Here is a 69,516-nt window from a genome sequence, read left to right on the forward strand (position 1 = left end):
TTTTTATTTGTGGCTTTAAGTAAATGCCCTGAGCACATTTTGCACTCAGATTAATAACTGCTTTATCATCGCAAGCCTTCCTGGGGCTGCCCATTTGGGGTTTTTGTTTTGGTGTGGTTTTGTTTCTTAAATAAAACAGGGTCAGCATGGTTCTCTCTGGCATTTGTAAAGAGGGAAGTACATGAATGATCTGTCCCCTTTATTCAGACCATTCATTTCACTTTTGGAAACTGGCCTTATTTTCAGTAATCAGGCCAGTACGTAGAAGCTGGCTGGTGTAAGTGGTCTGGTTGAGGATTTTTCTTGGTGTTGGTGGTTGTGTTCAGTGTGTGATTCCAGGCGTGTCGAGGGGAACTGGGTTTGGCTTGCAGTCACTGCTCAGGGCTGCCATCTCCGGAGATCTCCGGCAGCACTCGCGCTGGTTCAATGTCACAGACTGGGAGCGCAACCCACAGCACTGGGCTTGGTGTGAGCCTCCTGAGATGAGTGTGTGCAGAGACCTGGGTTAGCTGCCTCTCACCACTGCAGGGGGCTCCCAGCTGCTGGATACCTCTCTTTCTCTCCTGCCTTCACTGCTAGCTCTGCTGGGGCTGAATCAAGCGGTGCTGCCCAACTTCTCAACAGGTAAATCTTGTTCCTTTCTTACCGCGTCATCTGAAATGCCTGTGCAGAGCCCATCTGCAAGACGCTGGGGTTTATTAAGGTGTGGGGATTAGTGAATTGTAGGTTGGTAATTGGGAAAACCTACTTTCAAGCAGTCTGAGGTACAGAATTTGCTGCCTCATATACCCCCATGCCAGGTGCCACAATGCCAGTCCTTGGCAGGAAGTGCAGAGGGCCATTTCCTGGCTCTGCTCAAGTGGACAGTGTTTTGCAGATGTTAGTAGTTGAGCTGTACAAGATATTCTGTAGAGGAAAAAGGCTCGATGCTATCTCAAATCAAATAACTCTGATTTTTTAATTCTTAGCAGACACAGATTTCTGCTTTTCCTGTTATTTTCCTGTAAATACTGTTGGGTTTTTCTCCACCGATTTAACTCTGCAGTGCTTGCTTGGGGTGCTTGCTTTTTTGATGTAAGTGTCTGGACAGAGACTTTAAGATCAGAAAGAGTCCTTTGGCTAACATTTGAGTCTTTGGACAAATTCCTTGAGGAAGAATTCTACCAGTCTCATAATGTGCAATTCTAGGGAGTCTACAATCCACACAGGAGTCTCACTGATCTGGCTTGATCATTTTGGGACAAGTGCTGGAAACATCTTGAGTGTGAATGACAGGTGTTTCAGACCCCAGGCCTCAAGACTTGGGATCCTGGGTCTGGTACAAGGTTTCCTCGGATAGAGACAGTGAACTGAGCCGTGTCCCCTGCCTGCTGGGGTTTGGGAGTTGGTGGGAAGTGCTGTGTGGCTGTGGGGAACCCAGCTCTCACTCAAATGCTCTGTGCCGGGTTCCCAGGGCAGGGAAACTCCTCCTGACAGCTTTGGGCCAAACTGGTCCCACGAGCCTTCAGCTTCCTGGGGAAAGAGGGTGGGGGTGTGTTCTGCTGCTGAGCAGGATGTGGCTAATCCTGAGCTGTATTTCTTCAGATGCCACCACCTCTCCTTTGTGCTCCCAAGCACGACACGGGGGCGGCTGCTGGTGCATTCCTCTAACGATGCCTTGCTCTGTTCCCTGCTGCTGGGAGTTCTTAGTGTTGCTCTGCAAAGAAGGAATTACTTAATCCTCAATCCCTCCACCCCAGGCTGAGGGAAGTATTAATATTTCAGTGCTATTTCATAATCTTATAGAGAGAAAATGTGAAGTGTAGAAAGATTACATGACCTGCCAAGTTCAGAGTCAGGAAGAGATTCCAGATCTCTCTTCCTTTCTGCTCTTGGTATCCCCACAGTGCTTTTTCATGGCTCCCTGGGATGGTTAACTGCCTTCTTGGTTTGCCTGCTCTGACCATAGGAAGCCTGAGGCTTTGATAGGTCTTAGAAACTGATGATGCTGAGGTAGGATTGAGGTTGAACCCTTCACTGTGGAATTCTGTGGTAACCTTCAGGGAAAGTCCTGTGCATGTGGACACAAACAGGGCCTCAGCACAGCCAGGACTGTACGTGTGACTTGACTCATTGCACAGGCAAGTGCAAAGCCTCGCTTTTCTGAGGAAAACCTGGGAATACTTTAGGCTAACTACAGCAGAACCATGGTGGTATTTCTGTGACTAGTTGGGGTATGGATTAAGGTGAACATAGTGCCTCTCAGAGCAATAACTGGCTTGGGTATCTGGACAAAGAGAAGCTGGCAGACAGTGCATCAAGCAAGGCTCATTCAAGACAGCTTTTGCAGTGCCTTGATGTTGTGCTGATGCTGAGCACTGAGGAGTTGAAAAAGACAAAACAGAGCCTGTTCATGTTCACATCATTGCTTGAAACTCAGTGATCATCAGCCCTTTTCCCATGTAGCTGTGCATAGATATGTTCACATCCAAGATACAAACATGCTGGTTTATTCAGCCAGGCAAGATGAGGGAGATGTGTAATCTGGTAGAGTTTAAAAATGGAGGAGAGAGAAATTTTGCTGCTGAAGGATTTGGTGATGCAAGAACAGGTGACAATAAATTGCTCATTAAAGAAACGGGCAAGGAACTAGGAGACTTTTAAGCATGAGATCAAGGAAGCTTTAGACTTAGTCACTCAAAGCAGTCAGGGAAATCACCTAGAGAGGTTAGTTATGATTTTGAGAAATGATTTGCGAGATGGTGGCAGTTACCTTCTGTTGCCACAAACTTGATTTAGTAGCTCATAAGTTCCTCTTTTGACAGAAAAGGCACATTTGCCAGAGTGTTACTGCCACTGTACTTTCCCAAGGGAGCTGTTCCAGTGCTTGGCTATCCTGCTTTTCTGGTAGAACTGTCCATGGGGAACCACAATGAGCTGTGTTATATCTTGATCTACTGCGAGATCTGAAAAGATGTGAGCGTTTGATTTCTCGGAAGGTGAAAGTAATTTCTCGTAATACAAGCGCAGATTGTTATTGCTGTAGTTATTGGAATGAGAGTTTCCTCCCTGCTTGGCTCTTCTTTAGATGTCTTGACTAGCAAAGTCTTTTATCCTCCTCTGCTTGATGCAGGGCTTTGGCCAGATTTTTCCCTCCGTCTTTTACCTGAGGGAATAAAGAGTGACCACGTTGATGCCGGTGAAGCTCCCCTGGGTTTGCTGTCACACATGACAGCAGCACAATGGTGCTGTGCTGCTATGTGGGAGTTGTGCTTGGGAGATACTTTTTCATGTTATTACAGAGACAGCGATGGAGTTAAGGCTATAATGCAGGGTCTCCTATAATCACACTCCTATTATGCTTTGAAAAAGGCTTTGCAAGCTTTTATTTTGTAAGTGAGCACTGCTGCCAGAGCAGTGTTTCTGGTGGTGAATCATGCACATGGTTTGGGAGGTTCGGTGCAATGTCTCAAGCATCCCTGTGTCATACTGTGTCTGTCCCAAGAACATAGCCCAAAATATAACCTCACTGAGGAAAGAAGCAGGGAGGGGTTCTGCCCTTTAATTTACCTGCCCAAGTCAGCAGCCCCATCCCCAAGGCTTCCTCTGTAGTCTGTGGAAAGGGAAAAGTCCCTCAAGAACACTATTCAATACTCTGTGTGAGGCTACAACTGCATTGCCCCCAGGAAGAGCTTTTCTTTCCTGAGAATTTGTGACATGAGAAAAACTGGCTTTGTACAACTTAGGACTTAAATCAGGTGTAAAGTACTCTGACTGTGAGAATTCTCTGCCCTCTGCCAGGTGCCTGGGAATGCATTTGGGGCATGAGGCTTTCTTTTAGGTGATGTCTCTGTGACAGAGGTCTCAAAAATCATGCATTCACATCCCTGTGCCATTTGCAAAGTTTGTGTATATGGCTGACATAAAGGTGATCTAAACCCCACAAACATTTGGATAGGTTTTTCAGATCTTGTGAACACAGTGTAGGCCTGGGCTTCAGCCCTGCTGGCTCCAATTCCAGCAGGGAACGCAGCAACCCTGGAAGGTACACTTGGCTTTCAGTATGCAGTGCAACTCAGCACTGGTTTGGGGGTTTATAGGTATACATGGAAAGTTGTTGAGAAATTTGAAGTAAAATTGCAGTGGGTGCTTTTGCTTTGTCTGTGTCTTGCTTGAGTCATGTAAAGCTGACAAAAGCCCTTAGGGGTTTTTTTTTTTAGATGCTTGTATAGTTTTGGTTGTGTGTTTTTCTTTTCACACCAGGCTTCGAGAAGGATGTGCCGTTGGTGGGTGATGGGAAGGTGGAAGAGAGATGTACAAAGCAACTGCTGTCTTCTGGCAGTCTCTGGCATTTTTCTTCTGCAGTCCTGCCTTAGAAAGCTGGCCAGATATGTTAAAGATATTGTAGAGTGTATTAGTTTAGTAAGGTTTAGCAGCAAATCATTGTGCAAGAATTAGCTTTCTTTGCATCTGGGGAAATTAATTCTGTGCACTGTGGTTGCTCCCACTTGAATAATGACACGCAAAATTTGGATTCCATGCAGGTGTCAGTTACAGTGAACTCTTGAGAGAGGTTGTGTCAGTAAGAGCAGTGGCATCAGTGACACTGCCAGCTTCTACATGTCCAGCCTGTGGTGACCATTGAGGAAATGCAAGCGGAGACTGAAAAATAGAATGAAAATGTTGAGCTCCACGCTCCTCTCGGTACAGCCTCCTCCAGATAAGCAGCTGTAATCTCTGCTCAGGGATCTGGCTTGGACAGCACTTTCACACTTGTCCATTCCTATGGTCATATCTGTTCCCTTTCTACTGGCAGCTGAAGGGAAGGCTCAGGCTCTGGAGGCTTCAAGCCACCTTTGCAGCACACTGGGCTCATCCAGGAGCAGATGTGTGTGACATGAGCTGGGCCTGGCTTTGATCTGCCTTTGGGATGAGGCATAAGGGCTTCCCTCTTCCTAGGGCAGTCCAGAGCCTCAATGACCCCCTCCTGCTTCAGCCAACTCCAGATGCTGGCACCAGCCTGTTTGAGCCCCAATTCTGACCAGAAAGTGCAGGCTCAAGGAACTGTACCTGAACAGAGGGCAGAATATTTGTTGTCATCCCCAGTTAAGGTCCTCTCTTCTTTGGAACTTGAACATCTGAAGCCCTGCTGGCTCCAATTCCAGCAGGGAACGCAGCAACCCTGGAAGGTACACTTGGCTTTCGGTATGCAGTGCAACTCAGCACTGGTTTGGGGGTTTATATGTATACATGGAAAGTTGTTGAGAAATTTGAAGTAAAATTGCAGTGGGTGCTTTTGCTTTGTCTGTGTCTTGCTTGAGTCATGTGAAGCTGACAAAAGCCCTTAGGGCTGATGCTTGTATAGTTTTGGTTGTGTGTTTTTCTTTTCACACCAGGCTTCGAGGAGGATGTGCCATTGGTGGGTGATGGGAAGGTGGAAGAGAGATGTACAAAGCAACTGCTGTCTTCTGGCAGTCTCTGGCATTTTTCTTCTGCAGTCCTGCCTTAGAAAGCTGGCCAGATATGTTAAAGACATTGTAGAGTGTATTAGTTTAGTAAGGTTTAGCAGCAAATCATTGTGCAAGAATTAGCTTTCTTTGCACCTGGGGAAATTAATTCTGTGCACTGTGGTTGCTCCCACTTGAATAATGACACGCAAAATTTGGATTCCATGCAGGTGTCAGTTACAGTGAACTCTTGAGAGAGGTTGTGTCAGTAAGGACAGTGGCGTCAGTGACACTGTCAGCTTCTACATGTCCAGCCTGTGGTGACCATCGAGGAAATGCAAGCGGAGACTGAAAAATAGAATGAAAATGTTGAGCTCCACGCTCCTCTCGGTACAGCCTCCTCCAGATAAGCAGCTGTAATCTCTGCTCAGGGATCTGGCTTGGACAGCACTTTCACACTTGTCCATTCCTATGGTCATATCTGTTCCCTTTCTACTGGCAGCTGAAGGGAAGGCTCAGGCTCTGGAGGCTTCAAGCCACCTTTGCAGCACACTGGGCTCATCCAGGAGCAGATGTGTGTGACATGAGCTGGGCCTGGCTTTGATCTGCCTTTGGGATGAGGCATAAGGGCTTCCCTCTTCCTAGGGCAGTCCAGAGCCTCAATGACCCCCTCCTGCTTCAGCCAACTCCAGATGCTGGCACCAGCCTGTTTGAGCCCCAATTCTGACCAGAAAGTGCAGGCTCAAGGAACTGTACCTGAACAGAGGGCAGAATATTTGTTGTCATCCCCAGTTAAGGTCCTCTCTTCTTTGGAACTTGAACATCTGATCAGACTGCAAAACTATGTCTGTAAAAGCACAGCTCTTCTCTGAAAGAGACTGCAAGTGTTTCATGCTTGTCTCTCAGGGACTTGGTGGCAACTGTGCGTGGCTTGCAAGTAGAAAGAAACTTTTTTTTTTCCCCCTAACTGCCTCTCCTCCAGATGCAGCCTGAACTCAGAGACCTGAGCTGTAGTCTTTCCATCACCCTCTGATCAGAGGGTTTGATAGAAAAGCTGAGTGTGCAGCAGCACCTGTGAGCTGGGGCCCAACTGTGTGCACAAAGGGGCATCCAGGGAGTTCTCTTCATAGGGCTGCTCATGCATGAGCTGGAGCTGAGCCCAGCTGCTGCCCTCCAGCATTATTTTGAACAATAAAGTCACTCTCTTCTATGTGGTGCAGCTGTGCCCTTACTTAGTGCTGCCTTTAGTGCCTCAGGTAGAGCCTGCTGGAGGGACCTGGGGACTCAGCAGTGCTCAAGGCCGATGGGGCAAAGAGCTCTTTATGCTTGCTGTTGTTATCTTTCATTTAGCAGGTGGAAAAGAAGAAGCAAAACAGGTAAAGTGAAGAGTTGCAAAAAAAAAAAAAATTCTCAGGTGATGGTTTAGCAGAGAAGGTAGAAATGCATGATTCATATAGATACTCCTGCTTTCCTAAGCAATAAATGATGCTGCTTTCCTAACTGCACTATTCTCAGCTGTCTATTTTGTGATAAGAACTACTGACAAAAGAGGATTCAGCCAGCACTGCTGGCCTCTGTCCGCCTGAGCTCAGCCTCCTCATCCCCTCCCATCTTCTTGAGCCCTTCCTTGTGTGCAAGAAGGAAAGGAAAGGCAAGGTCTGGAGGTGGACCTTACCTTGCTGTAAGTGGACTGAGCTCAGATCCTTGGCTAGGCTCTGAGTCCACACACAACCAAAACTTCAGTGACCCCCACCTCTCCTAATGTGCCTGGGATTCAGGTTTCTGCTGAGGTTCTGGTTAAGGTCTCCTTTCCTCTTCCTTCTTTGGGATGTGAGGGTGTCCAGGCTCGCAGTCAGACCTCCGCCTTCTCTGGCAGACATGCCAGAGGAGAAACCTCAAGCAGAAGCAAGGAAGGTCACTGGTGTCCTGTGTACTCTTAACAGCTTGTGATTTTGGTTATTTCTTAGAGCAAACATTATGGATCAGAGCTCATTCCAACCACAGCAGGCACAAAGCAGAGCTTGGGGCCTGGGAGGAGGCTGGCAAGCCTGCTGATTCAAACTTCCAGCAAACAAGCCAGTGCTCAAGATCCTGTCAAACCCTAGGTCTAAGGCTTGTGTTGTCCTGTAGAAACCAGTGAGCCTCATGTAGCACCAAGGGCTGAGTGCACTGAATGGGGTCAGGCCATCTCTCCAGACAGTGCCTGTTCAATCAGTGGCTAAGAACAAACTCTTGAGGACCAGCTCCAGAGTCAGACTTATTTGTACCCTGGGACTTGCGCTCTCAAGCATCCTCATGTAAGGCTCTGTTAGCTGTAGAGTTTGATCTCAGGATTAGCTTTGGTATTTGACAGTATAGGAGCTCCAAAGGAAGCTTTGCCCTTGGCTGGTACATTTATAACTCACCACCACCACTTTATCTCCCACCCTCCTTCCTCTTTGGAGGAAGCCTCCAAAGAGTGGAGTTTAGAGAGCTGCAGACATTGTCTTTTTTGATTCAGATTAAACAGGGAAAGGTAGATGCAGGTACCAGCATAGTCTGTGCCTGGAGCAACTCAGTTCCTTTGGACAAAAGCTTCAGAAAGCTGAGGAATAGGCCAGGTAAAAGAATGGTTCTAGAATATTTATAGAGCACAGTTATGCTCCCAAATGTGTACTGGGTCCTGAACTCTTGCAGCTGATGAAAACAATTAGCAAGCTGCCATGCCTGATTCTTTCTCATTTCAGCCTTGCAGGTAGAGGAGAAGCCATAACAAGATAAAGCAAAGAAGAGGAGCAAGTTTTCTTTCCCAGTCCAGGAAAAATAACCTGTTGGATTATAATCTGCTAACAGTGGAGAGTGCCAACATGAGCAGCGAGGGGGCAGAGAATCCCATCTCATCCACACTGACCCAGGGCGTGAAGAGAAAGAGGGGGAGACCAAAGAAGCAGCCACAGGTGAGAGAACATCATCCCAAGAGGATGCCTGAGGATGCCATGGCAGTAGCCCGATGGGATCTGCAGGCAGCCCTGGGAAGCTGCTTGCCAACAAGGACAAGGGGAGGAGAGGTGTTCTGGGGTAAATGCTGCGGCTACCCAGGACAGCAGCAGGATCTGCACCCTGGGAGATCTTGGCTCCTGGCCTCAGAGGCACCTCTGATGTGACTGGCAGTGACAGTTCAGCCAGGACATGTGTGAGAGGGGCTGGACAGGTCTCTGTTCTAGCCTGAAGACATTCATGTGTCATCACCCTCTGTTTCTGCACCAGTAATTGGACAGAACAGGCAAGGCCCCTTGGCCAGAGCTCTTGGAACTTAGTCATTTCCCCAGCCCAAAAGACAAAGAGGTGGGAGTATTGCTGAGCATCTTCTAATGCACTTCACAGCTGGAAAAGCAGAGACAACCAGCTGTTTAGGGGTATGGATGCTCTTAGTGGGGTAAGACAGTCCAAGACCAACCAGAATGAGAGAACGTAAATTGTTTTAGGGATCATCCTGCTTAAATGGTTTTCTCCTTTTATCCCAGGAGGATGGTGGAAACACAGCTATTATCCCACAGGATGCTGTGGAACCACAGCCAGTGAAGAAACCACGAGGAAGGCCAAAAGGAAGCAAGAAAACGACTGTTCTAAGTGGGGGAATGGTGAGAGGAAATGGCTTATACTCATTTACAGAGGAGAGAAGCACTGCCAGAGAGACAAGCAGGATGTTTCTCTTACCTTAAAGATAGTGAAAGTTGCCGCTAATTCAGTTCAGCTTTAATTACCACCGTTGGACAAATCAGTTATTGTGGTTTTAGTCCTTACTCACCTCCCAGCCTTCCTGTGTTGCTACTGCCTGTTCAGCAGTTTCCTCCCAGTGTTTCTCTTCCACCACTGCCAAATAATCACAACCAGTGCAGTCAGGCAGGTGTTTCCTCCTCAACTGTCTTCTATCCCCAGCTTTTGCTTTTTCTGCTGCTTGTGAGACAAGACCTTTATAGAAAGATCACCTTGGCCGTGTTCAGTGGTTTAGTCACAATGCCCTGCAAATCTGAGACCTGACAATATTTCCCCCCCTTTGTTTTCAATAAAGGCAGAACCTTCTGCTGGGAAGAGGCGAAGAGGGAGGCCCCGCAAATGGGTGAGTATGGTGTTCAGTCTTTTCCCTCTTCTCCAGTCACAGATCCTGGGGAACATGCAGATGTGTTTGCCCTTCTCAGACTTTGTGTCTGCCAGAACGTTCTTTCAGCCTTGGTAGCCTGGAAATAATTAGGGAAGCTCTGACTGCCTTCCTGATGGCCTCCAAGCTTCAACTACTGAAGAATTCTGAGAGCCCAGGGGAGATACTGTACTTAATTCAAGACATACCAGACTTCCACAGTATAGCACTTTCTCAGGCTTGGAATGTCAGACCAGAGATTCCATCCTTTCTTACAGAGAGGGGTTGTCTTCCCAGGAGACTTGAAAGACTGAAGTGATTGCTTAGCATGTCAGTTTGTCTCAAAAGAAGAAACTTAAAATTAAGGTAAAAGAGAAATTTGATGAATGGAGAAATTTTGAGTCCTACCAGCAGGAGACTCTTTTATGCAGCAAACAAAGGATTAGTAAGAATCAGTAGCTAAGAAGAAAACATTTCAGATGTAAAAACAAGACAAAAGCTTTTAATCAATAAGGATATTCAGTCCTGTGAACTATTAATGGTATGTTAGCTGTCATTAGGAGTGATTAATAATCCCCACAACAGCCACAAACCATTATTTAGTGTACATCACAAAAATTGCTAGATCCAAACCCAAGCTTTGCACTTGCTGCAGGAATCCATAGGTTTGTTGTACAGCTGTGGTGGCACAGGAGTGCTCAGGAGGGAAAGGAACACTTCTGGTTCAGCAGAACCGGAGGGACAGAGCAGCCTGTGAGGGCCATGCAGAAGGCTTGGGGGGAAATGTTCACCAGCAAGGAAGTACCAGGAGATGGGAAAGAACAGAAGTCTTTTCTAATGTGACAGTGACCTTGCATGCAGATATTTCCTGGATAGTGGGAAGCTGTTTGCAAACCCCGTGCAGAACATCCCAGACAAGGGAACTGTTGCATAAATTTGTTCCTTCTCTGCAGTCCAGGTGAGAAGGTAACAGTAGTTCAGCACACTGCTCTTGCTCAATGCCCATTGCTTTCCCTAAGCCCATTTATCTTATGTCATTTAAATACACTGATTGGGGAAGCCTGTGTTACCAGTGCTTAAAGCAACCAGCTGTGCTAACTGGGATCCTCAAGCTCTGTGGCAAATCATCAGAGGCAGAAGTGGCCATGTCTTACAGAACAAAACCTTACCCAGTGAGTTCTGCTGGTGTCATTTCTGGACTGACAAATCTCAAAGACAAGCAGGAGTTTTTAATGTTTCAAAATGTGTTATATTAACTTTGGTTAGTGAAGGATTCTGATGTTTCAGTTCAGAATTAAACAGCTAAAGAATTTTTGGGGGCAAAACCAAAGCAGAAGAAAAAGAACAATCATTTTGGTATTAACTGTCAATAGACAAAATGTTTAGCTGGTGAAGAACAGGGACAGAACCTGAAATATAGAAAATATTCTTGATAAAAAAAGATTTCCACAGCCACATAATGGGCAGATTTTTTTCAAAGTATTGGGCTGTGTCTCACAAGGCTGATATTGGGATGATTTATTATGGATTCTGACAAGTATTCAGAGACTTGTGGATGTGTGTGGACACTGCATGCCCTGGTGTGTGTTCTTGCCTATGGTTGGATATAGGAGTTAGTGGCATGTGCTCTCAGGGCTGCACAGTCTTGTTTAAATAATAACCCACCTACTCTGCATATTTGCAATTTTGTCTTTTGATACCTAATTTTGCATGGGGGGGCTTGTTTCTTTTTGGTGTTTTTTCTCTGTAGCCTCAAGCAGTGGTCCAAGAAGGAGAGTCTCAGGGAGAAGATCCTCTGGAAAGCAGTGACTTGAATTTGAACTCGGCACCAGCCACACAAGGTTTGAAATTAGATAATCATAATTACATGAGACTAAACAGTAGAGCCACACTCTGGCAAACCATGCACTTACCCACAGAGCTCTAGCACTGGCTGTACTCTTCCTGGTAAATCCTATAAACAGAGGAGCATTTGGAAGGCTTCCAGGCACATTCCTTCCATCTAATTCAGTTGTGAGTACTTCAGCAGAAGTGGAGGTAGAAAAAAAGAAAAGCAAGAAAATCTTTCTGTCTTTCCAAGAAGTCACACATCTGAGATTCTGGTCACTGCTGCAGGTACAGCTCAGTGAAATTGTCTGACAGGTGTGTAAAAAGTGAAAATAGTCTATTGTTAATGTCTTGCTTTAGTTGAAAAACTTTATGAATAGAAGATCTCTTGGTATTTGGGACATTTTAATACTCTGGATTAACTCGAGAATGGTTCCTGGATGGTCTTCCTCTCTCCTTCCTGGCTTGTACTGTGAGGCAGAGCTCTCTGGCAGTGGCTGGCACAGAATGATGACAGTGGCCAGTTTCAGTGGAAGGCTCCAATTTATCTAAGGTTCTCTGAGATGAGATGCCAGATAACTTGTACTGCTGTTGTAGGAATGTACAGATGCACCACCCAGAGCCCCAACCTCTGAACCCTGCAAAAATAAAATCTGAGTTTATACTATTCGGGACTGTTTCTGGGGTAGATTCCAGGAAAACTTGTGTGCATCTCGGTCCTGTCCTCAGTGGGCCTCGTAGGAAGCTCTTCATGAAGTGTTTTCCCTGGGGGGAGAAGGGGCCAGGAGCCCAGGGCAGGCAGATGTTGCCTGATTTGCCTTGTGGCAGCACAACTGCTCCCTCCTGCCTCTGGTGTGCGAAGCGACGCTGGACAGCCCAGCCCGGGTTCTTAGAAAGTCCCTGGAAATGCCACATGAATAAATGCCAGGAGTTTACCTCAGTTGCTCAATTCAGTTTCCTCTGGGGCTCCTGCTCCCGTATCACTTCCTGCCACGGAGCTTTGCGCTGACATCAGCGGAGCCGCAGGCTCGCAGGGGATGAGCTCACCTCCGGCCCGGCCCGGCCGCCTTTGGGGCAGTTAAACATCGCCCCAAACCACAGCCAGTGTAGCTCCTTTCTTCTTCCTTTCAGTCTGAGTGGGGCCCGCGGCAGTGGCAGGAGGAACCCGTTTCCCTGCTGCCGCAGGGAGGTGGCAGCAGATGTGACGGGATCAGCGGATGCTGCGGTTGCTGGGACAGGGCCGTGCGGAGCGTGATAGTGCAGCCCCAGGCGCTGCGCTCGCCCCGTGCCGGGCACGGACAGGGACTTCTGCTCCTGGGCAACGTCTGCACTTGTGTGAGAACAAAAAACGGCCAGAAATCAGTGGGGATAAGCGTGTACAGTGTGAAACCAGGCAATCCTCTGGAAAAAGTCTTAAGTTGTTACTTGCTCAGGCGCTTGAGATGGAGTGGTAATCCTGGCTTAAAACTTCTGCCTGGAAAGGAAAAGCGGAAGCATGCTCTTGTGGCTTATTGGAAACTGTAGGACCTGGGGCTCGTTCGCAAGCCCAGTGCAGCTGTAGCAGCTTGCAGACAGGCAGCTTCTGGATTAACCCATTCTGTGGGTCTGAGTTTAACTGGGGCATTATATGCCTGTAAGTTTTTGTGCTACTCAATGCAGGAGGCTGCTGCTCTGAGACTTGTTAGCAGGAGTCTGTGATCACATAATGATCTGCTATAGACACAGCCAGAGCTTTGGCCATTGAGGGCTTTGGTAGGCTTTTACCCCTTCCAGATGAGGATTTTTGAGGTGTTGCACCAGGGAGGGGATGGGAGGGTACAAATGCTTGCCCATCCTGCAGGTTGTATACTGCACAACTCTGGGTGGGAGAGATCTGCCCTGGGCTTCATGTCTGCAGCATTCAGATGAATTGCTGAAATAAACTCTGACTCTGTCTCAGTCGGTTACGGAGAAAATCAAGATATGCAACAAGAGCTGCATTAGAAATATGCAAGATTTGCAAGCCTCTAGTGGGGCAGAGAGCTGCTTTAAAGCCAGCTGGTTTTTATTCCCATGGCCTTTGCCTGGGGATCTGGCTCTGCCTTTCCCAAGGCACTGGTTATCCAAGAGCAGGCAGGAGTTTGTTCATGGATCAGGCTCAGTTGTGTTGCTACCTGTAGATGCTACCAATCACAACTCCAGCATTAACATTTCTGGTTTTCTGGGTCAAGAAGCATTTGGGTTTTTTTCTGTGAGTACCATTACTGAAGGATTGATGAATTTCATTTCACAGGCTCTTAAGCCACAATGGCAGATGTGGTTTGGTTTGTCTGAGTAACTCTGCTTGGCTAATGGACTGTAGGTGTGAGGGAGAAAGAGGTTGCTTTGTGGTAGAATTTCCAAGAGCTAGTGCAAAGCCCATAAGCAGCCTTGGGATCTTGCTCCTTTTTGTCTATCTTGCTATCCTTGCATTCTTTTTCATACAAACTTTGTCTGCTTTGTTTCCTCTGCTGCCCCAATGGTCACTTCAGCTCTCCTGAAAGCCAAGGGTGAGGCACAGATCGCAGCAAGCCTGTGTCTCCAGAAGCATTCCCCACTCACAGCATTTCCAGACATTCTGCACATCTACTTCCCTGGTGTTTAATATAGGGTAGGGCACTTCAGGTACTTGGTGTCTCATGAGGGTTCAAGGAAATACATAATTGCTGTCAGCAGAGGTGGTTGATGAGTGTTTGCAGAGCAGAAACCAGTCAATTTGACCAGACTGTCACTTCTGGGCCCTCAGTAGCCTCATGCTGAGCCCTGCTGCCAGGGAAGCCATTTGTGTCAGGAGCTCCATTTAGCCTGGAGCTGGTACAAGAGCAATGGGAATGTTGTGAAGACCTTTGGTTGTTGGGGAGTGGATCCTTGTCACCTCTCAACCTTGTCAGAGGTACTCTGTAAGGGGTACTGGGCAACAGGGCTCCTGGACCCAAAGATCTAACCCTCTGTCTCCTGTGATCTTTCCTTTAGACATCACTGGAAAAGACGGCTCCAGGTCTGCCAAAACCACTGGTCTTAGGAGATGTCTGAGTCACATCCCTGCTGCAGCTCAGTAGTGTCCCACCTGTTTGTGTCTTGCTGAAGCCAGAGGAGTGGAAAGCAAACAGGACTTTTAATGTTGTATTTCACATTCTTCATTTGTGATAATTTTAGCCCAGCTCTCTCCTGTTGCCTGTGGACTTGCTTACCCCAAACATCCAAACAAGGATTTAGGGGAAGAAATGGCAAATTGCCTTGTTGGAGAGAAGCCTTTTACAGTTTGTAGTATATCTTCTGTGAGTATAATAATTTCTCTTTAAAATACTTTGATAACCCGGTGCCTTGCCCTGCCACAGAGAGCAGTATTTCAGCAGAAGTTGACTCAGCAATACAGATACAGGAAAGGAAATCTATGTACACAGCTAATGGCTGAGCTTGTCTGCCATATCACCTCTGGCAGACTGATGGAGCAGTGCCAAGAGTTAAGTTTTGCTGTGTTGCCCGTAGGGACTGTATCTGAAAGACAGCCTTTGAGTCCTTTCTTGACTATTTCAGAACAAAAACCCTTCATGGCATTTCCAGCTTGCCCGGCATTGCTGTTCCAGTGGCCCATAACTTGCATGCTTTAGGGGAAAGTTTGCACCCCAATGTCTTAGGGATTGATTCTGAAATTTTTATCTTAATGTGATCAGCTCAGGGCCTTCTCCTACAACTTCTTCTGGCCTGGTGGCTTTCCTCCTGAGTTTGATAGCAGCTCCAATTGCACAGTGCTTACAAGCTTAGTCACAGCCACTGGATTTCATCTCTTCAAAGGAGTGTCTGTAAAGAAGCAGTTATACAAAAGTTGCTTCCTTGCAGAGCCTCGGGATTCAATTTAAATTAGTTTAAATTCAGTCCCTAACATGCGTGTGTGGGGTCCTCTAGTGTCACAACTATGCAAACAAAAGCTGCTGGTAGTTCAGTTTGGGGAGACAGCAGTAGCCAGTTGGTTTGAGATTGTTGCTGGCTGCTCTCAGTTTTACACTGTTTGCAGATTTGTGCTTTTGGTTTCAGAGTTGTTAAATTCTGAGAAATTGAGGGTATTACCAATATCCAGTTGCAAATAGTGAAATCCCGGTGGTATTTTCCGTCTCCTGGATGTTCTGCCTGCCTATTAAAGGGACAAAGTGGGTATTTCAATTATCTCTGTCAGGATGTAAAATTGGCTAGCTTTACAGTGTTAAATATTTAAACAGAACATAATTGGCTTTAAATTTATGGTGGTGCATAGCAGAAACCCATGAAATGGCTGTATATATTGAACTCATTTATTATCTTTTCATCAGAGTTCTGTTCCCTTGGCAAGTATTTATTTAACACAAGAAAATGTATGCAGAATTAAGAAGGGCTGAATGCAGAGATAATAGGGGGAAAAGTGTTTTTTTTTTTACTTTTGGGTCATTTTGTCCAGTCCATCTAGTTTAGTACTGATGAGTCCTGATCCCATTAATTCTGCTTAGTAGTGATGAGTCCCAGTCCTAATTCTGTGTGGTATCTGGTTTGCCCTAAGGGTATTCTCTTGTGTATGGAGCTTGGTGGTCACAACACAAAACTGCATCACAGATAATCTTTGTGCCTCCACTAACAAATAGCAGAGAAATCGTGGAGTAAATGGATTAGATCACAGGGACTGACCTAAATCCTGTGCTATAGGATGAGATGTGCTGCCAGATACAAGGAGTTTGACCCCCAGCTTCTGCTGTGGGGATTACTCTGGGTGGACATGACACAAGTGAATCTCTGCTGTTGATGGTTACATGAGAAGGTGCAGCTGATGCTCCCCGAATTCTGCTGCTCTTCAGTGCACTCACAAGTTCAGCTGCAGTTCATACCTGCATTCAAAGGCTACTCCAGTAGCAGACCAATATATTTTACCAACTTCTGTGCCTGATTTTCAGTTGATTTGGCAGGTTCAGTACTCTGTTTGCAAGGCTATACTGCCTATTTAATTAACCCCTGCTACCTGAGAGCAGTAGCTGTTTCAGTGTGAGACTGTAACTTCATCTTCTAAATGGATTAGGGATTACATCTGTAAGAGACTCAGGCTTTTCCTGTGACATCAGTCAGTCCTTTCTCAGCTGGTGGCATGGAACAGGGGTGCACACTGCCTTGGCTAGATAGTGAATCCATCTGCTTTAGGTCAGTAGTATTGCTCTGGGAAGTGCCTGCAAAGTACTCTTAAAATTAAAAAAAAAAAAAAAAAACTTAAAAAATCTAGTCTTTGCTACCTCTTACCACTCTGCTAAAAAAAAAAACAAAAACCCCACAGTAAAGAAGTTGTTTCCATAAAAATGCAGGTGCTGGAGGAGAACAAACAGAATTCTACTCTTTTAGGAGCTCTTCTGTGTGTAGGTGAAAGCCCAGTCCATAACTTCAGCTTCCATGTTTACACAGAGAATTAGAATGGAAATCAATGCCTATGAAAGGTGGGCAGAGTTCCAGACATCTGCAGGGAGCTGGGATTTCACACTGGATCACTTGGATTTTCTTTTTTAAAATGACAAACATTTTTATTTCCCATATAGTTAATTACCTTTTCTGGGCAGACAAACCTACCTCTAAGCAAGTGCATGTCAAGTGTTTTTAAGCTCAGGCAATTTTGGTCTGACTTGGCCAAAAATAAGAGGTCATTACAGTTGGTTAAACCACAGGAGGTGAGGTGAAGTTTGTTGTCTAGCAAAGTTTGGAAGTTTCCCATAAATGGTTTTGGTGAAGGCATAGAGAGTGTTGGCAACTTGCAAATTAGCCTTGAAGTTTGTTAAATAAAGGTCTTAAACAAATACCCCTCAGGCTCCTGCTTTGCCTCCTCCTTGTGCAGCACCCTCAGCACACACAGACACATCGCTGGATAAGGCGAGTGTCTCTTGACCTGGACTTTTGGGGATTATAAACAAAACTTTGGTTGTTCAGGAGCAGCCCCAGATGGATGTGAAAACAAGAAATAATAAGCATGAGGAATCACACATGGAGAAAATCATTCAACCTCCTAAGCCCAAATGTGGGTGCCTAATTCCATGCTTTTGTGTGTCTTGGAGGCTTGATTGGAACACAAGCCAGTTCTGCTTCACATGCACACACCCAGAAGTCTCCACAGTCGAGTCTTTTTCTCCCCCACATTGTTCTGTGGGCTATACAGCTATTTAGCTTTAAATAAAATTAATTCTCTGCCTGTGCACTGCCTCTTGAGTTCATCTGACAGCTTTCCTAACTAGTCCCAAGTTTTGGGGCTGTGGGCCAGATGAGGCAGGAGCAATTCTGAAATATATCAGCAATGTCATCATGTTCTGTTCCCCTCGGTGTGGGCAGAGCTGCAGGTGAGCTGATGAACCCCTGGTTTGCACAGGAATTCAGCTTAAGGGTAAGTTGGGATTTCTTTTTGTACTCTGGATACCCAGGACTGGCAGCTGGAAGCTCCTGACTTCTCCAGCAAGCCTTTCTGAAGAGATCCAAGTTTTTCTGTTCTGTAGAACACTAAACTTTGACCCCCACAGAGCTTCCTCTTCCAGGTTTTTCACAGAGTTTAGTTTTTGAAAGAGCAGGGGAATTCACTGCACGCAAATTACCAGCAGATACTGGGGTAACACTCCAGCAGTTTCTGTGGGAAATTGCAAATGACAGGGGAAAAAGACAATCACACTAGATTTCATGTAAATAGTTTTAATTATATTTCAATGCTTTAAAACACAGAAACACTTGAATTAAATTACATCATAATGCTTCTGCTAAATTATACATCCAAGAACTGTGAGAGGAGGCGCTATGGAACTAAAAGAATACGAGCCCAGCAATTACCCGTAATATTCTTTTAGTCTTATTTTCTGTACTTTTTTACTCTAAGGGCAGTCATCACAGGACAAAGCCTACCATCACAGGGAGAATGGTTCAAGAGAATTCCTCTGTAGGTGTGTTTGTTGTTGCAGTGCAGCACACAGAACTGGCACAAGGGCACACACTGGGCTGAGGCATTGAGGAAACAGCTCAGCTCACACTTGCCTTTTGTTGAGTTTAAAACAATCATTGAAATTCCAGTCCTAAGAGTACTGGGGAAAATGCTGCAATTTAGGACAGCTGGACATCCCTAGTGCCACATGCGTCCCTGTGCTGCTGCAAAGCCTGGAAGGGGGACAGGCAGGAAAGGGAAGAATCAGCTCTGTGGCTGCTCTCAGCACTTGCAGGAGCTGACAGGTGTGTGTCTGTTGGGAGGTTTTTGTCTCTCAGCTGATCGCTGGGAATACCCACAGACAGACTCCAGATTCTAAGGACCTAATCTGCATTACACTGAGTATTTGTACCCATGCACCTTCCTTCCAGCAGCATCCCCGGGGAGAAACAGCAGCAGCCTGGGAATGCCTCCTGCCACATCCCCTGGCAATGAGGACTGGGCTGTTTTTCACACTCCAACCCCTAATATATCCCCAGAAATCCCTAGTTCTAAAAACACAGCTGGATACTGAAACACTAAAGCAATTTAGCCCTGCAACGCTGCCCTGAGGGAAGCTGGAAGAGGGAAGGCTGGTAAGGAGCTGTGCCCTGCAGGGGTCAGGGGCACAGACCCAGGAAAGAGTCTGCATTTAATGAATGTGGGAAAAACAATCACACAGGGCAAGAACAAAAACTAACTGGCAGGTCCAAACTTCCAACAAAGCACATGATACCTGAATTGCCACTCTGAAACAGCTCCTTGCATGAAGCTTTAGTCTGCATTCAAATTCTGGCTTGCCCTGATTCCCTTTTAACTGATTCTGTGGATGGAATAAAATCTGATTGACAAATGCCTGTAACCACACAAAGATCAGGAGGTGATCAGGGCATGGCTGGGCACTGGTGCTGCTCCCTGGCTGCTGTGCTGGTCAGCAGCACTCAGGGCCAGTGCCCACCAAAAGGCTTTCAGCCAACAGACCCCCACACTGCACTGCTACGTGCCAAGGTGGCCAGAGACCCCTTGGCACTCTCTTCCTCCTGCAGCCCTGAAGGATGCACAGGCAGAGAGATGCTTCAGAGCTACAGGGAAACCCCTGGCTTACCTGTCTAGTCCCACCTACCTGTTCCTAGCAGGTAATTCGAGCAGAGGCTAAGGCAAAGCTCTGTGTTCCCTTCAGCAGGAAGAAGAGAAGGCTCTGACTGCAGATCCTGGCAGGTAAGGAAGTACAAACCAGCTGTTAGTCATCTCTGGGGGCAAACACTAGGCTGTTGTTGAGCCAATACATGCTTTTTAAAAGAAAGTATTTAAAAGCTTAATGTTTTTTTTCCTGGATAATGCTCTGCACTGTAGAAACTTCCCTGAGCCAAAGCAGGAAGGGATAAAGAGTATTGGAACCCTAGTTCTGCTCAACTCCTCTTTCTGGCCCAAGCACTCTTATTCCTAGCTCAGCAGCAGGGCTCACATAGCCAGACAGTGATAGTCCCTGGCTCTAGCTGTGTGAAATCCCTTGTCTGTACAGGAGCTCTAATTTGGGATATTCAGCCACTTCCTCAGATTAAGATGTTATTGGCTAAATCTTCACTGTTTCACTTTTTCAAGCCAGTGAATTCCCCATGCTGCAACATCACCCTGGTGCACGTTTACCAGCAGCCACAGGCCTGGGAGGGGATAATCCCATGGTTGTGTTCTCCTTGCTGTGCCCCAGGTCATCCCTCAGCTGGGGCAGGCAGCTCTCCTGGCTCGAAGAGGCTTTGCCACCAGTCCCCATCCAGGGCTGGCCAGAGCTGTGGTCACCTCACAGAGGCTCATCCATCACTTTCCCTGGGGCCTGGGTATGTAAAGCCAGTGAAGAAGTTTTCTGAAATGAAATTTCTCTCTCCTTCCCCGATCAGAGAGCGCAGCTCTGTGCTCTGACAGGTTAATCTACACAAAGCAGACACTGTTCCTAAGCTCAAAGCTTGGTAGGTGGTGTCAGGCAGTGCCAGCCCAGTAATGAGCTCAGGAGCTTTTAATGGTAACACACACACCAGAAAATCACCACTGCCCTCACAAAGGGTTTGTTTCCCCGAGTGATGGCACCTCCTGTGCCCATGTGTAACACAAACCAACAGGTGACCAGCTGGGCTCAGCGGATCAGCCATGCTTGAGGGAAGTCACTGCTTTGTTGGCTCCATCCTCCTCGTTCTCAGCAGGATCCCGGAGCAGGGCAGGTCCTGGTCATGCATTGATGGCGTTGGCCACATCAGTGAACACGAGGCGGCTGGGTCTCTGCAGGGCTCCCTGACTCGGCAGCAGCACCTGCAGGGGAGCAGCAGAGCTGAGAGCCAGCACGGCTGCCTTGGCTCAGGGCTGCACCTTGGAACGGCATTCACCCCTCCCAGGGGAGGCTGCCCGGCTAACAAGGCGTTAACAAGGCTGTGACAAGAAAATACAGCAGGCTGGAGAGTTAGTCAGCACATCCATGCCAGTTTAAAATCCCCACATCATTGGATTACTGGCTCTCACTATTTATATATACAAGGCAGCATGAAAAGGCTTGAGATACCAAGATGGCCTGGAAATGTGCCTTTGCCTGAACTTGAGCTGTTGTTTTAGATTCTCCCTCTCTTTTTATACTGAATCTTTAAACTCTTGTACTTCCCAAGCAGTAGCAAGAGGGATCTGAGGTATCCTGCTGGCCAGTCTGTCCCTGGAGAGAATGATTCTGGTTTACTGAGCTGAGGTTAACTCTGGCCTTACAATTTCTCCCCTTTACTACCTCTAGGTAAGCCCCCTATGTGGATTAATAGAGGGATCTGATGTCCTAGTATGTGCTACTCAGAGGACAAGATCCTTTGCTTTTATACACCACATTTCCTGCTTTCCAAACTAGTATATTTCATATTCCAACAAGTCTACTTTGAAGTCTTTAGCAGATTGAGAATGTCTCAAGGTAAGTATTTTATAATTACAGATGTATTTATTATTTCTTCTTTCCTTTTCTGCCTACATCAAGCTTGCTACAGATTTTCTGAAGGTATAAAGTGTGTGGAAACTGAGAACTGTTTGGGAGAACTCCTGTTCCTGGACAGGAAAAGAAGGGGATGACATGGGCAACAAGAGTATCTGGAAAGGAATGCATTAAAGGAAAGGTATGTCTGCTCCAAGGACAGGCTGTGTCACTGGGTAAGGGACACCTGTTCCAGCCATCCCTGCTGGCTCTTTTAAAAAGGCTGTTTGTGTGGTGGTGGTGACAAAGGGAACAGACAATACTGTGAAGCTGGACCCAAACAGTGGTGAGAAGCCCTTCTTTCCAATTTCTCCTACCTCTTGTTACAGTGGGCAGGAGAGAGCCTCCTGTCAAACACGTGCCTGACTCCTCAGTCTACCCTAAGCACTCTGAAATGCTCAAGTCCCTACCTCCAGGGCTGGCAGAGATGGGGAAGTCCTCCTGAGATCTTCCCTATCCTGCAGCCCTACAAAATCTCTGTGGCCCTGTAAGAAAGCAGTGCAGGTAGCAGTGGCTGCAGTGACCCTGTGGTGGTTGCTGCCTACCTTGCTCTGCGATGCCTGGGCAGATGCTGCATCTCGCCCGTGTTCCAGCAGCTCCTGCTCCAGCTCATCCTGTTCCTCGGTGGGGTCAAAGTTGTACATGGGCATGAGCTGGTGCCGTAGCTTCTCCAACCTGCGTGAGGAAGGGGAGGGAAAGGGTTGGTTGAGAAGGACAGGGCTCAGGCTGCTTCCCTACCCCACTGCTGAGGCTTTCTGCAGGCTGCTTCTCCTGCTGCACAGGGATTCTGCTCCTGTGGCTCCTGCTGGATGAGGCTAAGAACCTACTACACACAGCTGGCAGGAGTGCAAGACACCCAGAGTGCAGTTACAGGGATTAACTGCCATCACTAATCTGTGTTGGCAGGCATTTACACACAGAGGAATCAGGATTTAAGTTCTTGCAGACCTTAAAAGATTAGGCTTTATGTGGAGGGACAAAAGAAACAGTAGAACATATTGGCTTGGCATGTTATGACTTCTCCCCCCTGTCCCTCTGCCCACACCCGCCCATCCTGCCATGTCACAGTCTGCCAGCGGCACTTCACTTCAAGCTCCAGTGGCCTGAGAGTAGTTTAACTCTGGGGCTGAAGTGCATAATTTAAACAGAAAATAATAAACAATAAATAGAAAATAGGAAAGAGATTCTCACAGGGAGCTGATGCCTGTGGACACTGTTCCTACTCTTGTATCATTGCTCCAAGAGACAGAGCTATGAATTATTACTCAAAGGGTCTCCTCGGAGCTGGATGATGGATGGGGTGGCTTCTGGGAGAACACTGAGTCCTGCCTTTGGCTATAGCTGAGTTTTGGAGTAGAAGGAAACACACAAGCAGTTACGGGCAGTGTCACCACAAGTATCTGTTTTGGCAAGTGTTAGGATGACACATTCTTCCCCTGCTTCTCTATGGGCTTACCAGCACAACCATTATCTCCAGCACTGCTACTTTCTCAGGCCAAGCATTGGCTGCTCCTGCAGCAGCACCCAGACCTGGGCTTTGGGGCTGAGCTAGGAAATTTTACAGTGGGCAACAGCACTTTTTAGAAGTCTGTGGCCTGGCCAGATCTGCCCCAAGGAGTGAGGGAGGGAGGAGGTACCACAGCTTATAGATCCTCACCAGAGTCCCTGCTGGGAGATGGAAGAACCAAGACGTGATTCTCCCTGCGTGCTGCTCTCCTCTCTATATTCAGCCAGGAGCTTAGCAAGGAAATGAAGACATGAACTCCTGGGCTGAAGCTGCATCTCTGCCCTGTGCTGCTGCCGGTTGGTGTCACTGCCTGGGCTGCTAGAAAACACAGGAATCTGGGAATGGCTGTAACCTGAGATCTACACTGCTCATGATGGAGTTCCCAGCTTCTTTATACACCCATAACCCTCTCCTGTGTTTTGATGCATCTCATAGGTGAAGTGTGATGAGTTTGTAGGATCCTTGACCTCCTCCTGCTCAGCCTTATTCTCTTTCCAAAGCTGTGGAGGAGTCTTTGACACTCTGGTGTCAGAGGGATGCCCAGTCCCAGGAGTGCAGTGTGCCAGCCTCAGTCACACAATGTTCTCCCACAGCCATCACTTACACCCTCCCCATCTCCTCCTGAGCTCACTCTGCATGAAGCACTGAGTTCCCTCCAGCCAATAACAGATCTCACTTACCTCTTCCTCTTCCTGATATACAGAACCTGAAGGAGAAAAAGAAGCATCATTACAGCAGTCCCAGTAGGATGGGGAATAGCTGAGAAGTTTTGGGCAGACAGGAAAGAGGTAGAGAAGGTTGGAATCACTGTGCACCAAAGTGGGGGAAGGGAGAAGTGACAATGACACTTCATATGCATCACGTGAGCTTGGCAGCACATCATGTCTGACACTAAGTGCTCAGTGGCCTGTTATTAGGTGTGTTAGTAGGAGTAGGAGAATTAGGTGGATTATGAGGTGCAGCTCAGCACATTTCTGTGGCTGCAGGACATATGTTGCAATTTAAGAGTGGATGAAAAAGCTTCCCTTTGTGATTTTCATGTGCAAATTTCCTACAGCACAGAAGTGCTGCTACCCCCTCCCCAGTACAAAGGGAAGAAGCAAAGAGGGAGGGCATGCTCAGGGACTTGCCTCTGTCAGCCTGTGCAGGGAAGAAAGGGAGGCTTTGGGCCTCCACAGCCTTGTTCTGAGAACTACGAACGCTGGATGCTGCTCTTGGGAACTTTGGACTGTTTCCAGGTTTTCTTAGGGGCTTTTGGAAAAATTCCTCCTGGGGCCTGCAATGAAATTTTGCAGTAGGCTCCTCTGATGACTGTATAAGTGAAGCCCTTCATTGTACAAGGAATGGGAGCTTGCTGCTACCTTCTGTTTTCTGTTGGCAGGGAAATGAGCTGGTTACATAAAAGGAGAGCTGCAGCCCTTGCACTGCCCATGGTGAGCCCAGAACTAGGGTTTCTGAAAGCTTCTGCCCACAGCATTAATGGCAAGGTTAGTGACACACCAAACCCTCAAGGACTGATACCCAGCATGCAGAACCTTGGAAATGCAGTCCAGGGTGAGTCTTGCTGAGATGGATTCAGGCCACTTTAATTCAAAAATAATTACCCCATGTCCACAGGGGGGACTAAAATGGTTTCAACAGTCTGCTTGTAAAGTCAATATGGATAAACTTTCTTGTGGGGCCCAAGAGAGGGTTTAAATCAACGCAGCTGTTCCAGGTAACAAGTCAGAACACAATCTGCTTTTTTTTCTTTTTAACTGAACTTCCTATTGCTACTAAAAACAAATACTGACACCACATATGGCTGCTGCTAGGCCTGCTGAGCATCCCATTTGGATCAGACCTCAGGGAGACTGCAGAAATACTGGAGCACTTGATAAAGGCCTTAAAAAAGAAAGGAATCTCAGGAACTATCAGTTCCCAGCAGTTTTGGGTGAGACTTTAATAGAATGCAAATAAATTATTCAGAGCAAATCAGTCCTAGAACCTCTAGCCACCCTCCACCCTCCAGAGGCAGGAATGTTTAGCTGGGCTGTCTTACCATTGCTACAGCCAACCCAATCACAGTAATGATCCCAAAGGAAAGCAGCATGGTGCTCATGCCAGGCCCAGTGCTGGCCATATCTGGGATTTTGGTGCTGTTCAAACTGGTAGTCTCAGGGCTTATGGTGGTAGTTTGTGGTACAGTCACATCCAGAGCCGTCCCTGGGTGTGGCTTGGCCGTGGTGGGGGTGCTGTGATGCAAGTCATGCACAGAGGGTGAGCTGTAACTCATCCTGCCAGCTCTTGGTAGCTCCTGTTACCAAGCTGTTGTCCTCTCCCATCAGCTATAGCAGTGCAGAGCTGTCCTTCCAATCCAGGGCCCCACGTGAGACCTCTCCTGCAGCATCACCACTGATGGGTTTTCTTCGGGGTAGGAGCCACACTGGACTCGGCCTAGGACACAATGAGAACAAATGAGCAGTGCAGAGCTCTTGGAGACAGGCACAACCTTTCCCACAGTGCCCCAATTCACCAGCAGAGTTTTTGAATGCCTGCTCAGAATAAGAAAAATGTTTTTTGAGCTTACCGAGAGCCCCCAAAGTCATGCCTAATTCACTTGGGATTGGTGACAACTCTCCCATCACTACTCCAGCTCTGCTTTCTTGCAGTCACTTGGAGATCTGTGTGGGGACAACCTCAGAACCCTTGTCTCTGGTGTGCCCCAGGCTGAACCAGGTGGTCTCTATCTGCCCCACGATAGAGCATTTTCCTGCTTATGTCTTTTTCTTTTAATTTTCAAAAAGCTGTATCGATCCCCTTATCAGTGGGAACATGCCCAATGAAATGGCACTCAGCTGTGAGGCATCTATATCTCAGGATGCTTTCTACTGAATCCAAAGTAGGAGTTCCCTGTTGTGGTGAGTCCCTGCACTATCCATCCACTACCCTGCACTGGGATGAGCAGTCCCACTGCTGCTCATCCCAGTGCTCTGGAAAGGGTGGGCTGCATCAGTCCTCCATCTAAAGACACCGAGTATTTCTCAATCCCTCATGAAAGCACCCACTCAAGATTAGTCATGCACTGGCAATTATCAATATTAATTTTAAAATTAGTCCAATTTTGCATTGGAGTTGTGAAATTTGATAGATCTGTTCATGCTGAGAACATGAAAGGCGTTAATTGCTTCATACTTCTATTGTGCAAATGATCAAGAGTTGCAAAACACCATGGGATGAGCCTATGGGAAGTATTTGCACACTTTGTTTATAAAAGCACTGTATGTAACTTTAGATCATCATGCAGCTACCCCTGGAGCTGAGCTGACCTGAGGACTTCTGCAGCAGTTCTCTGGTAACTTCCCTGCAATTTAGCAGACATTACATCTCTGGGCTGGAATGCAGCCGGGACAGAGGGGTTAGTGAGCTCTGAATAGAAAAAGATGTGCCTGCAAAGAGAAATGAGCCATTGCTCTGCTCCACTCTGTTCCATTCCAGGCCAGGTTACTGTGCAGTTCCCATACTGTGGTGCCTTACTGCTGTCCACAACTGCAGGAAGCAGCGTGATCAACATCTGCCTCTAACAGCTGGAGCAGGGAATCCACCCCAGGCAAGCAGCACCAGCCTGTGCTGTGGTCAGTCAGCAGCTGGAGCAGTCACCTCCACTTGTCCTGCAGCTCCCTGAGCAGGTAAATGCTTTGCACTCATGCAGGGTCGGTCTCAGTCCCCTGGAAACAACTTTGTGAAGCAAAGGGGAATTCTGAAGTGCCTGGGAGACACTGTCAAACTCCCTGGAGTTTCCAGAGAAATGTGAATAATAACAGTTCTGCTCTGGTCCCTCCTAACATGGTGCTGGGTCACAAGTCATTGCAGCTGAAGGGGACTGTACCCTTCACTGACCATCAAGCCCTGCACTCTGCTTAAACCACAGGGCACCTGGGCTTCTCCAGCCATTCCTGACCACAGCAGAGCTCAGGTGCAGTGCACACCTGGGGACAAAGATGGCAAATTTGAAATCAGTGTCACAACAACAGCAGCAGAAGCAGTGACAGCCCAGCAGGGAAAGGGAAGGAATTACTGAACAGATCGAGCAGCTGCTCAGGCAGAATCCATCAATTTGTGCTATTCAGGGAAACTTTCCATAATGATAATACCCATTTTTTAAAAAGCCACTACCAAGGAAATAAAGAGTGGAAAAAGAGCCTAAGTGAAAGGAGTGAAACAGGCCCAAGGGCTTTGCAGAGTATGGCTCTAGATCTTGAACAGCTCTGAATTTTGGAAACAAAATGCATTAGGCCTTCAGCTGAATGTGGTGTCAGTTCTGAAAAACCAAAAAAGGCTGAGTTGAAATAAGCCAGATGAAAATCTGGTGAAGGGAGAATGGGAGCTCTTTTGCTCTTGGCATCCTGTTCATGCTGAAGGATTCCTGTGCCCACAGACCTAGCTCTAAAAGCAGTCCTGTGTCAAAGGTTTGTGACCTGGCTTAGACAACCACTCCCAGGTTCAGACAGTGCTGTTTCTGTTCCCCAGCTCCTCCTGGTCCAGGCTGCAGACAGTCAGATAGGGAGGCTGAGTGCAAGGATGGCCCAGGGCCCACAGCTTACACGGCAGAGCCTGGGGGGATCATCTTTCCCCGCCACCTTCCTTTCCCAATTGTCAGCCTGGTGCTGAAGTTCGATCTGCAGGCTGGGCACACTCCAAGCCTCTGATGGCAGCTGTAGGGCCAGGGACAGCTACTACCTGTCACTGGCAGGTTCCAGTATAGTCCATGCACAAATAGAACAGAAGAGGAACCAGATCCTCAGCTGCTGCCAGCTGGCATTGTTCCACTGCCTGCACCAAGAGAGCTCCTCGCACAGCCGGGAGTGCTCTGTGCTGGGCTCTGCCGGGTCTGCAGATAAGGAAAACACATTTGTTTCTCTCCCAACCCAGCATTTCCAAACTGATCTCTGATAGGTGCTGCTCACTTCTGAGATGCAGAAAATTGTTTTGGGCCCGACCTTGAGCCTTTTCTGAAGTATTGGTTTTAATCTCTGTGCTGCTGTTTCATTTTGGGGATGACAGGAACAGAGATTTGCGTCACAGGGATGAAAATGGGTCAGAGGGTCTCTGGATGAAGAATAATAACAAGTATAGTTTCTTCATTACTTCTCCAAGGTGAAGTATCTGTAGTAACTCAGCAATACAAGCGGCACTGTGTTGCTGCTGGCAACGGGATGTGGCTTCCCAGCGGGTGAACTTTTGGCTTCCCCCACCTCTTCTCCAGAGCTGACCGGGCTCCAGGGCAGCGAGGAAGCCCCGACCGACCCTGTGTGCCCGCTGCCCCCGAGCTCCCGGGCTGTCACCCTCCCGCTGTCCGAGAAGGGCACGGTCCCATCCCTCCCTGGCCCAGGCGCGGGGACCCTCCCCAGCAATGTCACCGCTCCTGTGACCCCGCTCTGGCACACACCGGAATAGCAGCGAGAGCCTCTGCACCGCTGCCCGGGACTCCATCCCTGCGGGAAATCCCTCCTTCCCCAGCCCGACGAGAAGTTTCCGGGCGGATAACGGGTGACGGGGCCCTTCCCGCTGCCCAGGCGGCGCGGGCTCAGCCGCGGGCTCACAGCCGGCTCCCCGCTGCCGCCGCCCCGCCGGGCCCGCCCGGGACACGGCTGGGGCCGGACCCCGAGAGGCCGCGGCAGCCCCGCAGTGCCCGCGGGAGGGACGGGACGGCGCAGCCGGACACCCCCGCAGCGCGGCCCGGCCCGGCCCACCCCGCCCCTCCCTGGAAGCGCCCCCGGCTCCGCGCGCACCGCCGCTGGCCCCGCCCCGCCGCACGCCGCCTCATGCCATTGGTCGGCGCCCGCGAGGCTCGGTTCGCGATTGGTCGCTGCGGCTATCACTCATGTGCGCGGCGGCGGGCCTCCGGTGCGCTCGGGAGCGGCTCCGTGCGCGGCTGGCCCTTCACGACCCTGCCGCGGGACGGGAGGCGACTGCCCGCGGCCCCGGTCCCAGAGGCAGCCGGCTGTGCCCTCAGCCCCACTGGGAGCTGATTTGGCTCCCGTCCCCGAGAGAGCGGGCCGCGCTGGGAGCCATGAGGTGAGGCGTCGCTGTGCGCGCGCTCGCCTCAGAGCAGCCTCGGGCCCGCTCTCTCCCCTCAGGCGAAGGCAGCCCCCGGCCGTGCTCATGTGCTGCATGTGCAGGGAGAGCCTGGAAGAGGAGCCGCCTCGGGTCCCGGCGCTGCTCATACGGCTCGTTCACCGCCGCGGATCGGCAGCTCCTGGCTGCCCTCCCCCATGCGGCCGCGGGGCTGTGTGGCGCTGGCTCAGCCGAACACTGACAGCAGCTGGAAAGGGACTTGGACAGTGCGAGCTGCAGCCCTTGCTCGAGCCTGTGAGTGGGGCAGGGCCGAGAGGGCGAGAGGCCGGGCCTTTCCGCAGCCGCCTGTACACGTGTGAGGATACAGGGAGCGGGAGCTGCAAGGACCAAACCACTAACTGCAGAGGGGAAAGGGAAATCTGCTAACCCCCTGTGTGCAGACAGGTGTTTGTACCAAGAAGTAGCATGTAGGGACTTCACATACGTAGCTGGTCTGCTTTATGAGGGGAGACAAGATGAAGAGCCGCTGGAGAGGGTCCAGCAGAGGGCAACAAAGACCATGAGGGGTTTGGTGTAGGTGTCTTACGAGGAGAGACTGCAGGAATTGGGCCTGTTTAGTCCAGAGAAAAGTGAGCGAGGATCTCATTAACGCATATAAATATCTCAGAGGAGGTTGTCAAGAGGGCGATGCTCAGCAACAGAATGAGGACTAATGGCCATAAAGTAAAACACAAGAAGTTTCACCTCAACATTAGGAAGAGCTTCTTTATGCTGAGGGTGGCAGGGCACTGGAATAGGCTGCTCAGGGGGCTCATGGAGTCTCCCTCTCTGGAATATGCTAACCCCACCTGGCCGTGTTCCTGTGTCACCTTCCTTGGTTGGGAAGTTGGACTGGATGATCTCCAAAGGTCCCTTCTAAGCCCAGCAATTCTGTGTTTCTGTGCAAATTGTTTCAGCCATGTCCAATTAAAGTCTTCTCTGCCTCCCTTAGAACGCTGATGGTTGTTAATGTTTTATTCTTTTAGTGTTTTTCTTGTAGCAGTAAACAGGGCCTTGGAGTGGGAAGCTTCCCAAATAGATACTGTAACTGAGAGACTTTACTTAAAGGCAAGTTTTCATGGGGGCTGTTTGTCTCTCTGCTGAGAGTAACACAGATGGTAAAAATGGGATCCTTAGGCTCTTGGACCATCCACCCCTTTGCCAGGAGGTTGCAGGTAAGACAATCTGAAGATCTTTGCTGCAGGGTATTCCTTCTGCTGCTTCCCTGGGCTGATTTTACAGAGGAGGGCAGTGGAGGCATGACTGTTCTAGGGTTTCCCTGTGCAGCAGGAGCAGGACTGTGGTGCCAGCGTCTGCCAGGCTGGAGCCAAGTTGATCTCCCCAGCTCTCCCTGCAGCAGCATTTCTAGGGGGCAGCTGCCAGCTGCTCAGTAGTTGTTTGTGTGGTGATTTTTGGGAGAAATTGGAGTAGAGGAGGTTGTGGTCTCTCTGAGACAGTGTTGAAAAGCAGCCATCAATAGAGGAATGGCAATGAGTGCTCAGGGAAACCCATAGTTGCTCCAGGGACTGTGAGTCAGAAAAGAGAGGAGCCCTCATTTCTCATGGATCACAGCAGGAAAATGTGGTTGTTGTTCTGTTTGTCTCAAGCAGTTCCAAGTGTGATATGCAGCAGCTGTTTTGTGAGGTTTCATTTCCTTTGTCTCCTGCAGTCATCTTGTTTGTTTTTATTCCCTCTGTCTGGCTCTGCCTCTTCTCTTCTTTAAGAGACCGACTTCCCTCTAGCAGGGTTTGCCCTTTCTGGCCTTTCCATCTTTCAAGTGTTTCTCTTCCCTCTATTACATTGTGAGGTTTTCTTCTTCCTCTGCTCTTAGCAGTTCAGCGCTGGCTCTGTGCCCCCTGTTTGCCCTCTGGGGATGGTAACAGTGTGAAACACCCTTGATCCATGAAGTCCAGGTCTTCTGTGGGCATCCCTGCCAACCTCTGACTTGTGGTTTATGAACAGAGAGAGGAATAAAAGAAATAATCTAGGAGAGACTGAAGGTCTTCCTACAGGGAAGCCAGGGTGACCCACCTGTGGGTGGAGAGCCAAGGACCGGAGCTGAAGGTTGGTGTGTCAGTGGCTTTCTGGAACCCAGGACAGCAGGAGAGCTGTGCCTGTGTGTGGGCAGCTCGCTTCTGCCCTGCCATGGGCACAGACTGGCCTCTGCCGTCTGGAGATGGGCAGCTCTGGGAAGAAGCCAGTGCAGGGCTTAGCTGGTTGGCTGTCACGTGAGTCTTTTTTCGGAGTAGTCCTTTGTTACTGGTATGGTGTGAGTAATTGGTTTTGTGCTTGTGGGCTGGGATTAGGGCAAGCAGTCTGCATTCTGTCAGAGGGAAACCTGTCATTCAGTAGCCCGAGGAACTCACACTCTTCTCTTGCCTTGTTTTCTAGCCTAGAAGAGCTGCAAATGCTGTCCTGTGGCGAACCCACTGACTGTGGTCAGCTGATGCTTAGCCAGTGACCTGTGGTAGCACCAGGTGAAACTCAGCACTGTCAGATCAGTAGGTGGCAACAAGGAGCAGGTGTGGAAGCCAGGAACTTCGCCACAATGAGATGCTTCACCCATCCACTGCTCAGGAAGCTGTTGAGCCTCCCACCTCAGTGTGTGCCAGGGCGAGGGACTCAAAGTAAAGGTGCTGTGCTCAGTCCAAAGCAGTTGTTTCTGAGGCAGAGCTGCAGTGCAGGACCTGGGCTCGTGACTGCCACTGATATGGCCAACTATTGGCAGAAGGTGTTCGAGACAAATGGAATCCCTGAAGCACAAGAATCCAGTCAATATATTGTGTCATTTGTCCTGGGAGCAAAAACAGTTAAGTAATAGGAAAAGAGTAAGGTCTGTGTGTGCTTCTCACTTCTTCATTTTGATGGAATCTCTTACCTTTTCATCTCATTTAGAGGGAGTAGAACAACTTATCCTCCCTTAGATGGCAGAGGGGGTGAGGGGTAGTTTGTTATTACCAGTAGAACACTCAGGGGGGTCTCTTAAAAGATCTCTTGCAGACACAGTGTAACATAAACATCCACCCTCACTTGCCTGATCTTAATTTTAATTGTTCTTGTGAACCCCAAAAAGTAGCAGAAGAACAGTTGTAAAGGTTTGTTTCTAAACATGCAGACAAGTTCTTCTGATGGCTCTCCAGCTGGTTTCTAGCAGGTCCAGGCAGTTGTGTTTGTCAGCATCCTGTGTCACCCTGGAGGATGCCTGTGGCACAGGACCCTGCAGTGGCACAGTTGGGCAGGTTTTAAAGTGACTTTGTTTTCAGTTTCAGAGTCTGGATTCAAAAAGCCTCCACACTCCACTTACAGCACTGCAGCAGGAGCAAATCCAGCAGCTGAGCCACAAGCGGCTACAAAGGTAGGAGCATCCTCTTTTACCTGTTCCTTTGGAGGGCTTTCCTTTAGCCTAAAAGCAGCCAGGAGAATGGCAGCAGAGGGAAGGCAGCTCAACTGTCAGCTGTGCTGTGATGGTCTCTCATGGTGATTCAAATGAGGAGCACAATTTGTCCATCTGCAAGGTTACTTGTCCAGTTGGTCAGGCCCCAGCCTGTATTGGTACATGGGGTTATTCCTCCCCAGTTTATATGATTTTGTATTACTCCTTGCTGATTTTTTGAGATTCCTGTCAGCCCATTTCTCCAGACGTCTCTGAAAATTTGCACACCCGTCTGGTCTGTTAGTTACTTCTCTCAATTCTGTCACTGCAGGCTTGCCAAGGGTGCTCTGTCCCTTCACCCAGACCAGTAAGGTGTTATGGGGATATTGATCCTGGGGTACTCCACTCGGAATCAGCCTTCAGTTGAGCCTTGTGCTGCTGAAATCAGCCTTCCAAGCCTGACTGTTCAGTCAGTTTCCAGCCCACCTCATTTATTCAGTCTGTACTGCATCAGTTTGTGTACAAGGATGTTATGGGGGACAGTGTCAGAGCCCTAGAGAAAGTCCAGACATGGTTTTGATGCACCAGACTGGTCATTGTGTCGTGGGTGACTATCAGCTCATTCAGGAGTGGTTTCCCCTTTGTAAATCCATGCTGACCAGTCTCAGTCACCTTCCTGCACTTGGCATGTTTGGACACAGCCTCGAGAACTCTTTGTTCCATCACTTGCCCTGGTATCAAGGTGAGGCTGAGTGACCTGTAGTTCCCAATTCCAGTGCTTGATGACAAGCTGGGCTGTGGGAAGGGAGCTCCCCCCACTCCCTCAGCGTGCACATGCACATTGCTCATGCAGTTGCTGGCCCTCGGCAGGGGCTGTGGTTAGCAGTGAGGAAAGCATGGCGTGAGAGCGCCTCCGGTCACCTAGCGCACTCCCAAAGCCTTCACGCTCCCTTTGCCTGCTGCAGGATGCCAGTGCAGTACGTGCTTGGAGAGTGGGACTTCCAGGACCTGACCCTGAAGATGAGACCCCCAGTATTTATTCCAAGGCCTGAAACAGAGGTATGAATGTGGGGAATGTGGTAGGGGCGGGCTTGGATGTGTGAGTTACATGACACGGTACAGTCAGGGCATTGCTGTGAAGGCATTCTGCATGTTGTGAGGCTGCAGTGATGGAGTCAGATTACTCCACTTCTTTTAGAATGGAGGTGGTTCTGTGATCTGGAACTGATGCTAGTAACCTTTGCCTCCTGCCTCGGAGGAAGGGTTGTTGCAAGCCGATGTATCCCTTAATTACACAGACATCAATTGCCATTGAGGAAGGATGTGGCTTTGCTTTCCTTAGTTCTGCTGTCGTAAGGACTCCTGAAAAGTTAAAAACATCAGCAGCTACATCCCAGTGGCTTAGTGCGTACAGGAATCTAAACATTGTCCAGAGGTTGCCAGCAGAACCCTGCAGTAGTAGGAAAACAGTAGTGCAGTCCAGAGAGCCTGAGTATCCATGTGCTCCCTGGTAGGAAGTGGCACCTACCATCTGTCTCATGGCTCCGTGGTGGTTTCTGGACAAATACAGGAAACTGGAAGGTAAGTTCTGACCTGGGCTGGAATTAAATACGACTGTCAGTCATAAGAATGCAAAGGAGTGTCATACATGACCAACGTAAAACTCTGTGTTCCTCAGCTTTCCTACTGCTATGGAAGAGCTTATATGATCTAGATGGTGACAATTGTCCTGACAATAGTCTAGCTTTCATTTCATCGCATGGGCCATCCTAGCAAGGAAACTTTTTCTTTACTAGTCCTCAGGAAAGCTTAGTATTTGCAAGGTGGGTTTTTTGTTTGGATTTATTTTGGATTGGTTTGGGGTTTTTTTTAACCTTCTGAGAATTTGTTTTCTTTTGGAGCCTGTGTTAACTTTTGGAGATGAAGTGGTCTTCTTACCTTGTCTGAGTCCTAGAAACTTAAACCTGTTTTAGTCTAGTAGTCATTTCTTCAATTATTTGCCTGTTATAATGTGCAAAAGTTAATCAGAAATTTAAGGACAAAGACAACCTGTGCTTCTGTTATGCCCTTTGAAGAAAAGGGTGCTACTGAAATGTGTGAGGGGGTTCCAGAGCATTTAGTGGGAATCAGCACAGCTACACCGTAGACATCCTCTCAAGTCAAAGAGAGGAAGAATATTTAGAACCAGAGTCTTGGTTTGGTGTGGGGCATGAGCAGCACCTCATGGAGAATCTGCTGGGCCTTAAATCATAGTGCTGACACTTGTGTCCAGAAAAGTTGGGAGCTCTCTGCCTGGTCTGGGTTGATCACTCTGTAGCGATTGAGTTTGGAGATGGAGCTCCAAGGAATAATTTTGCCAGCTGGAGCCAGTGATGGTTGCCTTTGTTATTGTCAACAGTATTTCTTCTCGGGATGATTCAAGAGAGTATTTCCAACCTTCAAATCCCAATTAGTTCATGGATGCAAAGGGAGCATTGAAATCAGGGAAAACTTGCACGTTCTGCAAGTCAAAATATCTGCTGGTGAGTCTTCCTCTGGAGCTGTGCTCTGGTTCTTCACCCCATGCAGTGCCAGGCTCAAAACAAAGGCCTATTGTGTGCAGTGGAAGCTGGACTGGCCAATGCTTGAGAATGTTGTTAATTGAGCCCAGATGCCTGATTTTTGTAAAAGCATCTCTGCTGGCCCAAACGAGTGCAGTGCTGTTTGAAACCACTTAACATACCCTGATGCAAAAATGAAGTGTAAACAGCTTAACCCAGACTTGTCTCTGGCAAAACTTGATTTGTTGTGTCACTTAACTTATTATGAAGGCACATTTTTAGCACATTTATTACAAAGACCAGAAGTTTATGATAATGATTCAGGAATGGAGCTCTGTGGGCAATGGACAGTTTGCTTGTGATGTGCTGGGGAGGTTCCTGTGACAGGAGAGCCACAGGGACAAAATCCAGCTGTTCAGCAGCACCTGGCAGGACATGGCTGTAGACTGGTGCTGCTTCCAGGAGCTGTGTCCTGTGTGTAATATGTGCATGAAGTGGTGTCCATGTCCTTTCCTTCTGCTGGAAGGAAAGGCAGGTGATCTTGACTTTGTGTCATGTGTTTGGGTTGGGCTTTGTCTATGTTTTGTTTCATCAGAGTAATTTTTTTCTGCCTTCACTGGACTTGAAAACTGCAGTGGAAATACCTGCTTTCAGAAATGTTAAAGTTAATTGCATCTCTTGCTTTCCTTTTGTTTAGAATTTGTCTGCAGTGTTCTTAAAAGCAGTAATGATGAAACTTTTCACCAGATAATTTCTGTAAATAATCCTTGTTCTTTAGGAAGCAGTTAATTGTTATCCCAGGTTCAAATTTATCTGTGACTGCACACACAAGCCACGTGTCTTGTTTTTGGCTGGGAAAATGTGACTCCCTAAACTGACTCAGTGCAGATACACAGGCAGCTTCAAAAGTTTCTTCCTAATTTTCTGTATGTAGCTTTTGCAGGTGCTCCTGTGTGTTGTTTGAATCTGAGGAGAAGGGGAGCCATGTTTATGACACACATGTTGTTCTCTGGTTGCAACAGAAGGGTTATGACTCTTGCTCCCAGGGCCTTGGTAATGACATGAAATTAATCACAGCATGACCCAAACCACAAGCATTGTTTCAGGCCTGGGGACAGAGACACATGCAGAGAGAGAGTCTCCCGTGTCTGCTTCATTCTGTCCTGTGTGAAATTTGCCCCCATGTCATCTGTTTCGTTCTCTCTGGTAGCTGAGCCCTCTCCTGTTCGCTCCCTCTGGGAATATTTGTGCAGCACATGTGGCTTTGTTCTTCTGTTCCATGGGAATCTGGCTGGGAAGGGGACAGGCAGCCAAAAGTAGGAAAAGAGCAGGTCCTATTCAAGCTCTGGCCTGCTGGGAGGAAAGCTTTGTCCTGGCTGCTACGAGTGCTGAGTGGGCTTGTGAGAGCCTTTGGAATTCAGCATCCTCCCAACTTTCCTCCTGTGGCACCAGAGCCAGGCTTCTACACTGGGGAATGTTTGGACCAAAGTTATGTGGTGTACACAATCAATTACCTTTCTTAGGTGATTATTGTAATGTCAAGGCATCCCTGTCTCAACACTGCTCCCTCATTATTAATGGAGAAGAAAGACCTTTTCCCAAAGCAAGTATTTTTTTGACCTTCTAAAATTTTAGAAGGCTTTGCTTTGGGAGAAATAGAACAAAGAGGAGAGGAGTATTGAACCAGCCGTGGATATGTCGTTCCTTATTTGCCCGGGTGGCTGCAGGCTCTCTGATCCTCACCACGGCTTCCTTAGGGACAGTTTTGCCTCGGTCCAGGCCTGCCCCGAGGGAGGTGTGGGATGCGCGGCACACCCGCCTGCTACCCCCAGAGGGCGCTCCAGGCTCACGCTCGCCGAGTTCCTGGCGGTCCGATTTCCCATCCGTTATCCCAGCATTTCTGATGGTTCTGAGAAGGATTAATTGTTCACTGGAAACAAAAATGGCCATCGTTTGTGCCTCGCAGCTATTGATCCGGGCTCCTGTAGCAAAATGACAAGAGAAAAGGTGGGTGTGGAAGGGTCCCTTCTTCTCTTGACAGTCAGCACTTTAAGACTGTTCTTAGCCAAAGCTGGATTTGGAGCCATCCTGCTTCCTAATTGCTAAAGGATCTGTCCCCCACTGATTTGTTTAATCCTCTTTGGAGTCTGTCTATGTCTAACCTCCCTAGCATCATGTGACAGCAAATCTTGTATTGTAGGTGGGAAAAGTGTATTCTTTGCTTCTGGTGCTGCCTGCTTGTTTAAGCATAAAGGAAAACCTTTAGTTTTTACTGTATAACACTTAAATAATTCACTACAGTATTTGTAATTTTTAGTTATGTCTCTGTCTGTTCTTTTTCCACCTGTGATTTTTAAGCTCTTTTGCTTGTTTCCCAGAATAGGTTGTTTCTTTCCCATGATAACATGCTTGAAAGCTGAAGTCAATGTTGTTTACTTGCACCTGCCTGTGGAATGGCATTCATTTTGTGGGGTGGTCTGTGAAAGCACTTGAGTCAAACATTGGCGCAGAGAAACCTTTCATGAAGTTTAACTTCTAGATAAACATAATCATTAAACTTTCAAGAAGGTCCAGTGCACAGAGAAGGGAGAATTTTCCTTTTCTGACCTGTATATGCAAATAAACATATTGCAAGGTGCACCGTCTCTCTCCAGTGTTCTGTGTCAAAGCAGTGACACATTTTCTGTTCCAATCAGTGCTAAAAGGAAGCCTTTGATTCAGAAATGTCCTTTCATTTCCCTAATTTCTTTACCACAGATGGATACTTCTTGGAAAGGTTTGAAGGTCACACTGTCTAGTGAGTACAGCCATTAATCAAAAGTCAGGAGATTGGCTTTTTTTCATAGTTTTGCCTCTGAGCAGTTGTCTCTTCAAGGGAAGGCTGCATCCCCTTTCTGTGTAATGGGCTTCCCAGTCTGGGAAGTGAAAAGGCTAACATTGCCCTGTCTTGACTTAGCTAAAGGTCCTTTCTTGAAATATGTGTAGCCTTGTATCAGGCATGTTAAACATAAATACAGTAGAGCATTATTTAATAAATCAAAAATTATCTACTATCTGTCAAAACAGAGCTGTAAGCAAATGTGCTAAAGATGGAGCACTGCTGTTATGGCCTCACAGATCAGATTTTGCCTGTATGATAGGCAGTACTTCATCCATGGATTGGAGGAGAAAAATATTTTCTGCATGTGGGTTGTGGCACAGAGGCTGGGGAATGGAAGTCACAAAGGGAGCCTGTTGTTGCTGCAGAGAAATTGGAATTGCCCTTTGAGCTAGGCACAAGTGTTTAATAGGATCATCTAGAGAGAGAGACAAATAGAGCAGCCTGTGCCTTGTGACTGAGGCACTTGTGCTGCCAGAAGGGCTTGGAGAAGGGTTTGGGATCACCAGTGTCTTAGGGATATTGGCTGACCAGGAGCACCCACTTTGTGCTGCCCAGTGGGCTGATGGGATCCTTGCATGTGGATGGGGGAGTGCCACGTGCACGTAGCAGCATTAAATAATGAATATTGCAGTAGTGGAATAGCTGCAGAACTATTATGTCCAGTTATGTTACTGACTGCTTGAGGAAGAAGTGGAAAATTAGATTTGGAGAAAAAACACTGTGGATTAATAGGTTGAAAAAGTCTGCCTTGTTGTTGAAGACCGTCTAGCTCATCAAAGACAAGCTTAGGGGTAAATTATCTGGCACAGACAGCAGAAATTTGAAAACTGAAGTCTCTCTGGTTTCACAGACAAGTGTATAATAAGCACTATAAATGCAGGGCAGAAGAAAAGGTGCACATCTCAGCAGAGAGTGTAATTAAATGCTGAAACAGCATAGCAAGAGTCTATTGCTGGCCACTTGAAAATCAGGACAGAATGTTTTCCCCGGACAGATTTCTTCTTGTTCAAAAGGAAATGATGGAAGAAACAGGGTTGTTCCTGGCTCACTGGCCAAGATGAACTGTGGTGGTAGTTTCTGCTGGCTTCCTATGCAAGAAAACAAGACTCTGCTAGTGCAGAGAATTTCTTCCAAGCTGGTTGTCTTCAGGACAGACAAAAAATGGAAATTTAAAGCTAAAATTTGTGCTGAAGGCAGGAAAAGCAGCAGCTGTTCTTTTAAGTCATGCACAAACCTGTACCCCAGGTTAACTTCTACAGACTTTTCTAATATGTTCTCACAGATCTCTCTGTTCTTAATGCCTGTATTTTGGGGGGGTTTTAATCTCCCTGTTGTGATTGAAAGAGCCTCCTGTTTCCATGCGTTTCCACTGAGTCCTGTAGCTCATCAGCAGTGAAAGCAGGATGTAGGACTAGAACTGGAGAAAAACAAGTTTAAAATGGCTGTGACAGATGGGACTCAAGGAGATTCCCACATGAGGGGGTGGAAATCCTTTTCCTCCCCCAAGCTCTTTTCAAACATCCAAGTAACTACAGCTAGGGATTAGCAAGATAGACTAGTGCATCTGTCCAGATGCTGTGTCTGGCAGTGATCAATACATGTATCTGCAGAGAAAGAAGACTCCTTTCTTCTGGAGAGGTGTGCCTGGCTGGAGCTCTGTGCTGGACACCTCAGCTAAAACCAGTGTACAGCAACTTGGATCCACTCTTGCCCCTCAGGCATGGCTAAATTTAGATGTGACAGCTGTGGTAATTTCTCTCGGGCACGAGCACATATGGGTTGCTGCCTGTTGGTAAAGTCATTTGTGGGTGCTGTCACAGCCTCTGCTCCAACAGACGAAGCAGCACGTGGCATCAGGAGCAGCTGCTGTGTGACCAAAGCCAAACCCCTTCCTCAGTACTAGGTATGCTTTGACATGCTTCTCTGTCATTGCTAATGCCTAAAGCCACCCTTTCTTTCAGGATCAGTGGCTCCTCTGGAGTTACTCAGGTGCTTTGGTTCCCATCCTTTTATAGTGGGAGTTCCGTGGGTTAGATCCCCACATGGGCCATTCACTTCAGAGCTGGACACAGTGGTCCGTGTGGGTCCCTTCCAGTTCAGGATATTCTGTGATTTTTCTCTTTCCTACTATAGTGCCAGGCAGAAGATCCCAGGACAAAAGACCTGCCTGTCCATGAAGCAGTGGGCTGGTTTGGTGGCCTGGTTTTGGAAGTGGGATACTGGCAGGGATTTTCTGGGGCCATTGCCATGGAGTTGGGTTTCCAGCTTGGCTTCCTAGTGTTTGTCATGTGCTGATTGGGAGCCAAGTGGGCAAATAAGATGGGAGAGGTGATTGGGTTAATATCAGATCAGGTTCTATGGAAAGTCCTGGATTCTGAGAATAGAAGTTTCTGGAAAACACACAAATAAGTGAAACATTCCCAGAAAGTGAGCGAGAGCAGAGAGAAGGTTACCAGGGTTTTCCTGGGTTTTTTTGCTTTCCTTCTTCAGTTGAGTAACCTGGGAATTTAGAGTTTCCTGCTACCCTGGCTCTTACCCCTGGAACCTTGTCTTCCCTGCTTTCCCCTGGGGCATGGAAAAAGGGTGCTTGTAGGGAATGCAGTAGTAGTTTGTGACTTCCACCCTTGCCTTTGTGGTTCCTCACTTCCTCTTGTTTTATTTACTTAGTTTGTCCTTTTTGATGGCAGAAACATATGATGGGTCATTCCTGGGTGCTGGGCTGTAGCAGAGGATCTCCTCAGCTCTGCAGCCAGCCTTGAGCCCAGGACCCTCTGCTGCCTTCTCCCAACTGTCTCGGGGCTGGAACCCAGCTGAGCCTGTGCTGGTTCTGCCTGGGCTGCAGCTGTGCAGCCTCTGTGGTTTGGGTGCTGGCAGCTCCTGGCCTCTCACTGCTTTGTGCAGCTGCAGTTCCAAGAAATGCAGTGAACCAGAACCCTGGCCACAGGGCAGAGGTGACACCAAGAGCTTGTGAGAGCAGAGAGGGTGCTGGGGGTCCTCGGGGAACCACATTTGTGGGTGGAAGGGTGAGGCTCAGGGGAAGCTGAGGTGTTCACAAAGTTTTGCATTTGTTGCACTCAAAGAGAAGGTGGGGGGTGGAGCCCAAATAAAGGACAGTGTGAACTTAGGGTGAATCTGGAGTGAAGCAAGATTTCCTAGAATCATAAGGTGAGAACAGCCTGTAAGTGGTTTGGCTAAGAGACAAAAACTTGAGAGTCTCTTGAGTGCTGGAAGTTAGGTAGCATGAGAAGCAAATATTTGTGTCCCCTGTACATGTAAGGACAGGGTAACCACAGAATGACAGAACAGTTGGGGTTGGAAGGAACCTCTGCAGATTATCCAGTCCAGTCCCCATGCCAAGGCAGGGTCACCTGGTGCAGGTGACACAGGAATGTGTCCAGGTGGGATGGAATGTCTCCAAGGGGGAGACTTCATGCCTTCCCTGGGCAGCTGTTCCAGTGCTCTGTCACCATCAATGTAAAGAAGTTTGTCCTCATGTTGGGGTGAAACTTTTTGTGTTTTAGTTTATGGCCACACATACGATTTGCTTCAAGGAAAAACTTCATGGCTACTGAATTGACTTTTCCATGTGACTTCTGTCTCTTCCTCCTGGCTGTTTCAACACCTCTGCTCACCTATCTATGGAATGAAATGTGCATTCTGTCCCTGCATGCAGGTGTCACCAGCTCCATCCCAAACCACGTAGGGGACCTTCCTTCCCTTTCACCTTGCTGCCATTGCTAACAAAAGCAGGCAGAGGATTTTATATTCTTTCTGGTTCTGTCTGTTTGCCATTCAGTCCCTTCACTCCTTCCAAAACTGACTTTTGCTGCAGGAAGGAGCTTCTTGCAAAGACTGGAGGAGAAAAATTCTTCAAAATGTTCCATTTCCCCATTCTGACACAATTATCACACTGATACCCACATGTCTGTATCCCAGGCTCCAGGATGAAAGTAGTTCTGCCAGTACCTGTAGTACTGGTTAGCAGAATTTTTTTTTGTCGTAGATTGGGTTGTAACTGACAATAATGACTCATACTGTAAGCAATAATTTGATTGTTAATAACTCCACAATTGAGAGTTCATTCTACCCAGTGATTGGCATGCTGTGAGCAAATATGGAATTGGGTCACAAAGTATTTTCTTTTATTTCCCAGTGGAATTTCTGTAATTTCATATCTCAGCCTTCAAAGCTGGTGATCAAACTGATGGTTAAAATGGCTTTTGGTAATGTTGGCATTACATTATCAGGCATTTGTGCTATGAACCTGTTCAGTCTGAGAAGACATGGGGTATCCTACTCAGTAAAGACCTGTGGCCAGTTGCTGTTGTCCCAGTCTCAGTTTGTCTGTGTCAGTCCCAGGCACATCTTTTTAGCACCATCAGCCTCTTTGTTTCTTTTCCCTCGCTGTGGTTCCAGTTGGATTCTTGTGCAAAGGCTGGGAATGTCTGACTTGTCCATTTTGTTGTCTCTGTATGAGCAGTGTAATACTCAGCCAGAAATACTTTGTCTCCCAAGATGAGATTTGAAAGGGGCTCTGCTGTGTTCTGCAAAGTGCTGTAATTTATCAATTTCCAGTGGTGATATTTTGGAGGTGATGGTGTGATTGGAGAAGTACAGATTTTGGCTGGATCATTTCCTAGAAGATGAAAAGTACAGAGAAGAATCTGATGAATATGGTTTCAAAACAATTTTTGATAATTTAATAATTCCTGAAACCTAGTGGCAGTGGGAGTGGGATGACTGGACATACTCTGTGTCATGGTTGCTGGATTTTCCTTATTATTTGCCAGTTAGAATACATCTTCTTCTTTGCTGGTCAATCAGGTTGAAAATAATTACTCAACCTTTTATTGTAGAGAGGTACTAATGTCTGGAAAATGATGCCATTCCTTTAGGTTGTCCCATTATTTTTTATGTCTTTTACTTTTGCACTGTTATGGCAAATGTGTATTATGAGAAAACCAGCCTTTGCCTCAGTAGGAATTGAAATGAAATAACCAAGACAATGAGGTAAGGCTGTCAGAAAGCAGGATACAAAGCCTAAGTAATATCAACATCCCATTTTATTTATATTTTATGTGGTAAAACCTGAAATCAGTCATGTTTAAATGGGAGCTTTGGCGAGCACACTAAAATGCTTTCACTGTGGAATGTGTAAAGGAGGCATTCCATTCAAACCCATCAAGCTTGAAATTACTAATGAGAAACCTTAAGGAAGTTAATAAATGGTTAGAATAGTTCTAGTGTATGGAAGTCATATTTGGACATTTGTAATCAGTAACTTGTGCTGCTCTGGGAACAGATGGTTCTGAGTTACTGTGGAGATTTCCAGGAAATGTTTGTAAGTGTCCAGAAATGGCTGGTATTTAAAGAAGTGATTTAATAACCAAGCAGAATTTTTTGTGTGCCTTTTCTTCTGTGGTCTTGGAATCCTCAGCACCTCACCTGCTCCACCAGAACAAGCTGTGGCTGTAGTCTCTGGCTGTCTGCAGTGCCCGAGTGTTTTCAGGCTGATTCATCTGGAGCTGTTTGAATGGTCAAAGCCACTTCTCACAGAAATGGGTAGATCAGGTGTTTATTTTTCCCTTTTGCTGTCTGAGCCCTGTAATAGTTTCTTCCAGGTTGGGAGTCTGTGAGACTGTTTTCATCCATAATTGTCTAGGGAAGGAATTCCAGAGCAGCAGTGAGGAATATGTGATTTTGGAGGCTGTTAGAAAAACTCCCATATGAGAGCAATGCCAGTAATGACATGGTGATCAGGGCAGGGCACTGTGATGTGGCTCCTCATCCCTGGCTGAGTATATTTAGATATCAGTCCCCAAACTTGCCTGCTCCAGGGATGGTTCATCAAAGCTCATCTACCTGAATGTTTCATTTTTGTACCTGTTTGCTTCTCCCTTCCCACTTACTGCACATGTGGAGTGGCCTGTCATGAAGGATGACCAACAGCTCTGAATCTCTTCAGATGTACTTTGCACAAGGCATGTGTTTTTCTGCACCCCAGTAAGGGTGAGAGATCCAAGGAGAGGCTTCTGCCCTTATGCACAAGCCTGTCCAGTTCAGGCTCCTGACAAAAGCCATTGTCAAGTAACAGACAAGCTGACCTGCCTGCCAGGACTTGTTCCTTTTAAATATTCCAGCTTATGCCAGTTGGTTTTTGTAAATTTTGTTAAAACTTTCTGGATTTACAGGAGAGATCCAAGAGCAGCCCTCTCAAGTAGAGAATCCTAGGGAACACCTAGGGCAGAAGGCCTGTGTGTGCTGTTGTACCCTGGAAGCACAAGGAAGTGAGGGAACTGAGAGCACCTGCTGAGCTGTTGATGCACTCAAATTGTTCATAAGGTTTCCATCTTACAGTTTTCTCCATTGAATAACAAAGGAAGTTCATGCTGCATTCAGAGGGAGGCACATGTGTGCTACCTCTTTTATCTCATTTTCACAAATCTTTGAGACCTGTCCTGCTGTATTGGATTTTATATAACATGACAAAGGGATTTAAAAAATAAAAGATTGGTGTGAGGGAGGAGGCAGAAATGGCAGAACTGCATTAGATCCAGGAGCATGGATTAAAATCTTTTCCATGTGACTTTATAGCAACAAAATGTCGTAGGAGTCCACAATCTGAAATCCATGCAGGGAGCTACTAATTTGGATCATTTAGTAACTCATTGCCTTGACTTTTCATCTGCAGGTTGGATTACTGGTTTAGATGCTATCAGGAGCTGTGCAACTGCCTCCTGGTCACCTACTGTACTGAGACTGTGTAGAAATCTTGAGTTTTGAAGCTTACAAATTCTGAAAGCCAAAGTTTTGGAGTAAATGGTGTTGCAGAAGATAATGTGCCGCAGCTGTCTGGTTATTGTTTTTCCCAACAGTGCTAGAAGATTTCAGAGGATCTGTGGGAGATTGTGTCCTGAGGATTTGGTCACTAATCAAAGCACCCTGTGGGGCAGATGGAGCTGAAGTGACTTCTGGCATGTCAGTTCCATTACTACCATCTGTGTTTTTAAAATTAGCAACAAAAATACACTGCACTGGGTACAGAGTCAAGAAATTTAAACTTCAGTCTTCAGATCACAAAGGTGTGAGTCATAACAGCTGCCTTAGTAATTTTGTTTGTTTCCTTAGGACCTTGTCTCTTTAGTTGTGGAGGAAGAATTTCAGAAATGTGAGAATTCATCCCTCTGTTTCCCAGTTCCTGTTCCTCATCCTGTGATCCTGGAAATTGGCTGTGGCTCTGGAGCAATTGCTCTGAGTCTGCTCTGTAAACTGCCACAGGTAAGTTCTCTTCAGTGCTCCTGGTGCAATAGATAGCTGTGTTAGAGGACAGTCCCACTCTGCTCGTCTTCATTGGGACGTCACAAACTTCTCTGAAGGAACTTTGGCAGCTCAGGTCTCTGACAGGCTCTGTAAGTTCCTAGTAGGTAGAGAAGGGATATTTGGAAATTGTTCCCTCTCCCCATCTGTCTGCAGGAATAGCAGAGGCATAATCAGAATGAAAGAAGTCATGTGCTCATTCTTGAGCTGCTGCAGCTCACTAATAATCACCTTACCTTGAAGCACTGGTGGATTTTGGTTTAAGATACTAACCGGGACTGAGGACAGGAGGGACTGAGGCATGGGCACACACTCTGTTTGTTGAATGAATGGGGCAGTCATCTCTAAAAACCACCTTGCTGTGAATCAGAAGATCTGGTCTCTAGGAAACTGAAGACTAAATGGTACAGGAAAGGGATTACCATAGCAGTGTCAGTACTTGGGATCAATAAGATGAGCAAATCTCACTGCCACAACTGCCAAACCACGTTTTTGTAGTCTTCTGTTCCCTAGTAACAACTCACAGCTTCTGTACAGAGTCAAAAAAGCAGGAGAGGACTGAGATCTGGGTGATCAAAGCCCTTCTTTTCCTGATTCTTGTGGTGTGTAATGTGTTTATGGAGATACTCTTGGTCAAGGAAATGAGAAATGAATCCAAGATCTCATTGCCTGTGGTCAAGGGAATAATATTCTCCTCTCCTCAGAACAGCAGACCAGCCAGTTCCTTCTCAAGAATGAGAATTGCTGTGGCCAGCCCCTCCTCTTGTAGAAGTATAAGCCCTGCTGTGTGAGAATTAGAGGTTGATGCCTCTAATGGAAGGGGTTTTCCTCCTCCCAGTGACCTGAGAAGGTTACTATTTGAGTTTCATGACTTCAGAGTATAATTGCTCTGATTTCCTGAGCTGGGTGAAGAGCTTCATGCTCTTTTTCTTACTTGTTAATTTAAAGAGCTGTGTCAGTCTGTCTCTGTAACTCATGACAATCCTTTCCCAGCCCAAACTGCTGTACCCAGGGAAATAAGGAGCCTTGACTGATTAGAATTAGTGGTAGCCACTCTGACAGCTAAGTGGAGTTGCACTCTGGGTAATCTCCCTAGTGTCTGAGGCAGAATTGGCCCTAAGGCACTGAGAAAACAGCAGCAATTTTTCATTTATGGTCTCAGCTGTGTCCTTCACCTTAAGGGTGAGCTTCATGTGTGTGAGTGCTGGCCTGGGACCATTAAATTAATCCCCTTAGGAGTGATGGCAAATCACACCATCATCTCCAAATGCCAAGCAGTTTCTTCAAGCATGTGTCCTCTGTGCAAATCCTATCATAATCTCTGCTTAAAAAACCATGAAGCATAGCAAAACCAAGTTAGGCCTTTGTCTGTGGTTTTCCCAAGGTGGAATTGAAGGTCAAACAAACCTCTCTTTGTGGAGCCCTGTCTCTTACCATTATGCTGTGGACCTTTAAATACCTGACACACTGTCAAGTACATGCAGTCAATACAGGCAGTGAATCTGTCTAAGAACTGCAGTGGAGTAACTGGGTAAAAGGTGCCTGCATAACAGATGGAAAATGCCAGAATCTGTGTCCAAGTGGTTGTGTTAGTGTCAGGAGGGATCCTGTCTGTGCTAGGAAGGATAAATCCAACAACATGACCTTCCTGCAGTCTGTGCCCAGCCCAGACCAGCCAGAGTGTTGAGTCTCACTCTGCCAGGAGCAGGGAGGGATCAGTGAGGTGAGTCACTGTGGCTCCATTGTTGTCTGTTCTAGTGGGCTGCTGGCTGTGCTGTGGAGAGCCTTCAGTCACCTTAGTCCTTTACACACATCACTCGTGATCCCAGCTATGCCCTGCATGCATTCCTCAGGAGCTGTTCTTTTCAGGAGCCAAGAGTGAGCAGTCTCTTGTCAGTTTTGATCATGCATGTTTGGCAGAGCATGTCTGCTCAGGAATCTTGATGTTATAACACCTGCTTGGTGGGGTTTGTTGTTTTTTCTGTTCCAGAGCAGAGTCATAGCCATGGACAAAGAGAAGGCTGCTGTGGATCTCACCAGGGAGAATGCATATAGGTACAAGACCACATATTACTCATTTTTTTGTAAACTGTTGCTTGAGAAAGACTAAGAGTTGTCAGTACTTGTACATATGTTTCATGTTTATCACCACTGGAAACCAGAGACTGTTTAGTTGTTGAGCTCCTGAAGTGTGTAACAATTCAGAAAAAAAAAAGCTCATGTTTACCAGAGTGTATTTCTTTGGCTTGTGGACATGCTTTGCAAAGACAGCAGTGGTACTCACATGCTGTTTGTCAAGGGTTTTCAGAGAGTTTTTTGGTAACTACTCTTAGCCCAGTCTGTGACCTGAGGAAGCTCAGACTGAAGTAGGAATGTTTATGTCACTTAGGAGGTTAAGGACAAGTGTATCCCGAGCCTTTCTCTCTCTGGCTCCCTCAGTCATTATTGTTGTGCTTGTTTCTGTCCTTGCTGCTCCAGAAATACTTGCACACTCAAGTAGCACTTCTCCTCTGATGTGCTGCATGGTGTCCCTCAGCATCCTCCCTGCAGTCTTGGTTTGGTGGGAATGGTGCTGCTGGATCCCATGCAGTTCAGACACCTGTGCTGTGGCAGGATGGATGTGCAGAGCTGCTGGCTCAAACGCCTTGTGCTGAAGTCAGAGAGATGTCTGTCAGGTTGTCCTTTTCGTTCCTAGAGGCTCCACTTCCTCAGCTGATTCTTCTGTCAGGTTGTTCTGGACTGTCACTACCACAGGGAACCCCAGAGCTGCAATCCCAGTATGCTTCTGAGTCTCTGCAGGCTTTGTCAAATGAGCTCCAGATTGCATTCACATCCTCAGTAACTGCTGGGCCCTAGGCATTAATTAGAACCATCTCAGAAAGAATTCCTATTGCTATTTCTCATGGAGTCCAGTACAGCTGTGAGTCTCAAGAGGTGCTCATTAACTGGGATTTCTGGCCACAGACCCACATACCCCTCTTTTCCCAAGCTGCTGCCAGCACTGGGTGGGGGCTACTGCTGGTGCTGGCTGCACTGGGCTGCATTTCTTCACTTCTTGCAAGTCCCAGCTTGTGTGTGAGTCTGAAGAGCTGAGTAGGAATAAGCTCTTCCAAAACTGGTCACCTCACTGTTACCCTTTGCCTCCTAGCCCAGTTACAGAGAATGGGGAGCAGAGGTTTTTTTCCTAATGTCTCAGTGTCAAACCAAATTCTGTTGCAATTGTTCATAGATATAATAAAGACTGGCCAGATCTTTGTCTCCTTGATAAACTATAACTCTGGCCTCTGGGGAAAATTGTCTTGCTTATTAACACTGCTTGTTGGCTCAAGAGTGGATGAGGGAGTATACATGCCATGTCAGAGAGCTTCATATTTCTCCATGGATATTTTCATTGTGTCTTTGTGATCTTGTCTTTGGCATGGTGCCCTGTAGCTCTTGGGAGAGAAGCTAGCAGGATAAGCTGTGTTACTGATTGACTGAACCCAGCTTAGATCCTGCCTGTTTTTTAGATGAGTCTTCCTGGATCAATCCCAGTGCACATGGCACGCAGTGCAGGAATCCCTCCCTTTCCTGATGCCCTCAGGGCCACAGCCCTCAGCAAAGGAAGCAGAACTTGGGTGTGAGGCCACTGTGGTGGGAGGAGAGAATATGCTGGGAAGATCTTGGCAGTTGTGAATGTATGTGTATCAGATAAGAGGTGCAGTATTTAATGATCTGTTTGTAGAATGTACTGTTCATGAACACAAATACACCTCCTAATCTTTCTTCTTCCTGTTGTTGCATCTTGCATCTGGAATTTTATAGGTTGCGGCTCCAAGAAAGGATTCACATCATCCACCAAGATATTTCAAACAGTAACTCTTTTCACTGTTATAATCCCCTTTGTTTTTTTCCCTTTTTGTCTTTGATGGGTGGAGGGAGGCATGAGAGACAGCCAAGGGACCATTCTGGGATGCAGGCAGCAGAAGAGTTTTGAAGTTAATAGAGAAAAAGGTCAGTAAGAAGTGAGCCAGTGAAGCTTTTCCCTGCAGAGGTTTCCAGGGCAGATGATCAGCTGACAAAAGTCCCTTATTGTATCAGAAAGTGAATTGTTCCTGGGTTTAGGTGTCCCAAGGTTGTATCTGAGCTGGGAGTCCAGATGCTCTTTACTGTTGCTGGGGAGAGGCAAATATATAAAAGAGTGTAATTCATTCCATGCTGACATGGAGGCTTTAGATAAACATGCACATGCCTATCTCTCCACTGATGGTAGAGGGAGTCCATATATTTAGCTTGGATTAAATGCCCAACTGTATTCACCTGAAATAAGGATAGTTGAACCAGGAAAGGATGCTTTCTTCCCCAGAGCCAGCTGAAACCAGTTAAAACTAGCATTTGGTGGGGCCTATCCAGTTAGGTCGATAGTGCTTGGCTGTTTGTTAGCAGCTGTGGTTCATTTGCACACCTTTCTGACATTTGTTTTTGACACTCTGCTGCCTCTTAAAGCTGAAAGCCCTGTGCCAGGACAGGCTTGAGGACAGTGCCACCCTCACGTGATTCCATGAGGTCTGATTCAGGGCTGGCCTGTGCCAGACAGCGGCAGCAGTGTAGGGAGCTGCTCCTGGTCTGCAGAAGAGCAGACCATTGTTGGTTTTGCTGAGGGACTGGCTCTGAAGGTCATTGGAGGTCCTGCTGCAGCTCTTTAAGAGGAAGGATGTTCATGTGGACAGCCAGCCTAAGCTCTCACTTAGGCCTTTGTGGGCTCTCTGAGTTCTGGTTGTTGCTTTAGATCCAGGTGGGCACAGAGTTTCAGCTCCTGTGCTTTTTAACATGTTTTGTTAAGCAGGCTCTTGATATGACAAAATTATACTTTGCCTGTGCTTTCCTTTGTATCACTCTTGCATTCCTGGGACAGGGAGCAAGGCATGCTATTGCAGGAAGAAATAGGATAAAATTTTATGATCACAAAGCAGAGCCAAACACATTTACATGTGCCTGGAGACAGTTTCCTGGGGAGGTTCTTGACACTGAGCTTATAGAGAAGATGCTGTGGTTGAGAGCTGCTTGTGATTCTTTTTCTTTTCTAGGTTCTGCCAAACAGCTGCTGCTCTGGGGCCCCATAGATGTCATAGTCAGTAACCCCCCATATGTTTTCCATGAAGACATGGCTTCCTTGGATGCAGAAATACTCTGGTAATCAAACAAAGAGATTTTTCCTCTCCTGTTTCTTGAAACAAGGTTTTCTGTCTGCTTCCTTGTACTACACACAGTTGCACATAAAACATGCAAATGTAATATACACATGAAAAATATAGGTGTGTTTATTTGGGTTATAATAATACAAGCTTGCCTTGATACTGCTTACAGGCCTGAAGCAACACGGAAGTGTTTTAAATATTTGTTAAAACAGAAAAAGTACACAGTTTGAAATTAGCAAGTTCCCAATCCAAAATTGATTGTCATGCATGTGAGAAGAAAGTCCTGCCCCCACCTCTGTACAAGAAGTGCACCAGAGCAGGTTCTGGCAGCTGTGCTTTCTGCATCCCAGCTGGCTCTGCTGGGCTAGCCACAGCCTGAGCTGGTGTTTGGCATGGATCAATCAAGCCCTTGCTGTACAATACCCTTGCTCTCTGGCCAGCTTAGAGAGAACAGACCTATGTGTTGGAACTGTAAGCTCCCAGCTACAGCTGGCTCCTAATTTTCAGAAATACTTCAGGGGATGTTTGCTCCTTGTGCTGAATGTGGGGTTTCTCAGCCCAGTGGTAGCTGCCTTCTCCCTCCCTGTATTTCCCACAGAAGGGGTGAGTCCCCTGCTCTGGGAGCACTGGAGTTCAGTTGTGTCAGGTCCCCCTTTCTTTGTGGGGTGATGCATTCTCAAGGGCCACAGGAGTTGCTGTCAAATGTCTTTTTCTTCCCACACTCCAGCTATGAAGACCTTGATGCCCTGGATGGGGGAGATGATGGCATGAGAGTCATCAAAACAATCCTGGCTTTGGCTCCTTCTCTTCTGAAGGTTTCTGGGTAAGCACTACCGTCTTTTGAATTTCATGTCTTTTATCCACCCACTTCTGTAAAATCCATACTTCCCTGTATGAAAACAAAACGGAGGGAAAATAGTTGCCAATTGTCCCCTCATTGCCCCAGTTAATAGTTTTTAAAATGTCCTGTGTGTAAGCAAAATTAGCTTGAAATTGGTTAATAAAGTGGTGTGAGCCCTTTCCTTGGCTGTTGGTGGCACTTCCTGGTCATTAGTGAAGTGAGAATCGTTGAAGGTGAAAGCAGCAACAAAAAGAACATGGAAGAGAGCAGCCAAGAAAGAGAGTGCAGAAAGCAGGAGAGCTTTTTAAGGTGACTAGCTGATGGAAGGAGTAGCAATGGAGAACTCTTTGAGGGTGGATGTATATCCCCACTTCCCTCCCACCCTTTCATTAGGGGAAACTTCTTTGTTGTACCAGTATAGAATGCTGAATATCCCAGGAGAATGAAGATCAGTTAGGGATAGTTTCTTAAATGTTAAATTTCTCCATGATTAATATTCAAGACTGATTGTTCCTATTCTCTGTCACGTGGGATCCATTTTGAAGATCAACATGGTGATACCCAGAAGTCTGAGTGTACTGTTCGTGTGCCAGGGCATTCACACATCCCATTGAATATTCCTGACATTTGGCTACCATAAGAGAGGTCGTTGAAAATCTGCTGTTTTGAGAAGAAGAATGGGAATATTGAGAGGCATAGTACATGCAGAATTCATTCCTCATGCTTTGCATGACCACAAGAGCAGAAGATGCTCCTCAGAATTTCCCAGCATTAGAGACTGGTCCTGTGGGGTTGTTTCTTAAGACTATTTCTTTTCCTTCTCTTTTTGCTTGTCTAATAAGGTCAAGCCCTCATTGAGGAGTGGAAGTTTTTTAAGGTCAGAAATGAGATCCACACCATGCTTGTAGTTAGCCTGGTGAATTTGTAGGGAGTATTCATTGTGGGATGTTTTAAGAGTTCTCAGGAGAGTATTTGATGGGGTTTGGCTTGTGTCCTTAGCCTGCTAGAAGTGTCTCTTGCTGTGTCCCAGGCCATAACCAGCTCCATCACTCCCCGTGCCTGTGAGCTGGGGTGGTTCTGCTTTGTCACAGGAGGGAACATGGGGAGTGAGCCAGTGTCATAAAGCCTGACAAAGATGGAAATAGCCCTGCAGTGCCCAGGCCTGCTCCTGGTGCCCTAATTGAGGTTATTTGATCAGTTCTGTGTAGGCTTGAATGCTGGTGTTGTTTTCATAACTGATTTATGGAGACATTTACTGTGGAAGAATGTGTGTTCTGACTTGTACTTCATGTCTCTTGCTGCTTATACACAGAGGGACTTCAGGCCTGGCAGCCTGAAGTGCTCAGTGTTCCTGCAGCATAAAAACTGCCTTCTCAGTTAAATCTTTGTGGTTTCAGAAACACATTGCTGGTGGTATCTCAGGGTGAGCTTCAGAGGGGCTCATTACATCTCGATACAAGGCTTCAACTGCTCACACAGAGTACCATAAGAATTCCCCCCAGGATCAACACTTCCTTGCCTGAAGGAGGCAGCTGGGATCTGCATCTTATGTGGACAGCTATGGTCTGGTTTAGGGTTGTTGGATTGCACTGTGTTTGCTGACCTTTTCATTTCCTGCAGAGTCAGAGTCATACAGAAAGAAAGATCTTAATTTTTATCGTTTTAACAACCTAAATGTGCATCTCTCCAGTTCTACTCCCAAATGTTTCTTCTCAGGAGTGTGTTTCTGGAAGTTGATCCCAGGCATCCAAATATGGTGGAGCACTGGCTACAGGCACACCCAGAATTACTGCTCACCCTCCGTGCCATTCACAAGGACTTTTGTGGCAAGTAAGTCTTTTTTTGCCTTTGCATTTTTGGAGGTTTTCTGTGCTTTGAAGAATATGTCCTTGCACCATTATGTATTGAGTGAACCCCAAGCAGCTTCACAGCTGAAGCCAGTCTTTGACAAAATAGGGGCTCCCTGGTTGTATTTCAGCTTTCTGATATCCTGAAACAGCCTGGCAAGTGTTTGAAATTCTGACCCAGGTGAGCATTTCTGATGGGGTGACTGGCTCTGATGGGGTTACTGCCATTGGAAAATGACTGCTTTTATAGGATGGAGGTAGAGGCACATTGTCCCTAGTGACACTTAAAGCTCTGGTCTTTCTTTTTTTCCACAGGCCTAGGTTTCTGCACATCCAGAAACAAAGCAGCTGACAACTGTGTCAGACATAATTCTCCCTGAAGGATGCTTTTTGCTCTTGAGCCCAGCTGAACAGCTGGTTGAAAACTCCTTCTGCCTTGTGAAAGGAATCTCCATTCCCCAGAGTGCTGGACTTTTCATGCAGTGACAGACCCCTCATATCCTGACACAGACCTCATCCAGAGATGCAGAAGTTCAGCTGAGCATGTGGAAGTGTTTCACCTTCCTCAGGGAACTGCATGAAACATTTTAGTCTGCTCTGCTAAAGTGACTCAATCATCTCAGGACCTAAGATAGAAGAGTTCACAGCTCCAGGTTAAAAATACAACTTCTCAACATGCCAAATCACCCATTTGGCCTAGAAAGAATTTAATTATATTTTTTTAATTGGCCTTGAGATACATTTAGATAAAATGTGACCAGATGGGGTGATTAAGCTCAAATCCTGGCTTATACTGGCACATGGATTTGAAGGTATAACAGGACATAACTGTTGTGCACATTTGAAATGCAGTTCTGTTCCAGGATCCTGATGCTCCAATAGCAAAGCAGCCTTTGTTTCCCACTCCTTCTGAGTGATTGTCCCTGAAGGATCAGTGCACATGTTACAGCACCTGAATTTACAGCCCTTGACATTTGGTGGATGCTGCAAGAAATGGTCACCACATTGTAATAAAAACAGTGCTTCAGACCAGGGTCCTTAAAAGAATTTCACTGCAACTATTCAGAGATGCTGGCAGGCTTGAATAAACATCTGGCACCCATACTTGGCTCTGATAGTAATAGAAATGCCTAAATTCCACATGAGGCATTTAATTGCAACACTTTAAAGAGAAGGCCAGAGTCACTACTCTGCTTTTGTAGATGGAGAAGTTGAAAAACAGGAGGTGAAATGACCTGCACAAAGTTTGACAAGCTGAGTTTGGACTAGGACCCAGTCTCTTGACAGGCGTGGGAGTAGCTGAGGTCTGTCTCTTTGGGAAGGATGACTCAGACTAGGCCTGCCTGAAACAGCACTGAGAGAAGTCCCTAAAGTGGACAGTCAACATCATGTCAGTGTAAATAATGGCAGGATTAAATTCAAGCTGCTGCTTGCTGTTGCTGCTGTTTCCAGTGGTGCAGGTTCCCTTCTGGACCATAGCTATCCAGGGAAGGAAGGAAAGCAAGCCAAGGAAAGGGTCTGGTCTGCCAGTCCAGATGGAAGCAGTTGCTGGGCCAGTGGAGGTGAGCACTCAGGAGGGGTGGGAGAATCCAGACAGGGCCCTGCTGTGTGTGTGTGCCAGGGAGGAGCTCTCAGGCTCTGTCCAGGCTGACCTGGGGCTGCACAGCCAGAAGCATCAGGCAGGACATGCAGCAGCAAACTGAGTCTGTTGGAAGGCTGCAGCAGGTTCACAGGGTTCACATGAGCCCTGATACATCTGTTCCCTTTCCCCTCTGCCTCTCCCACACTCTCACTCCTCAAATGAGTTTTGTCCATCCCCTTCACTCCTGAACTCCTGATCGGCCCTGCTTTCCCACAGACACCTGAGCTCTCTCTGATGAACCAGCACTTGGGTTCCAGCTGGACCCTTTCCCTGCTCACAGCTCTGTTCACAGACTTGCCTTTCACCCATTGTACATCTCACACTACATTTATCCACTCCAGTAGTTTGCCCTGGCCTGTAACTCTTTACTTGAATTTGTGAGTCTTCTCTGGCCTGCAGTACCTGCCCTGGTTAAACACAGTAGAGGAAATCTAGGGAAGGAGAGAACAAAAATAGGTCAGTTAAAGTACACTTGAGCATAGGTTTGGAAATACCATTTCAGCACAGCTGATTTCTGTCCTCCTAGAACCATGAGCACAAAGTACAGTCAAAGGGTATTTTGTGTGGTTGTAGATTTTTTTTAATAGTAATTTAGGGCTATTTTTAAAGTTCAGTTTGTCAGACTTTTTAAAAATTAAATTTGAAGAAATGAGTTCTCAGATTTCTTCTGGGTGTTAGATGAAAACAGAGCATTATACACAGCCTGCTTCTGCAGAAGGCCTTAAAAGCTGAGTAGTCCATGGGCTGATGGGGATGTTAAACAGCATCATGCTGCATTCTTTAGAGGGTGGGCTGGTTCCCTGCAGCAGACAGGTGTTAGGTGGCCCTCTAAAAGTGCCAGTGGCTGGACTGCAGGAGGCAGTGTGCTTTTTCTTGGAAGCATCAGTCAATCCCTTGTCCGAGCCCTGAGCAGGACAAATCCCCTGCAAGACAGACTATTGGTCTAATCCAGTAGGACAAGTGTTAAATTCCTATACTTGCCACTAAAACACTTGCATTTCTATGTATTTGCATTGCATACTGGTTCTATATTTTGGAAAATCACATGGTGCTGCTGACCTTTTCATAAAAGGAAAAATTGCTGTTCTCCCCGGAGGCTGGATGTTCCTGTCGGACTCGAATGCGAGGGAATGTGCTGCTGTAGTACAGTGTGTTCCTCGGTGCTTTACACAGATTGGCCCGTGCTCCTTTTCGTACAGAAACACTGGAAAGCTCTTTGGAGGTTTTAAGGAGCCTGGCTGTGGAGCCCTGGGCTCTGTGTGTGTTGCCTGAGGGCAGGAGGCTGAGCTGACCCTGGCAGAGCCCCAGGCACGTGAGCTGCTCCCTGGAGCCACAAAGGCTGAGGATTCACTCGGGCATTCTGCATCATCCAGTATCTAACATACACTGAATTTTCTGGGAATTTACTGGGTTCTGGTAGCTGTATCAAAATGGTGATTTGATTCCTGAGGTGATGCTGTCAGAGGGGGACTTTGTTTGCTTTCAGGACCCTGAGGAGTGTGGTTGTGTTTGTGCTCACATCTGTGTTTTGGGGGTTTCCGGGTGTGCAGTATCTGCTGAGGTGACACTGCCCTTCCCCGAGGAGGAGCCGCTTTGACAGAGCCCTGCAGATGGAGCTGCGGTCCCAGTTTAGCTGTGTCCGTGCTGGAGACACTCCTGCCTCAGCCTTCCCACTGTGGGCAAGGTGCAGGCCCAGGGAGAGTGAGAATTGGGGTCGGCAGAGGGCTGGACTGTAGGTGCAGCTGCAGATGGGGCTTTAGGCTCAATTCCTGTGCTGGGGAAACAGATCTTCCACGATGGGCTTGTGTCGGGAGGCTGGAAGGGGACCCAGCTGCGACAGGGGAGTGGGGTTGTACCTCCTGCTGTGAATGGCAGGCCCACAGAGCCCCTAGGGCTGAAGGTCAGAGATAGATCCCATTCTTGTTCTGCTGTAATGTCCATGTGCTTGCACCACAAAGTGCAAGCAACTGACTGTGCTTTCAGTCTCCACCTGAGATATGGGGTGAAAGTGACTTTGCAGGCACCTTAGAGACAAACATTTATCCTCACAGCATTCTCTGCTGAGCCTGTGCTCTTGGGCTGAGACTGCTTTCCATGGGAGGAACTGACAGACACAGAGGGACTGCATTAGAGTGACACAGGGCATCTCTGGGGTGCCACGACTGTGTGTGTGTGGATTACTGGCCAGCACTCAGTTCCTCAATGTAGGGCCATAGATCAAAATGGCTTGGAAGGGAACTTGACTGTCATCTAGCCCAATTTCCCTGTCCAAGTAAGCATCAACTTGCCTTACATCATTCCTGACAAATGTTTGCCCAGCCTGACCCAGAGGCTCCCATTGCTGGTAAGGACTTTAGCACGCAATCTGTTCTGGTGCTTTGTGGTTCTGCCTGCTAGAAAGTTGTCTTTTGTCATGGCAGCTTTGCTGTGACTAAAGCTGGGCACTTCTGAGGTGGAGAACAGCTGCCTCTCTCCTTAGAGCACCTTCCATGTGGTAGTCTGTTCCCATATTTCCTCACAGTCTTCATTTCTGGGACAAAGAACTCCAGCACTTCTTTCTGTAGGCAACTTGCACATCCTTCCTTCCCTGCTTGTGAAATGTGAGGAGGACCATGTGTGCTTCAGACTTGTCAGAGGTAATAGTTGTGTCTCTGGTGAGTAGGATAATAAAGCTGCTAGAGCTCACCCTGTTATGGAGCAGTCATTTCCCAAGTGAAGACCATGCCAAAACTTGCATTAACTTTTTTTTTTTTTGTTCTGGGAAAGTTACCAAAAAGTGTATTTAAGTTTTAATAAACTACAATCCTGATAAACAAATAAGGCTTCTTTCTCACACTCAAGAAGATAATGTGATACCAAGAGAGATTTGATCCAGTTGTTTCCAGGCTATTTCCTCTTCCATAGATGTTTTGAGATGCTTTGAGTTCAGTGTTAGAAATTTCAGATGTTGTTCTGTGGAGGGTCATGTCACAGTCCTTCTCTGTTTCTTTTCCTTGGCAGCTGCTTGCAAATCTCAATGTGGTCCATGCAGTCTCTGGTGAGCACAGGGGCACTTTTATGAAATGCATCTCATCTGCTGCTTGGTGACAGGACTCAGCTCCCTGCTGCAGTGTGATAAATCAGATTGGCTGTGCTGCTTTCCCATGCAAACCCAGAGGATGTGAGAGTGAGCAGAGCACAAGCAGTCACTTCTCTGCAGCGAGTGCCTCTCTGAGCACAGTGAGAGTGGGACAGGGGCTGCTGCAGAGGCTGGGAAGGTGCATCCTGTGCACAGCAGCCACTGCTGCTCTGACAGTGCCCAAGTGTCAAATGTGCTGTGCTGCAGACAGGTGCAGAGAAGTGCTGCCACATATTGTGGTCTCTGTGGTTTGTTTCCTAAGTGTGGTTGATGTCAGAACTGTAGCTTTGTTTAAGCAGCAACTTGTAGCTCTAGAGATCTGCTTCATCTGCTCCCTTCACCAGCACACCTGAACGGGCACCCTTCCGTGGTTTTTGTGCTCATCTCAGCATTTTGAGCAGAGTGGGCATGGATGTGGCAGCTGCCCTGTCAGCATTACAGAGATAACCATGAGCAAAGTTACTCCAGAGTGGAAGGCCTTACAACCACTACATGTGAACAAACTGCTGCCTGGGGAGGAAGGAGCCTTGGCCCTATTCAATGTTTGTTCTGGGTTCAGCTTGCTTCAAAGGTCTACATAAGTAGTTTCACTTTGTCCTTTCTTTTGTGACAGCTGGGATGTTCTGAAATCATCCTGTCCATGGCAGGGATTGTCAGGTCCTGGGCTGAAATTTGCAACATGGCAAAGAAGAGTTTACCATCCAAATATCCTATGGCAACAAGAGTGGTGAGAAACTGAGGCACAGCAAAAGAAGAGCCATGGCAGAATCACAACAAGAGCTCAAATTCTCTTAGTGGCAATTCTGGCAAACCCAGCTGTAGCTGTACTTCCTCCTCCTTTTACTGGTATTTTAAATAGTGTCCATCCCAGCTGTTCCTTGGAAGGATGATGGTGCCTCAAGAGCAGGAAGCAGTGATTGTTATTCCTTGATGGAGAGTGTTACCAAGAAATGTTTGATTTTGAGAGCCGTGGTGTTGGGATGTGACAGGAGGGTAATTTTCATAGTGTGTTACTGGCACAGCCATTGCTAAATGCTACATGACCTGGAGGCACACAAATAGCAGATTGTTTGGAGGAAGGGAGAGTTGAAGAAAACATTACATGAAGCTCATCTAGGGAAGACAAGATTCTTGGGAACGGGTGTGTTAAAATGAAGCTGAGGTTTTGTCACCAAAGGGGTTTCAGGGACAGACAAAGGTGATACGGAGACTCTATCATTAGAAGACATGAAAAGGCACTTTATTATTAGAAATCCACAGTCCTTGTGGAAACAATGGTGGATCTAAGACCTGATTGGCCTTTAGGAATCTTCTCTCACCTATTGGTCAAGAAGGGACAATTCCTTCTTGTAAACATCTTTGACAAACAGAGATTTCCTGCCAGGTCCAAGGATTGAGATAACAATTGTTTTAATTCTTCCTCTGAGCTTTCTCACAGCTTCCCAGAAAAATCCTGGGAGAGCTATGTCTCTCTCTGTTCAGAGGATATGTGATTACCACAAGGTTTTAGGAGGGAAGGCCTGTGCTGCCACATTCCTGCTTTGCCACTCTGAAATCCCAAATAGAAGTGTGCGACTGAGTCTCTATAAAGTGCAAGTTGTATATAGGAGGCAAACAGAGCATTTCTGCTTGATGCCTTGTACTTCAGCAGGTGAGTGCAGCCCATTCTGCAGTGTGGATGGATTCCTGGTGGACAGAGCACAGCACTCTTGCTCATCAAGAGCAGAGCACTCTGAGTGTGTCAAAAAGATGCCACTGGCCTGAGTTTCTATAAGCACAGTTTCTACAGAAGATGCCAGCCTGGGTGTGAGTATAGGGAAGTCAGAACTCTGCTTCTCAAGGCATGTCCTCAGCACTGGGAGATTTTTGATTCCCACTTTACGTCAGCTGCTGCCTAGTTTTAGCTCCCCACCTGCTGCTTCTTCCTTTCTTGGTGGTCAGCTTGTCTCCCATGTTTTGTATGTACACAGCAGCATGCTCACAGTGGGACATGTCCACCAGCTTGCCAGCACAGTGCCTGTGGCCATGGAGTCCTTACCTAGGCAGCCTGAGCTGCTGCAGGAGCTGCAGTACCCAGCAATGCTGGTGGGAGAGTGGCTTCTGCCGTCCTCTCTCTTCTCACTGGAATACTCATGTGAGACTGTCTGGAATGTGAACACAGTTGCTTGGGTTGTTGAAAAAGGCTTGAATTATTATAAAATTCCTGGCCTGGTATTTGGCTGATGATTAATTACTTAGGTTTGCGTAGTACTTTGATGTTCCAGATGTAAACCCAGAACAAGCTGTTACAACTGTGTTGACCTCAGTGGAGTCATCGAAGTCATTCCAGTTGGCACACCTGGTGCTGTGTGGTATTTGTATTCTGTGAAACCAGCATCCAGTCATTGATTTAAGTCTTTCCAGGGACTGGAGGCTCTTAAGCTGTTAATATTTTTTCTCTCCTGTATTGATTGCTGTGCCACTTACCAGGAGTGACCTTCTCACCATACCTTTTGACTTGGAGCTTGCTGCCTCTCTGGAATCCTTCTCTGAGCCTTTGCAGTTTGTGCTATTTGTATTGCCGCAGTGCTTAGAAACTCCTCACAGGTTGCTCCATTTCTCTCTTAAGTGTTCCCTTCTCTACTCTCCTGCCAGTGTCTTGTTGTGTAACTCTCCCCCAGCCAGTGCTGTTGGGAATTTATCTTGCATAGATAAATTTCTTGATGCTTGATAATTTGGATTAACCTTACGACAGAAAAATCCCCATCTAAAATGCAGTTGAGTCTTGCATTGTCCTTCAGTGATTTGGCAGCTGGTGGGGTTTGCTGGGTGGAATCCTGGTGCTGGCATGCGCTCTCTCTGCTTGAGAAGAGCAGATCAAGCTCATACTTCATTCAAACAAGGCTTCTTCATTTAATGTGGATGGGCAGCAGGCACTGAGGCTGAAAGTAGATTTTGTACTTTAACTTCCAGGTCAGTGGGTTTTTTGTGTTGTTTGTGTCAGCAGACAGTAGCCCTTTGTTCAGCAGCACAACTTCTTCCACCTCGGCAACGCACACAACGCACGTGATACAGGTCATGAGTTGTGCAATAAACTCCAGCAAATATATTGCCTGTTCCACTTCAGGGCTTGATTGTGTGCTCTGTTGACCAGCAATAAAGCCAACAGTATAGAGGTAGTTACTTACTCATTTACTTCAGCTTTTCCGTCCATGGCTGTTGCCTATGTGGGGAAAAAACCCCATAAGTACTATGAGAGGGAAAATTTTGTCTTTAGAAAGGTGTTCTTGGTAACTTGTGAAGGCTGGATAACTTAATAGCATTAGTCAAGTATTAAATTAAATATTTAATTTAGTAATTATGTAATTTTGTTGCTGAGGAGGGACAGGGTTACTGTCAGGGTCGTCATGAGCACAAAAATTAAAAGATGAAGGTGTCTAGATGAATGTCCTCTAGCCTTTTGGAGTCCTGATCACAAAACAACTGCTTGGAATCCCATTTTTGCAGGGGTTGGTGCCTGCTGGCACCTTCCTCTGCAGAGTCTGGACAGGCAGGAGGGGAGGCCCCATCTCTCACTCATGCTGGACCTTTTCCTGAGCCCCTCTGGAAGTTATGGACACTTGCCAGTAGAGCTGTGAGCATTCCCACGTGGATGGGGTTGTACATCCCACACAGAGCACCACACTTCTCCCTGCCCAGGTCTGGCCTGCTGTTCTGTGCAGCCACTGGGCAGAGGGGTGAAGGGAACCCCAGTCCTCCTTCCTTCTCCAGTCTGGCAGTACCTCACTGCTCCAGTGAGGCTCTGCTCAGCCTGGAACCGGCTGTGCCTGCCCTGCTGTGACCTCCCTGTGCTGTGGATCCCTGCAGAATTCCCTCCATCCAGATCCTCTTGGACTTTGTTCCCAGCAGAAAATCCTGCTCGGGCTTCTTGGAATTAAGGCACATGAGTCTAACTCAGAATTGCTGTTTCCTGGGAAATTCTGACGCTGTAAAGATTGTTTGTTTTTTTGTTTTTTTTTTTTCTTTTCCCTGTAATCTGAATGAAATAATGTTTAAAATTTCCTATGAGGACACCGTGTCCCAGATTTTGAGTTTTGGAAGTGTTTTGCTCTGGGATTTCAGAATTCTTGTTTTGAGTTATATCCATTTTAAGTTGTTGAACTGCTTATGCTTCCTGTTGATTTGCTAAGTAAAGCCTTGTAGCATGTCACAGTACATGTATTATATAAAAAAATGGTAGTTACTTTTTTTTTTTAAATCAATAACAACAGCAGCTGCTTAATATGATTGAAACATCTCATTCCCTAGAACAAGAACTGCCTTGTTTGCAGTGTAATGAGAATCTGGCACTGCCGTTACAACACCCAGCAACGGTTTAATCTAGAACGCTGGGTAACATTTCATTATGGAGTAAAGAGCAATTCATCTTAATGATATGGAAAGTAATAAAATACTTCACTGTTTTTATCATGTTAGGACAAGGTAATAATGATGCATGTGGGATAAAGACCTCTTTAAGATAAAATTTGGAAGTTATGGAATGGAGCTTCTGAGCTGCCAGAAGCAAGGCCGTTCCAAGGAGCTCTGGCAGGAACTATTATCAATGTTCTTTCAAAAAACAGATCAAAGAAAAGGTCTGTTCTTATAAGAAGTTCTTCCCAAGAAGTTGTTTTGCTGGGATTTTTCTTTTTTCTGCTGTCCTGTCCCAGGAAAAGCCTCTTCATTGCACTCCTGAGTGCTGTCAGTAGAGAAGTCTTGGATGTTCTCACTTAAGCCCAAGACTCCATAATGAAAGTCCTGAAAATCTCCTCACTGCACCAGCTGCCCTTCCCTGGCTCTGCACTGCTTGTGGCACATCATGACAGGTGTGAGGGAATTCAGGAATCCTCCTTCTCCTGTGGCAGGAATGTGCTGCTCAGCTGCTGTCCCTCCTGCCCCTCAGGACAGGACTTCCTGCTCTCCCTGCTGGACTTCTTCTTGGAGCCTCCTCCACCTGCAGGAAATGCCAAATGTCCCCCTGCCTATTTCTCTTCTCCAAAGTACTGCCCAAACATTCAGCACAAATAAGTTCCAGAAAACTCCAGGATGTCCTGAGCAGGCAAGATGTAGGTAAAAAGTTTGGGGTAATTGGGAGGGGGGCTGGCCCAGCCCCATCCCCAGTGGCACAGCTGTGAGCAGCAGGTGAGCAGCACTGACAGCAATGAGCCATGGAGTGCCCGGGGCACTGAGCAACCTCCAAAGGGAGCAGGGGGCACACAGGGGCTGGGCATCAGCGTGAGGGGTGTGAAAGGCTGAGCACTAAGGTCTCATGTGACATGTGATATGACAGGAGGATGGCTTGCATGACTGGGAGGACCAAAATTAATGGAGCCAGAGTTTCTTTTCCTGTCCTGCTTTATGTCTGATGGGTGGGCCTTGGCTGTTCTTCTGGAGGAAGGTGTTTATGTGGTTACCTACCACAACAGTTACCTTGCAGCGTTTGTCACTGCAGACACTGCTGGGAACCCATAGTTTGGAGAACCAGATTCTAGTGTGGATCCCAGCATAGGTGAAGGGTGTATCAGTCTTAAATTCATGCAGCTATTACACTGTGTAGTTAAAATAAAATGAAGTGATATCTGCAGAAACAGCTTGTTTGTTACAAACAAGTATGTTCTGTTTGGGAGTAGCATCCACAGCGGAGGAGCAGATCTGGGCTATGGAAGAATTTGTTTCCTAGGCTAACATCTGGGTCTAGCTATGTCCAAATTGATTCTTTAAGCATGTATGAAATGCCTTTGCTTATTCTTAACTGGTGTTTCATATGCTACTGTTCCTAGCCTGGTTTTATACTGAAAGTGAGTCTTGCAAAGGCAAGGCAAAAGCTGGGATCTGTGAGGCAGCACAGTACATGAGATTAAAAACTGCAGGGAACCCCCAGTGAAATGCAGGCAGCAGGGAGTTTGCCCATGAGTAGGGAACAGATGTTTCATTAGCAGGGAAGCCTGGGGGAAACCAAGCCTTGTTAGGAGAAGGATGTTCCCATTGTTCATGGCAGCAGGGAGGGCTTAGTGGATGTATGTGTTCAGCTGCATTTTAGAACTTGCTCACTCCAGGTAAAGGCTGTGAACTTCTGAGTAGGACAGGTCTGAGATTTCAGGATCTAATACAGACTCTGTCCTTCTGTTACCACTGCCTGAGCCACAAAAACTCCAGATTTAGAAGGAATGGTATGGTGGAGAAGAGTCAGGGCTCACATGGCTGTAGGGTGGTTTCAGGGAGACCCAGCTGCAGGAGTGTGCCATGAACTCTGCGTGGGGTTCGGCCCGAAAAATGGGCAGGTGCGGAACAGGGCTGGGAGAGCCCTGCTACAAACAGGGAGGTTAAACACAGCTGCAGGAGTGTGCCACGAACTCTGCGTGGGGTTCGGCCCGAAAAATGGGCAGGTGCGGAACAGGGCTGGGAGGAGGAATGAGGGTCAGGAAGCCTGGCAGATAAGAGAAAACCAAAAGAGAGGAATTTGGTTTGTCTGTAAAACAAAGCCTGGGAAGGAATGGGTTGTCTCTCTGTAAACACTTCATTGCCAAGTAAATACTAGAGGGGATGAAAAGTCCTTTGTAATAAAGATCAGTGCTGGCACAAGGACAAAGTGGTACAAATTTGCTATTAATAAAGTTAGCCTGGAAATTAGATTTTAAACCACGGGAGTGAGATTCTGGAGCAGTGTCTCAAAGGGAGAAATGGAAACCAAGGGAGCTTTATAAAGGAGCCTGAGGAGCCTGCAATAGCAAGTTTTCTCTCTGACACAGTCTCATTTCATGTCATGCATGCAGGTGCCTTAGACAGCCTGGCCCAGCAGTCCAGACAGGAGACTTGCAAGAGCAGATAGAGCAGCTGTAATCAGGACTCAATAGCCAAGGTAGGAATCAGCTTCAGGAGAGGAGAGTTTCAGAGTAGCTGGGCTCTGCAGACATCCAGTTTTGACTGTGTCTAGTGGTTGGATTTTGTGAGTCCTACATCTGTAGTCTGCAGGGAGAAGGGATTTTCTTTCACTTTTCTTTTTCTGCAGTAATTGAAAAATGGAGTTAGAGACTTATCATTCTATAGAGACAAAAGTTTTCTCCTCAGTTGTCCAAACAATGCCTGTTCAGCTAAGACAAGAATATCTTTGTTCTAAGCTGTCATAGGATGTTTGCCTTAGCAACACAGAGGCATTTGGAGAAGCTGCCTACATACAGTCTTCTCTCTTGGCAAATAGAAGAGGGGAATACAACAAATGTTCCTCCCTAAGAAGTTAAAAGCATTGAGAAATCATAATTAAGATGGATCTCTCTCCTTCTGAGGCTTCCCCCAAATTCCTTTGTACTTTCTGTCAATTTAACATAGAGAATAACCTGTATAGGAGATAGTCAACGCAACTTTCTGTATTTCTTTCCGTGGTTTTTTTCTTCCTCTGCCACTCCATTGTTTCTCTCCCTCACATCTTAAATGAAACCAATGAAGGTGCTTTTGTTGTGCTGGTTTCATGCCTTTTCTTTGTAATGGTCTTAGTTAATATAAGAAACTTTTGCCCATTGAGGAGCTATTTTTATTATATTTATTTCAACAAACACCAGTATCAGAAACAGAGGGCTCAAATCTCATTTGCATTCCCTTTTTATTACTGTTCACTCCAAACTGAAGCAGTGGATGTAAGAGGACTGAAAGAATTCTGAAAAATGAGTAGTTGTAAACTTGGAGTTTTGCCGAGTACACACTCAGTTTTGAAACTTTCAAGGGTTTGCAGATGTTTGAGCTGAGAACAGTGGATCCTCAAGAGCTGGTGTGATTCTGTAAATCATATAGAGAATCCCTCAGCTATGGACGTTCCAGAGTGGCAGCACCCACAGAATAATGGAAAATGTTTGGAAAATGTTTTCCATGTCTCTTTATGTGTCACTGCTACATCTCTCTGCTGCCTGTAGGACTGAGCCACAAAATCCTGTTTAGCCTGGTTTACACAACCACAGGGCTGCCCTACAGATCTGGGAGCTTGGGAAAGCCACCAGTGGGTGTCAGACCCCACCCTCAGCTGGATGGAGAGGCAGCTGCAGACTTCTCCAGTAAGACAAGGCAGGTGAATGGTGTTTGCTGGTTTGTACCCATTACTGGGATGAAAGAAATTTCAAGGTGTTTTTTCCATTTAAGTGGTCATTTTACCACAGTTCCTGCTTATCCTGTCAGAATGACCTGCTCAGCTCCTCCCTCAAGCTGAGTTTCATTCTTTCCACTGGTGAGAGGGTCAGTGCAATGAGATTCTCCTCCTCTGGTTGCATCAGCCTCAGTTGGACAGTAAATAATGCAGGGTGGAGTACATGAATGCCCAAAGGTGTGTTCATAAATCCCATTGAAGGGACTCAACACTTTCTTTGGTCAGAACAAACAGAGTTTGGAGTGTGTTGCACAAGATAAATTGAAAAACACTGCTACTGTTGCCCTGTAATCTGAATGCTCCTACCCATGACTGTCAAGATGTTTCCATTAAAGGGATAAAATCCCTGCACTGAATAACGAAAGACCTTTATCCTAGAAGTTGTGTCACCCATTTGTGTCTCAGGTAGGACATTAGTACAGCTCTGGTGCAAAGGACACCCCACCTCCTGTCCTGTGCTCCCACCAGCTGTTCCCTCCACACTCAGCCTGGCAGCTGGGGTTGTTCTTTGTGCCAGTGTGGTTGGTCACTTCTGCTGAGATGGTTTCTGCCTGCTCTGAAGGAAAGGTAAAGAACTAAAATGAGCTGTGCCATTATCCATAAGGCATTAGGAGCCTGGTGCTTTTTGTGCAGTGCACAATTCCAACACCCAATGAACTGGACCTTGTCACTTTCTCTGAAAGACAAGCCAGCTATGGGGATTTATAAGCACCCTTCCATATGGCAGATGGGGAGTGTGGCAGGAGGGAACTTGGCACAGCCCTGTGGCTTGGTTCAGATTCAAGTGAAGTAAGCCTGTTCTTGAAATGTCAGTTATAACCAGTGCCACACCATTGGATTTTGTACCACTGGGTTGTAAAAATATCTGAGAGGGCAAATCTTGGTCATTTTGGATGTGGAGGGTCTCCCATGCTCAGTTCAATCACTGCTTGCAGTCTCTGTGAGGATGCAGCAGATCAAAAGAAGGAGCAGATGGGCATTGGAAGATAAATTAATGAAATGAGGAAGAAGGCAGCAGGCAGTGGGGGTTACCCCCATGTTTCCTTTTCCTGGCTGTGCCTGGGATTCTACAGTCTTGGTAATACAGAGCTCAGTGCCCAGCTGAGAAGTGTGGCCCAGCTCCTAAGGAGAAGGTCGATTTTAATGTGCACTTCTCTGTTTAGGATTATGGATTCTGACCCTTGTTTTGTACATCTGACTGCAAGGGAGTCCAGGCAGCAGTCAGCAGGGTGCAGGGGTGGGATTTAAATGTAGCTGAACAATTGGGAAGGACAAGAAGGAAGAGATCTGTGTATGATGCTGCAATCTGTGATCAAGGCAGTGGTGCCAGACCTTGGAGAGGAAATCTGCTCCAGGAAGTGAACTAACATGATGTAATACCCTGAAAAGAACTGTCTGAATCAGGAACTACTCCAGCCTCAGTGTTGTGCCTTTTGTTCTGACTCCTCTGGGCTGCTGCTGACCAGTGCAGTCCCTGCAGGCATTTGCCTTTCATTTCAGTGGCTCAGAGTAAGTGATATCACACACAGACAGGCCATCATCTGGTAAAAGTTAAGTTCAGCTGCAAATGTCATGGAAGATCACAGTGATGTATGTGTGAGGTGCCTCTAGCCTGTTACTATGAAGGTGTAGTGCTTCTTGTTTTACCCATTTTCTCAGGGCTTTGCACCTTTACAGTTCACTTTGACACCTGGTGAAGCATCTGCAGCACAACCCCTCAGACTGACCTGTTACACAGCCTTGATCTGCAGCACACCTGTAATTTTCCACCTACAATCCCTGCTGGCAGGGGTTAATGGTAGGTGGCTCCTGCCAAGTGACTCAGGTGCCTGCCCAGCTCTGATAAAATCTCTGCCAAGGTGTTTAGAGGATCCCTTTTTCTGATCACACCAGCTCATGTGGGTGTTGTCTCCACACCCCTGGCTCTGCTGGCAGGTGTCTCACTTGAAGCTGACAGCTCACATCAAGCTCCTGGGCTTTTCAGTGACTTTACCTGAACGAGAGAGATCCAAGAGCTGCATTTGTGATGTAACACACAGTGTCATAGGTTGTGGAGCATCAAAGAGTTTGGTGGTTTTCTCATTCTCTTTTAAGTGACAATAGAAACTATGACCAGATTATTTGGGTTTTGGTTTATTTGTTTTTGGGCTCTGGCACTGTTGTGTGCTGAGCTTGGCCCGTGTTGGGGATGGTTGACCTTTGTGTGAAGTACTTGATGAGTGATGTGGTGAGTGGGGACACCTGTGACCAGTGGCCTTTGCCTGGCTGCTGAGGGCTGTTAAGTGCTTGCTCGTGGTGCAGGTGCTGGGTGTAAATCAGGAGTTAGTCACCTGCAGAGGATGTTTGCAGCAGCTTGGGCACAAGCTGGTTTGCAGAAGTGCTTCTTCACATCTTTCTGGTAGAGTCGAGGTGTCTCAAAGCAGTTACTGATTAATTTTTCATCTGTTTGATTTTCATCCCTGACAGAGTGGTAGAGAGACACTGTGGCAGGATCAGTGCTGCTCAGCACAGGGTGGGGATGAGGCTGCAGCACTTTGCAGCTAAATGGTGATGTATTGGCTTTGTGTTGATTAACTCCAAATATTTATTCCTCAATAGCACTGCTTGTTTCTATGTGAGCAGGAAAAGAAGAAGTGGAGAATTGTGCTTAATATTAATTTTCAGTGGTACAGTTAATTGTAGAGTTCTCTGAAAAGTAAATATATTCCTTTTCCTAGTGTTCCTTCCCCCGTTAACCTAAGGATAGGTGAAAGCTTTGACTTCACAGGGTTGTTACTGTTTTGTCTCTCAGTTCCATGTGTAGTGAAAGGAAACAAATCCAGCCTTACCTGTGTTGGGTAACATAAGGGTTGGTCACAAGAGAACAAGGAAGTGGGAGAGAAACTCCTTGGTTTTCTCAAAGCTGTTTCCCATTACACCAAGCACTGTCACTCCTCCTCCTCCACGTTCCCTCTGCACGGAAGGGAGAGCACAGAATTTCAGTGTCTTTCTCCTGGATGGAGGGTCAGGGTGCTGATCTGGAAAAACTTACCCACAGAGACACCTTTTTACTCTGGGCATCAGCCCAGAATTCCCTCATCACTGTCAGCAGTGAGTCGTTGCTGGAGACCTCTGTGACCTCCACCACCAGGCATGGCCAGTGAGGGGAAGGGAAGGTGCCTTGTGGGTTTGTGGTGGAAGTGGCCTTCACCCCTTACAGAGTGACAGCACTGCGAGTAAGGACATGGCACAGCTGAGGTGGCAGACAGCTAAACTGACCTCAGTGGTGGCTGCTTGCTAAAGCCAGGCTGTCACCAGAGTCTCAGAGATCAGGGGGGCTGCTTTTGAAGGCTTTGGGACAGATATTTTCTCAGATAAGAGGGGCTAAGTGAGACCCAAAGGACAGAAGCCCTCCTGAGTACCACTGTTCCTGTTCATTTGTAGCCAGAAGAACATTTAGATGTTTTCATTGACACAAGTATTGCCACAGTTGCCCAGCTCTGGTCTTTCCTCTGCAAGGCTTTGATTGTGGGACCCTACACTGCAATCACTCTGAAAATGAAGCCAGCACTGATTAAGAGCTGCTGGTTAAGCACTGAGTCATGGAGGGAACATGTGGCAGCAGTTTCTCAGAACTCCTCCTGGCTTAAGGGGTAGCAAAGAGGAATTCTGTCTGTGGTTGTAACTGTGCCAGGGGTTCCTAGATTTGTGCTGCTCTAGTGCACAGGC

At 47.0% G+C, this 69,516-nt stretch overlaps 3 protein-coding genes across 3 annotated transcripts; 2 read left to right on the plus strand and 1 right to left on the minus strand.

Annotated features, from left to right (window-relative positions):
* The first annotated feature begins 8,241 nt into the window (after positions 1-8,241).
* On the plus strand, positions 8,242-14,685 carry LOC121352934 (high mobility group protein HMGI-C-like). Its single transcript, XM_041466365.1, has 5 exons — positions 8,242-8,362; positions 8,930-9,046; positions 9,478-9,525; positions 11,294-11,384; positions 14,362-14,685. Exons 1-5 carry the CDS (start codon positions 8,273-8,275, stop codon positions 14,445-14,447), a joined length of 432 nt encoding a protein of 143 aa, XP_041322299.1. The 5' UTR covers positions 8,242-8,272; the 3' UTR covers positions 14,448-14,685.
* A 3,365-nt stretch (positions 14,686-18,050) lies between these two features.
* On the minus strand, positions 18,051-25,257 carry CUNH3orf18 (chromosome unknown C3orf18 homolog). Its single transcript, XM_041463934.1, has 4 exons — positions 24,869-25,257; positions 23,508-23,533; positions 21,866-21,995; positions 18,051-20,629 (listed from the first exon to the last, which is right to left on the minus strand). The coding sequence occupies exons 1-4, from the start codon at positions 25,100-25,102 to the stop codon at positions 20,549-20,551; spliced, it is 471 nt and encodes a 156-aa protein (XP_041319868.1). The 5' UTR covers positions 25,103-25,257; the 3' UTR covers positions 18,051-20,548.
* Positions 25,258-28,709: 3,452 nt separating this feature from the next.
* HEMK1 (HemK methyltransferase family member 1) lies at positions 28,710-55,630 on the plus strand. Its single transcript, XM_041465627.1, has 11 exons — positions 28,710-28,884; positions 31,315-31,732; positions 32,187-32,278; positions 33,262-33,355; positions 44,846-44,995; positions 47,025-47,089; positions 48,839-48,888; positions 50,101-50,206; positions 50,939-51,034; positions 52,769-52,882; positions 53,215-55,630. Exons 2-11 carry the CDS (start codon positions 31,472-31,474, stop codon positions 53,249-53,251), a joined length of 1,065 nt encoding a protein of 354 aa, XP_041321561.1. The 5' UTR covers positions 28,710-28,884; positions 31,315-31,471; the 3' UTR covers positions 53,252-55,630.
* The last annotated feature ends 13,886 nt before the right edge of the window (positions 55,631-69,516 follow it).

Source organism: Pyrgilauda ruficollis, unplaced genomic scaffold (assembly GCF_017590135.1).
Source record: "Pyrgilauda ruficollis isolate IOZ18807 unplaced genomic scaffold, ASM1759013v1 scaffold10, whole genome shotgun sequence".
Lineage (NCBI taxonomy): Eukaryota > Metazoa > Chordata > Aves > Passeriformes > Passeridae > Pyrgilauda > Pyrgilauda ruficollis.

Bases quoted from the DNA above. Each gene is read 5' to 3' on its own strand.
- LOC121352934 (XM_041466365.1), top strand. From the start codon at position 8,273: ATGAGCAGCGAGGGGGCAGAGAATCCCATCTCATCCACACTGACCCAG. The intron at 8,363-8,929 runs GTGAGAGAACAT...CTTTTATCCCAG, and splicing joins GACCAAAGAAGCAGCCACAG to GAGGATGGTGGAAACACAGC. The intron at 9,047-9,477 runs GTGAGAGGAAAT...TTTTCAATAAAG, and splicing joins CTGTTCTAAGTGGGGGAATG to GCAGAACCTTCTGCTGGGAA.
- CUNH3orf18 (XM_041463934.1), bottom strand. From the start codon at position 25,102: ATGAGTTACAGCTCACCCTCTGTGCATGACTTGCATCACAGCACCCCC. The intron at 23,534-24,868 runs GTAAGACAGCCC...TTTCTCCTTCAG, and splicing joins TTGGGTTGGCTGTAGCAATG to GTTCTGTATATCAGGAAGAG. The intron at 21,996-23,507 runs GTAAGTGAGATC...TTCCTCACGCAG, and splicing joins TATATCAGGAAGAGGAAGAG to GTTGGAGAAGCTACGGCACC.
- HEMK1 (XM_041465627.1), top strand. From the start codon at position 31,472: ATGAGATGCTTCACCCATCCACTGCTCAGGAAGCTGTTGAGCCTCCCA. The intron at 33,356-44,845 runs GTATGAATGTGG...TTGTTTCCTTAG, and splicing joins TTCCAAGGCCTGAAACAGAG to GACCTTGTCTCTTTAGTTGT. The intron at 44,996-47,024 runs GTAAGTTCTCTT...TTTCTGTTCCAG, and splicing joins TGCTCTGTAAACTGCCACAG to AGCAGAGTCATAGCCATGGA.